At 34.9% G+C, this 58,462-nt stretch overlaps 1 protein-coding gene and 1 long non-coding RNA gene across 2 annotated transcripts; both read right to left on the bottom strand.

Annotated features, from left to right (window-relative positions):
- Window positions 1-273: 273 nt before the first annotated feature.
- LOC127853237 (uncharacterized) lies at window positions 274-54,927 on the bottom strand. Its single transcript, XM_052387574.1, has 12 exons — window positions 54,786-54,927; window positions 54,068-54,176; window positions 52,860-52,952; window positions 51,930-52,102; window positions 45,205-45,321; window positions 39,355-39,512; window positions 37,102-37,261; window positions 36,177-36,279; window positions 6,767-6,814; window positions 6,005-6,259; window positions 5,303-5,448; window positions 274-2,133 (listed from the first exon to the last, which is right to left on the bottom strand). Exons 1-12 carry the CDS (start codon window positions 54,891-54,893, stop codon window positions 1,969-1,971), a joined length of 1,635 nt encoding a protein of 544 aa, XP_052243534.1. The 5' UTR covers window positions 54,894-54,927; the 3' UTR covers window positions 274-1,968.
- A 408-nt stretch (window positions 54,928-55,335) lies between these two features.
- On the bottom strand, window positions 55,336-58,164 carry LOC127853304 (uncharacterized). Its single transcript, XR_008036559.1, has 3 exons — window positions 57,973-58,164; window positions 57,385-57,487; window positions 55,336-55,372 (listed from the first exon to the last, which is right to left on the bottom strand). It is a non-coding gene; the product is annotated as an uncharacterized LOC127853304 (long non-coding RNA).
- Between the last annotated feature and the right edge of the window lie 298 nt (window positions 58,165-58,462).

Here is a 58,462-nt window from a genome sequence, read left to right as displayed (position 1 = left end):
CGTAAAAACACATGTTATGTGCAGGAACAGCTCAAGTGATCGATCAAAGTTACAGAATCCCCGGAAGCAACAAATTACATGCACCTATTTTGCAAAGTACATTATTTTGATCACACATACAGTAACAGCTGAATTTTAGACAACATTTGGTTATTATTTTAATGGACTTATCCCGGATAGATGTTATCAAAACTGCAAGACTTGTAATCGTGATCTTGTTAATCTTGAACAAACCCAATCTTATCCCACTTCACAAACAACTAACTTCTAATGTTATAAACAATACATTTAATCTACACACACAAGGCATCACAACAAGAAGGTTAGAAAATCTTTTTAAAAAAAACAGAAAGTACACGTGAATAAAAACCTACTTACTAATGCACATTTTTCTAAATTATCAAACCAATATAACACAAAACCTGCAGCTCATTTGATTATTTGCACACTATGCTTTATAAGAACATTTCGTATAAGCATTTAAATTAAATATGATTTTAATTTATGTGTTTTTGTTATTGTTTTTTCTCGTGCACAATTTATTTTCTCCGCAGAATATTACATACACACGTAGAAATTAACATTCATAAATACAAAGCTTTTTATATTGTAGTAAACTTTCATATCAAAAGTATTTCATGTACTTCAGGAAAAAGGTTTTGGTTTTCTGAAAACATGGTCGGCAGGAGACGGTTCATTTTTCCTTGTATGGCTATAGTAAAACCTTTTTGATTCTCTAGAGGTCACATTCGTTGTCCGATCTTCATGAAACCTGATCAGAAGATTTGTCTCAATTAAATCTTGAATGATTTCAAAAAATGGTTCTGGTTGTTTGAAAAACATCGCCCCAAGGTGTTGGTACATTGTTTATGCCCCGGTAGGGTTGCATATAGCAGTTGAACTGTCCGTCAGTCTGTCCGTCCGTCCGTCCGAAAACTTTAACATTGCCCATAACTTTTGCAATATTGAAGATAGCAACTTGATGTTTGACATGGATATGTATCTCATGAAGCTGCACATTTTGAGAAGTGAAAGGTCAAGTTCATCCTTCAAGGTCAAAAGTCAAAAAATACAATCCAAGGGAAGTAATAAGCTTTAGAAGGGAGATAATTTATAAACCTGCCAAATGTTATATTGAAATTTTATTTCAAAGCGGCGCAATAGGGGCCATTGCGTTTCTGACAAACACATCTCTTGTTTCTTATCTTGATTTATATGGCTAAAGTAAAACCTTGTTAACACTCTAGAGGCCACAGTTATTGTCCGATCTTCATAAAATTTGGACAGAATATTTGTCTAAATGATATCTTGCTCTAGAAGACACATTCATTCTCCAATCTTCATGAAGCTTGGTCAGAACTTTTGTTTATTGATATCTTCGATAAGTTCGAAATTAGTTCCGGTCTATTGAAAAGCATGGCTTCCAGCGGGCAGGGCATACATGTATGTACTTATGTGGCTTTAGTATAACCTTGTTACCACACTTTAAGTCACATGTATAGTTCACTCTTCGTGAAATTTGGTCAGAACACTTGTTCAGATAATATCTCGGGCTGCACAGAACAGGTCACTTCCTTGGTATCTCAGGTAAGCGACTTTGGGCATTTCAGGCCGTCTTGTTTTAATGTAAGTAAATAATATGGGTCCTTGAGATTTTTGTTAAAAGTTGGCAGGTGTTCAAATGCGTCAATATATTTCTGTATTATGTTTATAACTCTTTGGTACATTGAGAAATTCATGTTTGTTCAAACCTGTGTATCCAAATATTCTTTGGAAATAAAACAGTTTCTTTCTGCCATAATATCTGTCACAAAACGAATACTCATTTCATATAGACTTTTGATATAGATATAGCTATTGCTTATTTTGACATTATGATAATGACATAGAGGCAAATATCACTATACATTGACACTACACATTGTTTCTTTAGGAAATAACGAGTCCTCTTCGCTTTTCTCAGACGTTCTAGCGTCCTAGTATCGTGTCCCGCAACTGACGTAAGTGCGCGACAATCGTGGTGACGTCGAGCAGAAAGATGCAGACTAGAACTCCCGCGAGGAACACAATGGCTCCCGAGCCGACCACCGTAGCTTCCACCCTATAGTCGGGAGCACTCGTCAGTTTCCGTATCTAGGTTGAAAGAATGAGAATCAGTAATGCAAACTAAGTGTCTATAGCAGACGGCAGCGGCGTTAAGTGTTCGCTGGGTCCATTTATTTGAAAAGAAAAACAGTGGTAACAGAAACAAAAATGCCAGTTTTTGTTTTAGTAAACAAACAGGCGCAATAAATGTATTATCACATGTGCCGCCTTGAGGGTAAATATTAGTTTCGTACTTTCTTCATTTCAGTTAACCCTTTGCATGCTGGGAAATTTGTCGTCTGCTAAAATGTCGTCTGCTGATTTTCTAAAACTTTTCTTCGATTTTTTTTCCATTATACTATCAGAATAGCAAACAGTTTGGATCCTGATGAGACGCCATGTTCTGTGGTGTCTCATCTGGATCCAAACTGTTTGCAAAGGCCTTCAAAATTCGGTTCCAGCACTGAAAGAGTTAATAAAGGAATACATCAAACACTCGTATGCTATTGACGATACACTATATGAGCTATGCCAACATCTACTTATACATGTCTGTAGGTCCGATACCCGCCGTTTAGAGTGCCCGAGTATTCTGCAAGACTTCCTACGAGTGTTCTGAATGGCAAACATTTCTCGCCGTTACATCATTTTTTCGGCGTAGCTGTATTAAGCCAGCTTTTCACTTTACCTGAACTTTGTAAGTGTCAAATAAAATTCAAATAAAAGGTACAAATTAATACACTTCATTTATTCCATTGGCTGATTTGAGCATACCACCAGAACATTGGAAACATATCCGCGTCTTTGTAACACTGTTCTACTGCATGAAACAATTTGATCTCTAATGAAAAGGCTTAATAGAAAGAACCGTTTTACACTCAATTCTCGACATCAAAATAGTTTGTGCGTGCACCTTTTATTTTCATAGAATTACCAGCGCAAAAGCGTTTATACTTAAAGGCTATGTTCTCATATTTAGTACATACTTCCATATTCCTGTCAACATGTAAACATGTAAAAGTATAAAGAGCAGTGGAAGCGAGGCCTCACTTTAATGGATTGCATTTCGACCCGCGAGGTATCGAGTTTATATACAGGTAATCACCGGAGTTCGCGGCCAGTAAAATAATGGATTCTTAATGTGTTTTCAACACTACAATGATAAATACTATTTTTGATTAATTTAACAATAATTATTCCACCATATTGTCTAATGTATTAAGCATGAGCGCGATGATTCTCGATACTGTAAATAATCAAATCAAATGGCAATGCCCGACAAACCACTAAAACAGGTTTGTTCGAAGAACGCGCCTATAAATACGGATACTTCGCGTGTGGCCGGTTGACTCATATGTTTTAATTTCAATTCCATTCTTATTTTGGTTTTCTGTTTTGTTTCTATAGGTTTATGACCAGCAATTTGTAATAATGTAAAATAAGCCGCGAAAACTCCGCGTAACATCCCGTTCAGCGTGTGATGCAGCTAAGCACTGCACAGAAAAAGACATTCGCTATCCTTGGTCTCATTCATTGAACTATCAACGCCGTATATCTTTTTATGCCCCCCTTCAAAGAAGAGGGGGTTTATTGCTTTGCTCATGTCGGTCTGTCGGTCGGTCGGTCTGTCTGTCGGTCGGTCGGTCCACCAGGTGGTTGTCAGACGATAACTCAAGAACGCTTAGGCCTAGCATCATGAAACTTCATAGGTACATTGATCATGACTCACAGATGACCCCTATTCATTTTGATGTCACTAGGTCAAAGGTCAAGGTCACTGTGACCCGAAATAGTAAAATGGTTTCCGGATGATAATTCAAGAACGCTTATGCCTAGGATCATGAAACTTCATAGGTAGATTGATCATGACTAGCAGATGACCCCTATTGATTTTCAGGTCACTAGGTCAAAGGTCAAGGTCACGGTGACCCGAAATAGTAAAATGGTTTCCGGATGATAATTCAAGAACCCTTATGCCTAGGATCATGAAACTTGATAGGTAGATGGATCATGACTAGCAGATGACCCCTATTGATTTTCAGGTCACTAGGTCAAAGGTCAAGGTCACGGTGACCCGAAATAGTAAAATGGTTTCCGGATGATAACTCAAGAACGCTTATGCCTAGGATCATGAAACTTGATAGGTACATTGATCATGACTGGCAGATGACCCCTATTGATTTTCAGGTCACTAGGTCAAAGGTCAAGGTCACAGTGACCCGAAATAGTAAAATGGTTTCCTGATGATAACTCAGGAAAGCTTATGGCTAGGATCATGAAACTTCATAGGTACATTGATCATGACTCGCAGATGACCCCTATTGATTTTCAGGTCACTAGGTCAAAGGTCAAGGTCACAGTGACAAAAAACATATTTACAAAATGGCTGTCACTACAACTTAGAGCCCATATGGGGGGCATGCATGTTTTACAAACAGCCCTTGTTTAAAGATATTTCGTGTTACAGTTAAATAAACTTAAGCGAATATGTTTAAAAGTACTAAATCCCAGTGGTAAGTTATATCACAGCACCTGCGTGTACACTAAACAAGTGACAACACATAAAGCATTCACCCCTGCGTATAAGTATTGCCCGTGCTAAGTTCCAAATCGTTTATTACACTTACTGCCAGTGATCAATCATAAATCGTTTACTCCATGTACAGATGAGTCGCGTTCTGAGAAAACTGGGCATACTGCATGTGCGTCAAGTGTCGTCCCAGATAAGCCTGTGCAGTCCGCACAGCCTAATCAGGGACGACACTTTCCGCTTTTATTGTAATTTTAGTTTAAAGGAAGTCCCTTATCGAAAATCTTGTTTAGGCGGAAAGTGTCGTCCCTGATTAGCCTGTGCGGACTGCACAGGCTAATCTGGGACGACACTTTACGCACATGCATTCTGCCCAGTTTTCTCAGAACATGACTGATATATTGTCAGTGGTAAAATCATACTCGCTCGTATACTTATTGCACTCGATAAATCATAGATCGAATACTAGTACTGTAATGTTATTTTCCGTGGTAAATCATTATGATAGTACCCTTGTGTACATTAATGGCCAAAAGTAGGTAAACAAAAAGCAACCCACCATACGTCCGAAAATAACATACGGACACTCACTGAAGTCGTACATTAAGTGCTCACGCGTACAGTCAAGTTAAATGGGGACTTTCAGGTTTACACTTTTGCCTGGTGAAAGTGATGTAAATGCCGTACCGATGAGCTCAGTTCCTCCTTGTTGACCATGAGTTTTTCCTGTATGGCGGCCACTATCTGCTCCAGCTCCTCCGCCGTGTAGTTCTTGGGCTCTGTCACCCACCCACAGGGGCATATACACTCCGTGTAGCAGGTCTCCACGGGCTCTGAGGACAAAAAAAGGCTAGTTTCTCTGTGTTGTTGTTTTCTGTTACCACGGTCGTCATTAAACTTTCAAACATTTCACTCTTCCTAAGCCTAGACATGTCGACATTCAAACGAATTGCTAGGACACAGTTGCTAACAACTGACCTACTGAAATCAGAGGTACCGAGAGTTTCTAAAGACCAATATCTGGATTCAAAGAATTATGTTTAATCAAATTAGATAACGATGAGACTCGGTCTCAATATTTAAAGTTTGGCATACGAAAATCTGAAATCGAAATTTCGTCTTAACCTTAAACCATTTGACAAATGCAATTGCCAAATGCACTTCATAATTACGACAACACAATACACAAGAACATCTCGGAATAGAAAAAGATCACGCATTAAACGTGTGTGCAATCTATCGACATTATTTTTACTTTCACATGGAATTCGGATGTGATGAAAAAGACATCCTGTTAAATTCGCCGATATGAACCGCATGCCACCTTTGCGTACGAATTCCGATCAAAAAGCATTGATTTAAATGATGTTATATGAATGTACATAATACCAGAGACATTCGTCGTAGGCGTCGACGCAGTTATGATTGTCGCCCCCGAAACCGGGTCTGGAAGAAGAGGTTCGAGACCCGGATGTGTGTCGATAACCATGTTTGGGTCGAGAGGCAGGGCAGGCAGCGGATTGGGATCGGTAGTGACCATTTCTGGCGAAGTTGTGATGCTGATATCGTCTGTATGATCAGCCGTCGCGTTGTCGCAGAACAAGAGGTCGCCAGGGATGTACAGGTCCAAGCTGCGATCAGTCACTGAACAGAGATATGGTGAAGGTATTAATCAACAGACCTACCGTGAATACGATTGATGCCACTTGAGCACGCATTAACGCTTTTAAGCCTTGTGGACTCTCCCATCCTTCTAAATTGGATAAATTAATTTCCAAAATTAGGGATGTCTATAGTATATTCATTTCTATATTTAGAATATTTCGTACAGTAATTCCTTTAAGCAAACAGCGCAGAGCCTGATGAGACGCCGCATCGTGCGGCGTCTCATCTGGGTCTACGCTGTTTGCCAATGTCCTTTTCTAGACGCTAGGCATAAATGGGTTAATCAACAGACCTACCGTGAATACAATCATCATATTACGACAATTGCTCTATTATGCTTATTCGTAGTATTATCAGTACAACTTTTTAAGGCATGTTTTTCCGATATCTCTATTTTTTTCTAATTTGTTTCGTTTTTTAGATGAAATTATTAAAACGATACTATAAAGGGAGAATGCCCGACAGATAAAAGCAAAACAAACATACCTGTCCCATTAAAGCAGTCTTCGTTGAGACTGCCATCCAGATCTAAGTCTACAATGTAACAAAGAACACGTGCATCTTCGGAAAGAAGGAGTTGTAAAATAAAGCATTGCGACGGTCACGGTTAATTTTACTGATGATTTTCCGAACATTCCGAAACGGTCAAAAATGAACAATTCGGCGTCCACATTTGATAACATTTAAAATATGGACGACAAACATTTTGCGATTCCGGTCAAGCACCAAAGATTCGAGAGGAGTGCAGAAGCATTAAAATCAGACATGAAAAAGTCCTCGATCGCCTTTTAAACGCCCCCGAAACCCCCTGATTTTCCAAAGTCGCATTTGGATGAAAGTATCATTAACCTATTTATGCCTAGCGTCTAGAAAAAAGGCCTTGGCAAACAGCGTAGATCCAGATGAGACGCCGCATGATGCGGCGTCTCATCAGGGTCTACGCCGTTTGCTTAAAGGAATTTCTGTAAGAAACATTCTAAATATTGAAATAAATATACTAGACATCCCTAATATTGGAAATAAATTGATCCAATTTAGAAGGATCGGAGAGTCCACTAGGCATAAATGGGTTAATCGGAATGTGAATGCATTATCGGCTAATCATGTAGTGGTTTTCATCATACAGCTTAATTATTTGATAGAAGGAACTTCAAGCTGCAAGTAAACGTGTACTTTACATGTCTTCGATATGTACATAGCAGGCTACATTTTTGCATATTTCTTCTCGATCAAGTGTGTCGCGTTCGAGAAAACTGGGCATAATGCATGTGCGTAGTGCCGTTCCAGACATGCACAGGCTAATCAGGGACGACACTTTCCGCTTTTATGGTATTTGTCTTTTAAAGGAAGTCCCTTCTTACCGAAGATCTTGTTTAAGCGGAAAGTGTCGTCCATGATTAGCCTGTGCAAACTGCACAGGCTAATCTGGGACGACACTTTATGCACATGCATTATGCCCCAGTTTTCTCAGAACAAGACAGAATTGAATGTTAACATTTCAAATAAGTGAACCGTATTAGAATAAAATCCGTAAGTTATCAATCGATATAGGGTTTCTTCTTTATAAATGCAAAACAAATCGCCATACTAATACTTCTAGCGGTTGTCTGCTAACGAAATCATTTGTTTGCATCATTCAGGTCAAGGACGCGGTTGAATTTTGAAATGCAGTCGCATTAAGTGTAATGATAGTGTGTGTCTAGGATGGAATATATTACAGTGATGGGATGAATTGCTCGAATGAAACCGGTGAGACTGCTTTTCCGATTTCTTTAAAATGTGAAACGAACTCAAATAACCCAATGCTTTCTTTAACAATTGACGGATTGAGAACACTCTGGATCAGCAGACGATTTATTTCATAAATCAATCTCTGGGTTAATGGTCGCCATCTTACGAACTACTTTCAAAAGTACAACAACAACAATATAAACAGTAGAAGTCAATTTTAATTGCGAAAATTTGAAAAATTGAGTACATGTGTCACGGTTGTTGAATGGAATAGTGTTATGCTTAACTGTCTAGATCTACGAACGCATTTGAACTGGTAGTGGAATTGTTGGTGGAAATGAAATTTAGAAATATATCTTGTAATTCATCATCGTGTAGAATTATCATCAGCATCATTTCTGTGGAACATTGCAATATTAAAAATACACGTGTTTCATAGCTATGGTGCTTTTGGCATAGTTCACAAACCATCAACACTGAAATAATTCCTGAACACAGGTAAAGTAAATAATTGAATTTGTGCAGAATGTTTATTTTTTTTACAAATTATCATTTATTTTAACCAATTTATTTTAGATAGATTGCACCACGGATTCTAGATTACACGGATTCTAGATTACACGGATAAGAAACGGGACCGTTACGCCAAAGGTTTACTCCCGATTGTCCCACATTTTTATGTTAAGAGTAAAATATCGATAACGGAAAATACAGGTAAGTCGCATATCTGGGGCTCGAAAAGGGGTATTTCGTGTATTTATTTGATTAAATTAACAAAACATAAACACAAAAGTGTTTCTCGATAAATATTTTATTTTTATTTTCTTCCAATAGAGGGAATATAGACACACTTTATTAACATTTTATATTTAATCACCAATCGATTTAATATCTATAAAAATGAAATATGAATGCATTAAAAACCACCATCTACAACTTCTACACTTCAGCATATCGTCAGTCTCGATAAAAAAGGACAAAACTGCATTTTGTAACAATCTGAAATAACATCCTTTTCGATCGATACCGACGATATACCGTGCGATGATTGAGGAGTTGTTCTCTCATTTCTGTTTATGTATTTACTAACATAAAATAAACAAATAAAATGCTTCTCGATCAATATTTTATTTTTATTTTCTCCAGTAGCATGAAATATAGACTAACTTTAATAATAATCGTATATTGCAGTTAGGTAGGTTTGTTACGGCTTATTAGATTTATTAAACAATTGTGTGTTTATGTGACAAACAAATAATATATAATTATCGTTTTATACTTTGATCGTAGTTAATCAAAATAATACTTTAATTATGTTTATAACGCATGCATGTTTGTCCAGTTCTGGTATTACTGTTAAGTGTTTGAAGTGTAATTCGTGAACCGACCTATAACTTTACCCTTCTTACCCCTCTTCACACCTACATAAAGGGTGTATTGGTTTTTAGCATAGGTGCGTTTACGCACCTATGCTTATGGTATATACCACATTTCAAAAATCCACATCGCTCGGTTACCCATTATGAAGCCTTACCTGATCAAAAATCAGACGAAATATCTATTTAATTTAGTATATGGTCATTCTTACAAAAAAAATTTGGAAACGTTTTTCTAACGTTTTCTTCCAAGAATATTGCTGACACCGTTTTTAGTGAATTTTTCTAAGACCGTTTTATGTCAAAAAATCTTCTTATAACCTAAAACAAATTTCGGGCGAGGTATAAAACCCGGAACTATCCGGAAATCTTTATGGTAAAACCCGGATCCGATATAAATGGTTATAACTTCATTATTATTCGTCCGATATTAATTATAATGGTACCGTTGTAAAGAAGATCCTCTACAGATTCTAACCATATCAAAATATTTTATGGCAGGGTCGTAGTCGGCCTGTAAATCGCGGACAAAGTCGGCCTGTTTTAACGTTTTTTTTTACACACGCAAATGCCGAAAAGAAAACCCGGATCCGATATAAATGGTTATAACTTCATTATTATTCGTCCGATATTAATTATAATGGTACCGTTGTAAAGAAGATCCTCTACAGATTCTAACCATATCAAAATATTTTATGGCAGGGTCGTAGTCGGCCTGTAAATCGCGGACAAAGTCGGCCTGTTTTAACGTTTTTTTTTACACACGCAAATGCCGAAAAGAAAACCCGGATCCGATATAAATGGTTATAACTTCATTATTATTCGTCCGATATTAATTATAATGGTACCGTTGTAAAGAAGATCCTCTACAGATTCTAACCATATCAAAATATTTTATGGCAGGGTCGTAGTCGGCCTGTAAATCGCGGACAAAGTCGGCCTGTTTTAACGTTTTTTTTTACACACGCAAATGCCGAAAAGAAAACCCGGAACCGATATAAATGGTTATAACTTCATTATTATTCGTCCGATATTAATTATAATGGTACCGTTGTAAAGAAGATCCTCTACAAATTCTAACCATATCAAAATATTTTATGGCAGGGTCGTAGTCGGCCTGTAAATCGCGGACAAAGTCGGCCTGTTTTAACGTTTTTTTTTACACACGCAAATGCCGAGAAGAAAACCCGGAACCGATATAAATGGTTATGACTTCATTATTATTCGTCCGATATTAATTATAATGGTACCGTTGTAAAGAAGATCCTCTACAGATTCTAACCATATCAAAATATTGTATGGCAGGGTCGTAGTCGGCCTGTAAATCGCGGACAAAGTCGGCCTGTTTTAACGGTTTTTTTTACACACGCAAATGCCGAGAAGAAAACCCGGAACCGATATAAATGGTTATAAATGCATTATTATTCGTCCGATATTAATTATAATGGTACCGTTGTAAAGAAGATCCTCTACAGATTCTAACCATATCAAAATATTGTATGGCAGGGTCGTAGTCGGCCTGTAAATCGCGGACAAAGTCGGCCTGTTTTAACGGTTTTTTTACACACGCAAATGCCGTAAAGAAAACCCGGAACCGATATAAATGGTTATAAATGCATTATTATTCGTCCGATATTAATTATAATGGTACCGTTGTAAAGAAGATCCTCTACATTTTCTAACCATATCAAAATATTTTATGGCAGGATCGTAGTCGGCCTGTAAATCGCGGACAAAGTCGGCCTGTTTTAACGGTTTTTTTTTACACACGCTAATGCCGTAAAGAAAACCAGGAACCGATATAAATGGTTATAAATGCATTATTATTCGTCCGATATTAATTGTAATGGTACCGTTGTAAAGAAGATCCTCTACAGTTTCTAATAATGTTAAAATATTTTATGGCAGGGACAGTGTTAACCTGTAAATCGCTGTGCGGTAAAAGTTGACCGAAAAATACCGTGTTTTTTTTAACACAGAACAATGTCTTGAGGAAAACACGGAAAAGCTAAAAGGGGTTATAAAAGCATCCTTTTCCCAACCGACCATACATTTTTGGTACCGTTGTTACGGTATTGTTCCACTGTTTCTAAATATGTAAAAAATATTGTGAGAAAGCATAATATGAAATAAGGCGAAGCATCAAAGCGAAAATGGTTATAAATGCATTATTATTCGTCCGATATTAATTATAATGGTACCGTTGTAAAGAAGATACTCCACAGTTATTAACCATGTCAAAATAATTTATGGCAGGGTCAGAGTCCGCCTGTAAATCCCGGTCAAAGTCAGCCTGTTTTAACGGTTTTTTTTACACACGGAAATGCCTTAAGGAAAACCCGGAGAAGGTAAACGGGGTTATAAAACAGTATTATTGACTCGATATTAATTATAATGGTATTGTAGTACAGGAGAACCTCCACAGTTTCTAACCATCTAAAAATATTTTAAGGCAGGTTCAGATTCAGCCTGTAAATCGCGGTCAAAGTCGGCCTATTTTAACGTTTTGTACACGCGCAAATGCCTATAGGACTACCCGGAAAAGGTGATAAAATCATCACTTTCCCAACCGACCATACATTATTTGATACCATTGTAATGTAAACAATGGACCTATTCCTACGGCCGTGTTAATACCAATATGAAAAGATGCCATATCAATCCACAACCCCTGGGTAGGTAGATGGGCACCTTAGACCACTAAGTCACGGTAACTATGTCTGTTACTGCTACTTTTGACATTGATATTACCAGTTAAATGTCAATTTCGTGACATGGTTCATGCAATACCCTGAAATTTTCCGGGGACACAGTAACAACAACTGCCAATTAAGGATACAATGGTCGCGATCACAGGTTAGTGCCACCCTTGTATATCTGCTCTTGGCATGTTGTTCTTACTTACTGTCAATCGAAGATTTGGGTCTTGGGTAGATATACAGCTTGTTGTCAAACCGTTCCGATCCGAATACTTAAATAAGAAGTTTTTTGTTAAGAAAAAAATCATAACTGCAATACAAGTCTAGCTTTGATCACGATATAAATCATATAAACATTTTATGAATCGGTGTTGATATAAAGTGTGTTAATTGACCTTGTGCTCGAATTGTTGTGTTTGATTTTATTTACTTACAATGCCTTTAGTAGTGGGACATAGCCAGACAAAGTACTTGTCTGATTATTTGTGTAAGGGATCGTACACAGTGTTCTCGTATTCTGGATATAAAACGCTCCAGTTTATGTACGAGAGGGACGTTTTTGAAGTTGCGCCTTTCTTTTCGGTAAGTACCGTGCACAGTACATATATATATATATATATATATTATGATATGATTATATATTGTATATATGGGTAGATTGCTCACTATGTATTGTTCACGATGTCTATACATAGTTATTTACGGGTGCATACAATCACCGCAAAGTACAGAAAAGCATCGAATAGCACCGAAAAGCACCGAAAATACACTCAATTTCTCGCTATATATATGCAATATATCGTTTCTAGTGTGTGTTAACGGGTTTAATTAGTTAATTAATGGTTATATGATTGTATGTCTATACTACAAAATTGGATAAATATCGGCAATATACCGACCGAAATGCTTTTCCTGTGAAGACCGAAAAGCACTCAATTTCTCGCTATATATATATATATAGAGTTCCTATAAACGGATTTAAATTAAATAAAAGTTAAGAAAAACATGTGTGGAAAAATACCAAATAAGCCAGATACTTCATTCTGATTTCGTCAATACTGTACAGATCTTAAATTTACGGATCATTGTAATTTCCTGCAACGATATCTATTCATACGACACACGAACACTAACACGGATCTTAATTAAGCAGACAAATGCTTCTGCTATTCACAAATTCACACGAGCCGCACTTTTATAAAGGATAATAACTGAATATACACTTATTGACAGAGATCAACGCAAATGTATATTATGTAACCTAAATGACATCGAGGATGAATTTCACTTTGTTCTTAAATGTCCTTATTATAATGATGTTAGGAATGCATTAATTCCGAAATATTATAGAATCCGACCGAATATGTTCATGTTTATTAAACTACTTAATAGCACAAACAAAACTGTATTAAGAAAGCTAGCCATGTATTGTTTAACATGCTTTAAAATAAGAGAAAATGTCATATATATGTAGTGTTAAATAGAAGTACATTTTTCACAAAAAAAAATAAGGTCAGAAATATGTAACTGTATCTATATTTTTGTAAACCTATATGCATAACATTGTGTGACCACTGTGTATTAAACCCATCCATGTACCATTCTCACGAAATATATGTTCACGAAATATATTTCGTGTTTATTTAGATTATTTATTCTTTAAAATTATGTGTGTTTTTGGGTGTACTTCAACGCATGCTGTTATTTATATGTATGTTAATAACGATGAGCTTCACATGCTTAAGTCAAAAATAAACTATTCTGTTATATTTGCAAAGGCAGCAGCATCATACTAAAACAATCCCAGAAAAATAATGAATATCAACCGACATGACCGACAGAAATGATTCGATGCACGATGTGAATCAAAATTTAGTTTAAGTAATACGACACAAAGAAACTTTTTTAGTTTACGGATCATTTCGGCTTAGAGGACTAAGACAGTCATGTAAAATATCAAATAAAATATATAGTTATAATCAACTGGTAGCAAGTTATAAATATATCGGCAATGTACCAACCGAAAAGCACTTCATGCTGTTTATCATCTTATACGTAAATTGATGTAAATGTTTTAAGTTTTTCTAATTGACGTGAAACTCTTAAATAGAAATTGCAGCATGAATTTTAGTTCATGTGCTTTGTATTAATAATAGCGATTTTAATGGTTCCATTAAAACCATTTATTGCGCGAGCATCGAGACACTTTTGAGTTATTGATGTTAGCACAATGCAAGGTGACACAATATTATCAGTTTTTAATTATGTGTAATTTCATTCGCACCTCTCGCTTAACTCAACGTTCAAAGGCACGCGCACTTTCACACTTTATTAGCGCCGTCTTTAATCTGTTCTATCTCTTTTTACAGAACAGATTGATGTGAACTTAATGAACACAATTATTTTAACTAATGCAAGTTTAGCTAGAATTAATATATGACTTCTTGCTATACAATCATTATCATTCGAAAATGGATCTTATTTAATTGTGGTTCCTTCTTTGAACTTATGCTGTCCGCCAACATATAGAAAAGGTAGTGTCAGTAATAAATGTATTGCTTTAGATTCACATGTTTGTTTTTTTTAAGATATGTAAGATGCAAATGTGTCTAACTTATATTGTTTTCTGGTCTTTAAGCTATCTGATATATGTGACTACGTGCTATTTTGTTGGAGAAATGAAAGATTCAAATGTGTCTTATTTATATTTTATCCATGTATCGTGTGTATTCAGTGTCATGCGAAAATATATCTTATTTCTTAATTTCCACCTTCACACTTTATTAGCGCCGCCTTTAATTAGTTCATTAAATTAATTAATTTAATATAATGTGCAACGGTGAGGTGGATCAATGCTCGTTGTTAATTTAAATACACACCACTTCAGCAATAAATGAAATCAGTTATTTTGGCTGTAAATCCATTTTTTTCCGTACAGTAGCCATGTTCCTGTGTATTGAGCTGATAAGATCACCACAGCAAGTTGCTAATACACAGTGTAGACTTAAACGAAATTGGTTATTTTGACTGTAAATCCAATTTTTCCAGTACAGTAGCCATTATGACCATGTTCCTGTGTATTGAGCTGATACGATACCCACAGCAGGTTGCTTATACACAGTGTAGACTTCCCCTGTTTTATTATAGTATTTGTTATTTACCTGCTTGGAATAAATGACGTGTATTCATTCGGGTCTGATGGCGTTTTGTTAAAGGTCATTTAATGCAGCAAAGCTGGTTTTCTGACTTAATTTTTTAATCATTTCAATGTAAAAAAGAAATAATGAAACAATGAATGTGTAATTTAATTCTCAACTCTCGCTTAACTCAACGTTCAATGGGACGCGCATAGTTCTTTTTATAAATTATGTACAAATATAATATGCTGTACATTGTTGTTTATTTACTCAAGAAGTACCAGAAAGAAGCATTGTTATGTATAAAGCGCTTTACTTTTTCAAAATTCTACATTAAATAAAGAAATATCGTATTTTTTGGTTAAGTGTACGTGCTTGATATATATTCATAAAATAGCAGTTTTTTTTTAAACATTCGGTCTTTAACCTTTAATTTGATGCAAATGAAAAGAAGAACTGCCTTTTTTATTTTTATACTTAAATCAACATTTAACGAAGTCATTATTGACTAAATAAATATGTACATTTTTTCACTCCATTAAAATCGGCCCTTATAGTTTACTTTCATGTATATATAGAATAATTGAGTGCTTTTCGGTGATTCTATGCTGGCGCGATAGTGCTTTTCGGTTGCAAATAAAAATACTTTTGTGCGTGATCTTTACACTTAAATCAATATTTAACGAAGTGATTAATTACTTAATTAATACGTACATGTTTTCAATCCATTATAAACGGCACTTATGGCTTACTTTCATGAAAATATGAAGAAATTGAGTGCTTTTCGGTGATTCTGTGCTGTCGCGGGAGTGCTTTTCGGTCGTCACATGAAGTGCTTTTCGGTCGGTATATTGCCGATATTTATCCAATATGGGGCATTAATACATCATAATAAACACAAGGTAGTATAAATATGCATGAAATATAACCATTTTTATCTAATTTAGTCCATTAACACACAATAGAAACGCATTTTTGCATATATATTGCGAGAAATCGAGTGCTTTTCGGTCTTCACATGAAGTGCTTTTCGGTCGGTATATTGCCGATATTTATCCAATTTTGGGCATTAATACATCATAATAAACACAAGGTAGTATAAATATGCATGAAATATAACCATTTATAACTAATTTAGTCCGTTTACACACAATAGAAACGCAAGTTTTCATATATATAGCGAGAAATTGAGTGCTTTTCGGTCGTCACATGAAGTGCTTTTCGGGCGGTATATTGCCGATATTTATCCAATTTTGGGCATTAATACATCATAATAAACAAAAGGTAGTATAAGTATGCATAAAATATAACCATTTATAACTCATTTAATCCGTTACTCACACAATAGAAACGCAATTTTTCATTTATATACAAGAAATTGATTGCTTTTCGGTCTTGACATGAATTGCTATTCGGTCGGTATATTGCCGATATTAATCCAATTTTGGGCAAAATGTAGTATAGACATACATTCATATAACCATTAATAACTAATTAAACCCGTTAACACACGCTAGAAACGATATATTGCATATATAGAGAGAGAAATTGAGTGCCTTTCGGTGCTTTTCGGTGATTGTATGGACCGACTTAAATACCAATAGAGCGTGACACAAACACAGCACAATTGTTTATTTCGGCAAACATTTTGATATTATTTGCTTTTAAACATAGCTTTTAATGACTATTGATAGATGAATAATGTTATACTATTATTTGTAATTTCAAAACATGTTACTTGGTGATTTTATTCACGTTCTATAAATACATCAGTTATTCTTATTAACCTGATGCCTGTTGTCTGCTACTGTTACAATACGACGCTTAAAAATGTGGATTGCATAAAGTTAAAGGTCACATTCCGTGTGCACTATATTACTTGTAATAATGCATTATAAATATGTCAAGCATGTTCACTTTAACAAATACGATACTTCTTTATGTAATGTAGAATTTTGCAAAGGTAAAGCGCTATATATATGACAATGTTTTATTTTTTCTTGTTGATTAAAAACAAAAACAAAATATAACAATACATATCATATGTGTACATACTTTTTTAAACCAATATAATGAATCACGTGATGTTTTTATAATTTTGTTAAGCGTGCGTGATATTGAACGTAGATTTAAGCGAGTTATGCGATTTAAAAACTGATACCACTCAGCTTGATTTACAATTCATGTTCCAACGCGCCAATGTATTTAATTAAATGGTTTCATGAAATTGTGTTTAAAAGCATAACGATTGAAAGTCAGTAAGAAACACAGTTTTGCACATAAAATGATCGCCAACAGACCCGAATTAATACACTTCATAAATGCCAATCAGATAAAAAACAATTCCAATAATACAACAGGGGAAGTCTACACTGTGTATTAGCCACCTGCTGTGGTTATCCCTATTTATCAGCTCTATCTCAGGCACCTGGCTACTGTTATGAACAAATTGGATTTACTGAAAATAACTGATGTCATTTATTGCCAAATTGTTATGTACATATAAAATAAACAACGAGAGTGGACCCACATCATTGTTGCACATTAGTATAAACTTCACTGTAATCTAGGCGCCCCGTAATCTGTTCTTAAAATAGACATAGCCTTAATAAAGACGGCGCTAATTAAGTTGGATATTAAAGAAGCTACATTAAGCGCACTGAAAAAGATGAATTGGACACATTTGCATCTTTCATTTATTACAAAGCATGTGAATATGTACAATACTTTTATTACTGACACATTATTCTTAAAGTCGACGGACAACATAAGAGGGAACCACAATTAAATAAGATCCATTTTCGCAGGATAGTGGTTTTTTTAGAAAATATTCACATATTATTTTTAGCTTGCATTAGTTACAATAATAAGTTCGCGTGCCATTGAACGTTGAGTTAAGCGAACGGTGCGAATTAAAATCTGAAACTATTATGTCATCTGTACTAACAGCATTAACTCAATGGTGTCAAATCCTCTATAGTCAATTAAAGGGGCATTTTCATTTTTTGAAGTAGTTAAAAACCAACTTGTAGTGAGTGATATTTTGATGCAACCAATTGAAACTTTTGACTTTAAATGACGAAAAATCGGATATGGGTGCATTGTGTGTGCTATGTATAAAACATGACAGTCACTACAAAATCGTATATATAATATACTCTGTAAGAGACGTTACATATTATGACATTTCAAATTTAAACCACAAAATTGACAATTATCCAAAGATATATCATTCATTTTAGTGAAGGAATGATATATTATAATAACCATGAAAAGTATTTCCGTTTGACTATGCCTTTAACGAAATAATTTTTCATAATAATATATATAAAATAAACGAGAGTAATGATACCTTCCTTTCATGTATAGTGTACATGTAAGACAAAAACCCGCGATCACGTAGAAGCGAGTTATTTTATGCCTATGGAAGTTTTCTAGTATGCATGACAAACACAAGATCCAAAATGCGTTTTGGGCTCGTTCGAATTTTTAACAAATATTTTACTGTTAACTAAAATGCCACGTCCGACTTGTCATTAAAATCCAGAGAGTCAAACGAAATGCACATCCACATTATGCTCTCTTTCAATTTATCTTACATTTTTTTAACCACATACACATGTCTGCTCTTTTTTTAATCTTATCGAAGTTTACAATAATGCATGACAAACAAACAATCCTAAATACGTTTTGCATTTGATGATGCTTTGAATAAATAATTAACTGTTAAAAACAAACCACGTTCATATGTCGTCGCTAATTCTATCGAAAATGCGTTTAAACTATGTGTCGTATTCTGAGAAAACTGGGCATAATGCATGTGCGTACAGTGTCGTCCCAGATTAGCCTGTGCAGTTCGCACAGGCTTATGAGGGACGACACTTTCCGCCTTAATGGTATCTTTGCTAAGAAGAGACTTCATTTAAACGAAAAATGTCATAACAGCGAAGAGTGTCGACCCTGTTTAGCCTGTGTGGACTGTATGTTAAATATTTTGAGGTTAAACTAGTTTTTTTCGTCACTGAAATGACCACACACGATATACGTCACAAATCTCCTAATTTAAATGTAAAGCTACAAGGCAATGCAAAATTAATAAAACATTATCTTATGAAAATGAATGAAGATGTTTCGATTAAAGATTTATAAATTTACGGAAAAAGATTTTATGTTAGTCAATTGTGTTTTGCTATGAGCAGGGATGTGCGAATAACTGTAAACTTTTGCTGAGCAAGTCATTCATGCTATAATACAGAATTGCAGTTTACCTACATATTTTTCAAAAGGTCAGATAGCTTAATTGGTAGAGCAACCCAGGCCGGTATCATTAGATGGCTCATGGGTGGGTTCGGGTTCGAATCCCGATCTGAACTTCGTAGGTAAACTTGTGGTTGCAAGGCTGGAAACGGATAGTGTGACAATTTGTTTTCGGCGGGGTTTTGGGCTAACCGTTCAGTTCATCAGTTCGTCTAGTCACATGAAACCGTTTAATATGGCCTGTTTGTTGTTTAATTGCTGATTAACATATTTGACACAAATCGTGCAGTCCCGCTTTAACTCCTTATTTATGTTGGCTATATTGCACTTTACCGGTACGCTGCCATCATGGATTCCGAAATTTGCGCAACTTAACACTAATTATAAGGGCTTGGGTTATAGTGCGTACCGGTAAAGTGCAATTGCCCCGGACTGTTTAGTTGCTCTTATCCGCAGATGGTATTCGAACCATATATACTTCAGATGAGTGCAGACATAAGGTGATTTTATCTATTTTACAAACAGCAGCTTTTGTGCGATTTTAAAACAAAAAAGTTACTTAGTTACAAGGACTGTTATGTTGCTCTTATCTGCAGTTGGTTTTCGATCCATAAATGTTTCTTCCCGATTTGTGCAAAATAAGGGTTTATATGAACTACACGGTCGGCAAATTATCACCATTTTACAAACGGAAGCTTTTGTGGGCTTTTCAAACATTGCCTCGTGTGACCTTTTAAACTGCAAATATATCGTTCTAAATCATAAAACAATTTCAATGAAATGTACATGTAATTCTTTGGAAACGTTTTTCTAAGCAAGTTAATCATGCTATTCAACAGCATTGCAGTTTACCCATATATTTTTCAAAAGGTCAGAATAGCTTAATTGGTAGAGCAACCCAGGCCGGAATCATATCTTATTTAGATGGCTAATGGGTGGTTTCGGGTTCGAATCCCGATCTGACCTTCGTAGGTAAATTGTGGTTGCAAGGATGGCAACGAATAGGATGACAATCTGTTTTGGGCGGGGTTTTTGGGCTAACAGTTCAGTTCATTAGGTCACATGAAACCCTTTAATATGGCCCGTTTGTTGTTGAATTGCTGATTAAAGTAATAATTGAAAGTTCATTTCCTTACTTTTTAATAAAAGTCTTTACGAACTCCAGGTTCTTCTGCTAGAAGTGCCTTTAATGATTTAATTCAAATATTTTCTGTATATAAGTTGTGAGTTAGTTTCTTCACGGTGCGTATATTGTATATTGTCATCTAGATTTGCGTGTGTAAAAAAAACCGTTAAAACAGGCCGACTTTGTCCGCGATTTACAGGCCGACTACGACCCTGCCATACAATATTTTGATATGGTTAGAATCTGTAGAGGATCTTCTTTACAACGGTACCATTATAATTAATATCGGACGAATAATAATGCATTTATAACCATTTATATCGGTTCCGGGTTTTCTTTACGGCATTAGCGTGTGTAAAAAAAAACCGTTAAAACAGGCCGACTTTGTCCGCGATTTACAGGCCGACTACGATCCTGCCATAAAATATTTTCATATGGTTAGAAAATGTAGAGGATCTTCTTTACAACGGTACCATTATAATTAATATCGGACGAATAATAATGCATTTATAACCATTTATATCGGTTCCGGGTTTTCTTTACGGCATTTGCGTGTGTAAAAAAACCGTTAAAACAGGCCGACTTTGTCCGCGATTTACAGGCCGACTACGACCCTGCCATACAATATTTTGATATGGTTAGAATCTGTAGAGGATCTTCTTTACAACGGTACCATTATAATTAATATCGGACGAATAATAATGCATTTATAACCATTTATATCGGTTCCGGGTTTTCTTCTCGGCATTTGCGTGTGTAAAAAAAACCGTTAAAACAGGCCGACTTTGTCCGCGATTTACAGGCCGACTACGACCCTGCCATACAATATTTTGATATGGTTAGAATCTGTAGAGGATCTTCTTTACAACGGTACCATTATAATTAATATCGGACGAATAATAATGAAGTCATAACCATTTATATCGGTTCCGGGTTTTCTTCTCGGCATTTGCGTGTGTAAAAAAAAACGTTAAAACAGGCCGACTTTGTCCGCGATTTACAGGCCGACTACGACCCTGCCATAAAATATTTTGATATGGTTAGAATTTGTAGAGGATCTTCTTTACAACGGTACCATTATAATTAATATCGGACGAATAATAATGAAGTTATAACCATTTATATCGGATCCGGGTTTTCTTTTCGGCATTTGCGTGTGTAAAAAAAAACGTTAAAACAGGCCGACTTTGTCCGCGATTTACAGGCCGACTACGACCCTGCCATAAAATATTTTGATATGGTTAGAATCTGTAGAGGATCTTCTTTACAACGGTACCATTATAATTAATATCGGACGAATAATAATGAAGTTATAACCATTTATATCGGATCCGGGTTTTCTTTTCGGCATTTGCGTGTGTAAAAAAAAACGTTAAAACAGGCCGACTTTGTCCGCGATTTACAGGCCGACTACGACCCTGCCATAAAATATTTTGATATGGTTAGAATCTGTAGAGGATCTTCTTTACAACGGTACCATTATAATTAATATCGGACGAATAATAATGAAGTTATAACCATTTATATCGGATCCGGGTTTTACCATAAAGATTTCCGGATAGTTCCGGGTTTTATACCTCCCCCAAATTTCGTTCGTAAAACAATTCTATCTGCACTATAAATCTCAATCTCCTACGCAGTGGCCTCCCTTATACTATAAGTTACTGACCGGGCCAATCGGGACTCCTCGGACAATTCCGCCATATCGGCGATCGTCACTCGGGTGTATTTGGTGGAAGGATATGTCTAACGCCTCTAGGCGGAAGATATAACACCGAAAATATAGTTCGGGTTACACACCAATAAATTTGCACTAAATTGACCGATAATATAGATATAGAAGGACCAATATCTCTGAGGAGTAAAATATATAATATTTATGTCTGTTATTGTTTAACAATAGTTGTCATTACATACAAAAAATATTCAAATGTTAATTAAATGTTTAGAAAGCCAATTAGTTGTTTCCTGAAGTGAAAATAACAACATTATTCAAACTGAAAAGAACCAGTATTTCTTAAATTACATTAATTACAACATTGCTGATGTTCTGCAGGGCGACAAACTTTGAGATTTAATCCATATGTTTAGGTTCTAACCCATAAACAATCCTACAACACTGTACAGTGGTACAGGGAAAACTCTTCGGTGTAATATAAGAAATAGTAAACTCCACTGTGGTCCCAATGGCATTATAGTGACCAGCCGGGCAGTCACGAACTGTGTATGGACTGAGATGTTTCATTATTCAGCAGGTTTCTTGTTTGAACCTCACAAATTTTCTTATACTTAAGTCCCATCATATAAATTTGTTGTTTTTACATATGATAATTCATAAATCATTCATTTCCTCCACTATAAGTGGTCACATAAAAAAGTAAAACACACTGTTCATGTATCTTTTTATTTATACATGCATCAACTATTCTGGTTATGAATAAATTGTTTTTAATTATATAAAAAATGAGCAAATAAATTAAATGGAAAACGTACAATATTATGTCAAGAGAAATAATTAAGCTGTAAAAATCTCACCAGTTTTACTTTGATGTTGCGATAAGCACATTCAGCATTTTCAGTATCTACTGATATATAAATATATGAAAATGCCAAATGTCCAAGATACCATGACGTCCTCCTCCAAAAGTTGAATCCTTCCGACTCCATTTCATCCCTGAATAGTACTCTCACACATTCCATGTAAGTTTCCTTGCAATGTTCACAGTGTTTTATTTTGAATCATTTAAGTCCAAAAAATTCAGCAGGTTTTAAATTTATGATTTCAAAGATAACAGTCATTGCAACGTGTTCAGTGAATATTCCAACAATAGACTGGCATGAAAAGTGGCTCTTTTTGAAGCACAAACTGCACCCAAGAATATATTATAGCTGACCGGGTTTGATGTAGCCTGTCTTTTTTTATATAATTAATTACCATTTTTCACTTCCATGTGTTTTTGATGACCAGCGCCATGCTAGAAAATAGTATGTTCCCCACAATGCTTAGCGCTCATTTGCACAGGTCTGAAAGATCTTTTGTTGACACATTTCCCTTAACTGGACTTGATCCACTGACCCTTGGAGTAAAAATCAAGTGCTTAAACCAATGGGCCATCGGGTCTCACATAGTCAGTGGTTTATGTTATACTATATTAGCAATCCTTGTAATGTCACAAAATCAAACTATAACAAAAGAACTCCCCAAATTATTTTTGTCATTCAATGCTATATTCATAAATGAACATGTAATTGTAAACATTGGATCTTAAAAGCTCCAATAAAAAACAAGAATACAATTTAAAAAGTAACCCTCAACTGGGCTCGAACCATGACCCGTCTACCGCTTAGACCACTCGGCCATCCATGCTCATACAATGATTATGAGTGATGTTTTTTATACTTTATGTAAGCAATCCTCGTAGAGTCACAAACTATAACGAACACAGTCGCTTTAAAATTAATTCAATGTCAATAATGGCATCTTTAAATTTTAACAATTTTTTAAGTTGTGAGAATTCACAGATCTACACTTATTATTATTTAAAGAATGTAATCTTGCAACAGACGAGCTACAAAAAACACATTTTAATTTTTCATCTTTACGTCGGGTTTGAACCGAGGGGCCGCCATCTTGTTTTCAAAAGTAGTTCCAAATCCAATATGACGGCCGCCTTCGTACATCAGAGAGACGGTGTGGTGTAGCCCACTGTCCGATGCGTTCAGATTGTGACCGGGCGAAGCAAGGGAAGTAACTGCTTTGAGGAGTTTCTATAAAAATCTGCATTCAGAAATCTGTATTCAGAACTCAATCTGTTGTGCACGTCTGCATCTAACGCTTACCACAAGTTTTACGACAAATTCTTGACGCAGACGAATAGGGTAGCGTCTATTTTCATTTGTGAAAAGATACAGATCTGTCCGTGCTTAAATTTTGAAAGGCTTGGGTAATTATTTTTCATAAGCGTTTCAAACACTGATGTAAATGGAAAGATTATCTATTTAAATTGTCGGTAATTGTTTGAAATTATTTATTTGAGAAATTCGCGGATGGCGATATCGAACTACATTATACCACGTGACGCCATTCTTCCCTGTATCTTGCACCTATGCTTTTAACGCCATCGGCGCTCTCGTTTAAATGTGGGACAATCGAGACGACACCACGCCAAATATCTTGTTGTGTCTAAGTCACGTGACCGTGTCGTAACTATCGATCTTTTATCGAAGCGCCGAGGTTATAAATTTGATGTACCCACTCACGTATTTTGTTAAATTATAGTTTCATTTCTCGGCCGATTTTGACAAATTATATATCATTAGAAAGCTTACGTAACGTAGTTTTCAGATATATCAATATATATTAAGTTTTTCTTCTGATTTCGGCAGCCCGGCGAGTTATAACTTTAACTTTTGCAAATAACATACCGTTTTGGAGTTTTAGAATCTAGATTTACGGTTGACATGTTCGTACTTTATACCGATTTGTAGCGTTTATATTTGGAGTTCAGTTTTAAAAATAACATCTTGCTTAGGAGAATAGAATTCTGTATACGATAGAAAAAAAATTTGTTTAAAAACGAAAGTAATTAAGGAATGAAGGCGGGAAAATGTAGCGCGCGTTCCTAACGCACTGAACTGATGCTACGGTCTTGGCGATTATGCTTTTGTTTAGATACCGCCCATTGAATTTCCTTTGCCATGATTATTATATTTTTTATGAAATATATTGAAATATTTTGTTCTAGAGACATATCTATAAAGCTAAGTATTAATGAAACTTAATAAATTTACGATTTCAGCTCTTGATTATAACACAGAAAGGGTGTTAATTTTATGATGAAACAGCGTATACAAATGTATAGCGGACCCTCTTGATATTTTTCGGCTTTGCATACTTCAAATATAATGGGTGTCAAAACATTCATCGTTTGTTGTTTATTATCAAAAAGGTAATTATGTAAAATTATATGAAAGGTTATTAACCATAAATTATCAATTAATTAAAATTATTTAAAGATTCTTGAAAATCACGGTCAACTGTCTATGCATGTATATTGAAATATCTTTATAAGTTAACAGAGTTATAAATATATAGAATTCTAAAATAAAACTCTGTATTATTTGTATTTTTCGGAAAGATTATTTAACCCCGTTGTGGTCAAATGAGAATGCTGTTTTTAATTATGTTGTTCCGTACACTACCATACACTCTTTATATGACTACGAAATGACGGAGTTTTTTTACCGGTACCCGCTACATACGTTAAATGTTAAGTATTAGATTTTTTAAATGTTTAAAATGTACATGTATAGGTATTAAGCACTTATAATTATTGTGATTTAGCTGGCTGACATCTATACAGTATTAAGTTTATGGCAATCTGTATGGGCAGATGACTATAAATGTTTTCAATACGCTACATATCTTATAAACGCAAAATTGAGTATTTGGCGTTACATTACTCCAAGAAATGACCACTAATACCACGAGAAGACATGGAGGTATCATAAAAAGTGTAATCTGACCAGACATTGCCACCTGTGGTTAGGGACCAATATACAAGTATAGGTCCCTGCTGTGGCGTATGACACCATAGTGTTATTTAGTATTGGTCGGCACAGTATCTGATCATAACGAGATAATTGGTTTGTGCTGAACACAGGGGCAATAAAACCACAGATCTAACAATAAACAAGATTATTGAGATATCTTTTTTGAACACCGCGATAAAAATGCTCAAACCATGGCCTCTAGATTACACGGATAAGAAACATGGCAACATTCTCAGAATCATCACTGCTATATGTGTAATCACCTAACAATTCGTCTAAAAATAATTTATATATTTGAGTTGAAGACGATGTACTGTTGTTTAAGTCTGAATAAACTATCTGTCTGCCTGTCTAAATCCAAGCCGTCATCGTCCCGGTGAAAAAAAATCTGATTTTCAATAGTTGGACATGATGCCCTGATGTCAAAATACGAAATGACCCGCGTAACACGGACCGTGATTTTCAAGAATCTTTAATAAATTGATAATTTAAGGTAAATAACATTTCAAATAATTATACATAATTACCTTGTTGATAATAAACAGCAAACGATGAATGTTTTTGACACCCATTTTATTTCAAGTATGCATGCAAAGCCGAATAATATCGAGAGGGTCCGCTATATACGCTGTTTTATCATAAATTTTACACCCTTTCTGTGTTATAAACAAGAGCTGAAATCGTTAATTTATTAAGATTCATTTATAATAAGCTTTATTGATATGTTTCGTGAACAAAATACTACAATATATTCCATAAAAAATATAATAAGATGGCAAAAGAAATTCAATGGGCGGTATCTAAACAAAAGCATAATCGCCAAGACCGTAGCATCAGTTCAGTGCGTTAGGAACGCGCGCTACATTTTCCCGCCTTCATTCCTTAATTACTTTCGTGTTTAAACAATTTTTTTTTCTATCGTATACAGAATTCTATTCTCCTAAGCAAGATGTTATTTTTAAAACTGAACTCCAAATATAAACGCTACAAATCGGTATAAAGTACGAACATGTCAACCGTAAATCTAGATTCTAAAACTCCAAAACGGTATGATATTTGCAAAAGTTAAAGTTATAACTCGCCGGGCTGCCGAAATCAGAAGAAAAACTTAATATATATTGATATATCTGAAAACTACGTTACGTAAGCTTTCTAATGATATATAATTTGTCAAAATCGGCCGAGAAATGAAACTATAATTTAACAAAAGACGTGAGTGGGTACATCAAAATGTATAACCTCGGCACTTCGCTGTACGCTAATCGTAAAAGATCGATAGCCACAACACGTTAAAACGCGCGGTGGTAAAACATAAAATGTGTATTTCTTGTGTTTAACTCGCTATAAATCCATTAATAACAACGGGAATATACTAAAAGTTATATTTTTTTGAAAGAGGAATTTATAAGCAACAAGATAACGTATAAACCAATAAAATCGGATGAACAGTTTTTGCATAAGATTGAATTTACTACAGTAAGGGTCAAATACTCGATTCATCTCCTGTCAATATACACTCCGTGATTGCACTGAAACTTAAATTCTAAAGCTTAGTAAGACACTAAAGCCAGTTTCCTGAGTAATACTTGTTCAGAGTAAAGCAGGCTCATGCTGCCTCTGATTTATTTGACCTCTGCCTTTAACCTGGTTCGCTTTGTTTAGCCCCCCTATCAACAAGGTTTTTTCGATCCTATCTGTACTTATTCATTTTGTTTCAAGATTTTGAGAACCCTCACTTAGTGCCAGTGGGAATAAAACAGGAACCTTCTAATAGCTAGATGAACACATCCAATATGCCAGCAACACTTTATAATCAATAACAATAATAATTGATGATTCTGTTTTTTTTAATAACTACATTTCTAATTTACCAAAACAATGTGAAACACATGTTTATGCCCCCGAAGGAGGTCATATAATGATCGCACTGTCCTTCTGTCTGTCTGTCCTTCACACTTTGCGTTTAGGTTTCGAAAAATGCTCATAACTTCTATGTCGCTTCAGATGAAATATTCATATTTGGTATGCATGTGTATATGGACAAGGCCTTTCCATATGCACACAAATGTTGACCTCTTTGACCTTGACCTTGAACATAGGGTCTGCGTTTAGGTTTTGAAAAATGCGTTTAGGTTTCGAAAAATGCTCATAACTTCTATCAAAGCTTTTATCGCTGGCATATGTCATCCTATGGATAAAGCACTTAATTGCTTTTTTGCTACTGTCCTCTGCACAAACCATGATATATCTGCATATGCATCCAATCAAATCAGTAAAACTTACTGTCACTTAATTACAGTAAGTTTATTGCATGTTAACTTTTCAACAATATATATGTTATATATAACAAATCTTGAAAAAAAAACACATCAAACTTCACATTCTTTTAGTAAATTATAGGCTTTAATTGGTATTGTGACATTGACACCACTCATGCATGCGACTATACAATTATACAAGTTACAACTATGGGACACATTATTTATGAGAAATTCCAATACATCACCATATCATCTCAGATTAAAGACACATAATCTAGTGCTTTCTTGCTGCCATTTTTACTATTACACATTTTTTCATTTTATGTTATTTATGTTATTGATCTTGTTTCTAAATTAACAAAGCAATCATGTTAAACTTTTGAAGAGAGATGTTGTCTGGTAAATAATGAAAATATAATCACTACAAAGTGAAAAAAATTCAGTTGAATACTGTGACCATTGAAGATTTGCCAAATAGCAATTCCGATCATGAATTAAATTAAAGGGGCCTTTTCACAGATTTTGGCATGTTTTGTAGTTTGTCATTAAATGCTTTCTATTGATAAATGTAAACATTTTCTCTAAAAAGCTCCAGTAAAAAATTAAGAATAAAATTCAAAAAAGAAAAAAAAGTAACCCTCAACAGGGCTTGAACCACTGACCCCTGGAGTTCTGGCGTAAAATGTCTCGTACTTAGACCCCTCGCCCAACCTTCCGCATACAATGCACGATGTATTTTATTACTATATATAAGTAATCCTCGTAGTTTCACAAAATATAACACAAAACAGAACTCTCCAAATTATTCAATTGTTTCGCGTTGCAACGCTTTATAATTTTTAAGCTTTTAAATTGTCAAAAGATGCATGTAATAGCTATATTAGAGCATGGTAAATGTTAAGTACTACTGTTTCCTCATAAATATCATAACTAAATCGAAAATTTGCGAATCTGAAACAACTGTTTTTAAATTTGGTCAATGTACCAAAACGTGAAAAGGCCCCTTTAAATACAAGTAAGATGAATGTCTGCCTATGGGATCCCAGTTAAGCCTGTTTTGTCAAATCTGCGCATTTGCCCATGGCCATGTAAAATTGGGGACTAAATACCATCAAGTCATGTAAAAAGGAGCAGGGTGTAGCACGCTGCTATTTATCTCTTGAGCTTTCACATGAATTGTACGGGTAATTTTCATACAACAAATTATATTATATAGTGTAATGATAAAGCATATGAGCACAAATTATATCTCTAACTAGTGGTGCAAAAATCATTTAAGTGTCACATTTCAAAAGAAAATTTATATAAAAAGGTATTAATAATTGTTAAAACGTTATTAAAAGATGATTTCAATTCACTAAAGCATTTAATTACATGAACAAAGTGTATATAATGTCCATTACATGTAACAGTATTGGCATTGTATTTATCTGCATTTAATGTGCATTTAATACACTGAAAAATGCAGACAAGATACACTTCTAACAGAAAAAATGTTGTTTTTTTTTCTGCATTTTTCCAGCATTAATACTCTTCAAGTGTATTTTTTATCATCGAAAATACACTTTACCAGGAAAAAGGTATGTTAAAATCATTTTAAGGTTTTTTAAAGTATATTTTCAAATGCATTAAGACACTCTTTTGCAAAAAACGTCGTACAAAACCTTGGAAAAATACTGTGTATTAATAATTGAAGTTTTGTATGTGCATCAAATACAGTGTCAAATTCATACCAGTGCCTATTTAGTAGCAGTAGGCCTTATATGGTCTACTTGTGGTAGAAATAATGCATTGTGTATACTAGTAAATACAACATACATTTCTTAAAAAATATAGCTTCCCATACAGTTCAATACAATGTTCGATTAACTACACTATGCAAAGTTGGAATATGACATTAAGCTTGAAATAATATTTTCAATAATGTATAATATGCTGTTTTAATTATAAGTGAAATAGACACTTGCATATGAAAACTGATTTTACATCAAAACTAAATTTTTAATTTGATTTTTTAAATACTCAAACAATGAAACCGTGTCCATGCTTGCATGAACACAGTTTATAAATGCTGTCAGAATGATAAAATATGCAATTACTATAAATACAAATGCCAGATAAGTGCTTTTTGTACTAAAAAATCGAATGAATATTAATATAATATATTCTTAATATGTAATTAACTGTTTTATCTGAAAAAATCACAAAATATTTATATATTTATTAAAATTCACATAAGTCATATTTCAAAAACACTTAGTTACTTCATATCCTTTCACACAATGAAAAAAAAATGCACAGTTTATGATTGTTATTGATTCTTCATTAATTTATTCATGTATCATTTTTTAAATCTTGATGCATCTTCAATTGTATTATAAACATCCAAATCTGTTTTAACAATTATAATATATTAAGATTAAGGCTGAGTCAGTAAACTAATTATCCCTAATTTCTGCAGTACTTGCAGACAAACAAGGAATACTGCTGTGATATTAATTTATGAAATGGGATATTAATTTGGCTTCAATAGAAACAAATCAAAGCATATACATGTATATTAGTTAAACTAAAATTTATTGACCATTGATAAAAGATATTATAATATATGTATATATATATATATACTTGTAAACTGAAAATTAAATATGTTTGTTTCTATTACATCATTTAAGACTTTTATTTTCAGACAAAGTAGAGTGAAGATTAAAACAGTATCCAATTGTAATAGTCAATTTTGGGAAATTCAACCTTAGAATTATGTTCTGTGTTGGTCAATGCCATAATTGGTATAACATCTATATTGAATTGGAAGTTTTCTTTGTTTTAAATGATAACATTTGCTTGGTCAGCAATAATTGTAACACTTTAGTGGTCTTTTTACACTGTAGTTTTCTCACTGACTGTGGGTTTGTTCTGAGAATGAGCCACACCAAAGTACATGTATCATTGGGGAGATGAGTTGTCAATTTTATGCTTATCAGTCTTTCATAATCCAGTACACAGGGAAAAGTCTCGCTTTTTTATGCCCCCCTTCGAATTAAAGGGGGCATATAGTGATCGGACTGTCAGTCTGTCTGTCTGTCCGTCTTTCCGTCACACTTTGCGTTTAGGTTTCGAAACATGCTCATAACTTTATGTCCCTTGAGATATAACCTTTATATTTGGTATGCATGTGTATATGGACAAGGCCTTTCCATACGCACACAAATTTTACCCCTGTGACCTTGACCTTGAACTTAGGGTCCGCGTTTAGGTTTCGAAATCTGCGTTTAGATTTCAAAAAATGTTATAACTTCTATGTCCCTTGAGATATAACCTTCATATTTGGTATGCATGTGTATATGGACAAGGCCTTTCCATACGCACACAATTTTTTACCCCTGTGACCTTGACCTTAAAGTTAGGGTCCGCGTTTAGGTTTTGAAATTTGCGTTTAGGTTTTGAAAAATGCTCAATACTTCTATGTCCCATGAGATATAACCTTCATATTTGGTATGCATGTGTCTATGGACAAGGCCTTCCCATACGCACACAAATTTTGACCCCTGTAACCTTGACCTTGAACTTAGGGTCCGTGTTTAGGTTTCGAAATCTGCGTTTAGGTTTGGAAAAAAGCTCATAACTTCTATCAAGCGTTTATATGGGGCATAAGTCATCATATTGTGACAGCTCTTGTTACTATATACTATATATACTAACGTTAGTATATATAGTATATAGTAAAAAATCGAGACTTTTCCCTGTATACCAGTATACCTGTTAAAAGTGAATTTGTAACTAATAATCACACAATATACACAATTAAAATTGTATGCATTTAGATTTATTTAGTACTGCACATAAATCATTTTCTAAAATTATGTAGCAACATTATATTATGTAATGCTGCAATACGAAAATAATTAAAGGTCGCTGATGTGTAACGGATGTGGTGTCCACCTAATGATTTGGAGGTCACTGGTTTGATCCCCAGTGTGGGAGCATTCTTAAGAAATCTCCAAGAGACACCAAAGTACTGGTTCTAGGCCCAGGAAACGAACTCAAGAGCATTTCAAATACATGTACGTAGTTAGTACTTAAAATTTAATGAAACTAAAAATAGGTTAAAACTAAAAACTGAAACCCTTATTCATACATTTTATTTTGAATCAAGCAAATGTGGAAATTTATTAAAATAATGAGTAAAATTTAAAAATTCTAATTTAAAGTAATAATGATAATATAAGCTTTTTTCAATTTTAAGAATAGTAAATGATGATAATGATATGATTCTTAATTACCTAAATGATAATAATAACACATGAAATGTTAATTTATGAAAAAAACGTTTTAATTTACCAATTTCATGGTATTTACAACCAGATGCAGGTAATTATATCAGAAACGTGCATTAATTATATTAATGATCAACCCAGTCCCAGACATTTGTAGTGATTTATGGTCCCTATTTTGATTAACGTTCTATACATGACCTGTCATCAAAGGTATTTTTTAGCCAGTACTACAATCGGCAATGATAGTCTGTATTGCATACATATTATATCGTCTATGATCGATTCGCTTCCTCAAACTGATTCATATATTTAATGTTTACATAGCGTAACGTAATGCATACAGTTTCACTTTCGGTTTGGTTGGTTTTGTAAATATCGTAATTGAATCTTGAAAAGTGGAAAATATGGTGATTAAATAATAATAGAAAAGTAAATCATTTGGATAATAGGTCAAAATGCAACACAAATGAACGTTAATAGGGCTCTTAATATCAAAGTTTCGGTAAAAAGTTTGGCGCTAGTTCAACGCGCATCGTTTAAAGCCTCATAACAATAGACTGATAACCTTTTGGGTAGTAAAGTAGTAATACAAGGCAAGATGGCGGCCGTTAGCCACGAGGCCTATCTTACGGAGGAATCCGAGATAGCCGATGTATCACGATTGGGATTGAGAACAGTCTCCGTGAATTGTTCTTCAGATCGGGTAATCGCGTGATAGTCAAGATGGCGATGTCCATTTCGAGAATTGTTCTCCGTTTTATACCCTTTATTACGTTTGTTTAAATTTTTAATGACACTCACTTTCCAGCCATATCGTTAAAAAGGTGATCAGCGTTTATTTCGCATTAAAATTCGCTTTAAATCTTGACTTTACTCCCCGCAAATTTTCATAGTGGAGTGTAATAAGGTAATCCCTCTAAGAAATTTTCCACGAGTAAAGTCGAGATATATAGCTAACATTTATACGAAATAAACGAATTAGTGATATGGCTGGAAAGTGAGCGGTATTTAGAAAAGTAATACAAGAAAAAAAAGGTATAAAACGGCGAAAAAGACCAGCCTGGACATCATGTTTCGTACTGTTTTTGCAGTTGGTCACTTGCCTTAAATAAAGGACCAACTGATTGTATATAATGAGAATGAAATACTGCTCCAGAAGCTGGAGTTTTGATTATTTAGACGTCGCAATATTTACTATCACGTGATTACTTTCTCTGGTTCTTGTACTTATCGAAAGAAATTAGTGTTTACTTTAAAGGGACCTTTGCACATAATTTGACATGTATTGAAATTCTTCATTAATTGGTTTATATTGATAAATGTTTACATTGGATCTAAAAAGCTGCAACAAACAAAGAATACCATTCAAGAAATAAAAAGCAGTAAACCTCAACTGGGCTCAAACCACTGACCCCTGGAGTAAAAGTTTAGCGGTGAGACAACTCCGCCATCTACGGTGGCATAGAGGTGACATATACTCCTCTTTTTTTTAAATTGCACTCCTCTTTTTTCTATCTCGTGGCCACGACTTACTAACTCGTGGTCACGAGTTAGCTATATCGTCGCCACGAGATAGAAAAAAGAGGAGTGCAAAACTAAATAAAAGAGGAGTGCAATTAAAAAAGAGCGGTGCAGTAAGCCAAGGAAGGGTTCAGTAAACAAAAGAGGAAATACTTTTAGCTATCTCGTGGCCATGAGTTCTATTTTGAGAGGAGTAAACGGGAAAGATCACCATCCAAAACAGTGTTAATATTACTAAGCAAGGTTAGATTAATTTAATTGATATATTTTGCTATTGTTTGAAACAATTACAGACTACTATTTTGATTGTTACAGCAAAATAAATGTTTGTGCCATTGTACTTGAATTTATCCGACTCGTCTCAGAAAGGTTTACAAGGATCACTCGCCGACTTAATCTTTTTTCAACTTGTCGGATAAATTCAAGAAAACAATCACACCAACAATATTCTCTATTACCCGCATTACATTGAATGAATAGGTCCACTCATGAGAGTTGTAACAAAAAGCTTGTAGAAGTCTAGTCCGAGAACACGTATATTAACGTTGGAGTAAATTAAAGGAAGAGTGTCAATGTATTTCCGAAAAAACCCAAGATACTAGTAAGACTGTTATACCAACAAAGCCCATAGAAGGAAGGCATAAACCAAAGAAGCCAAAAGTACCACCAGAGAATGTGTGTATTACAGACATGGTCTACAGAAGCATGACCCGAGCGTGAGCGTATTAACGACCAAATAGTTACGTCTGATTATGAGTTTATTAACGGCATAGTCCGCAATGGTAAGGTCTGAGAATGATGGTATTGTCAACAAAACCTGCAAGAGGCAACAACGGAAGATGGATGGATTACCAACAAAGCCCACTGATGTACGACACGAGTGCATAAGTTTATTACCGAAGAAGCCCGCAGTAGTTATGTCCGAACATTTGTGTATTACAGACAACGAAGTGCGTTCCGAACGTGCGTGTTTTGTCGAAAAAGTAATAGTAGTAAAGTGAGAACATGCGTTTGCCAATAGCCAAGGCCTGTGTGGAAAAATCCGAGGATGAGTGTGTCACTAGTATCAAAACAATCCGCAATATTTAGGTCCAAGAATGGTGTACAATCAGCAAGTCCGATGAAGATATGTCCAGGTGATTGTATAAGCGACAAAACCCGAATAATGTGTGTATTCGCTAAAATATCCACACTAGAAATATTTTAACATTAGTATATAACCGACCAAGCCCGCGGAAGTATGGCCCGAGTGAGATTGTATTACCGACAAATAATGCAATAAGAATGTCTTCGCATGAATGAATAAAAGACAGAGCTCCGAAGAAGTTAGTCCCAACCATAAGTTAATTATTAATAAAGTCCGCCAGTATTTCCACATGTTTACCTACACATTGCGTGGTAGTAAGGTACAGTCTATGTGATTTACCTACAGGCTACACATGCCGGTAGTAAGGTGCAGTCTGAGTGTTTTACCTACAAACTTCGTGGTAGTAAAGTACAGTGTGAGTGATTTACGTACACATGCCGTGGTAGTAAGGTACATTCTGAGTGTTTTACCTACATATTTCGTGGAAGTAAGGTACAGTCTGAGTGTTTTACCTCCACATTTCGAGGAAGTATGGTACATTCTGAGTGTTTTTCCTACACATTTCGTGGAAGTAAGGAACATTCTGAGTGTTTTACCTACAAACTTCGTGATAGGTAAGGTACATTCTGAGGGTTTTAACGACAAAGCCCGCAGAAGGAAGGAGGCTTTAACCGATAAAGCATGCAGTGTTCAGAATCAAGAAGTAGTGCATTACCCGCAAAGCATTAATAAGGTGTTGGCTGGTGTGAATTATGGACAACGCTCGCCAAAATGGTTAAAACATTAACTAGAGTATTCGCGTCAAAGTCCGCAGTAGTATGAACCGTGAATAAGTGTATCGCCGACAAATGGTTGAGTATGAATGTATTACCGAAAAAGCCGTCTATATGAGCCGAGCATTCCTCCTCGTCCACCAGTCCATCACAGTCGTTGTCTCTTTGATCACCCACAGCACTGTTGGTCAGGGCGCACATCTACACACACATACACGCTATATATGTTAATCATCTTCATTACGAATTTTTATTTTATGCTTTCCAGTGGTTTATAGAGAAATATCAGTGAATTAAAACTGATAATTTCACTGTTTCAAACAATGAAAATTATCAGTGAAAATTATCGATAATTTTCACTGTTTATGTTAAATGACGTCATTTTTTTTACGAAATGACGTCATTTTCCCAACGAAATTCTTTAGTTAAACTCTTTAACAATGTATATAAACTGTGAAAAAAAGCATAAAATAAAAAGAAAATTTGTTGGGTTCGGTGGATTATCGATTTTAATTCACTCGTGATCATATAAAATATATATTTTCACTCGTGGCTGCGCCACTCGTGAAAAAATTATTTTCTTTGATCACTCGTGAATTAAAATCGATAATCCACCGAATCCAACAAATATCCTCTATGTTTTTACCCTTCAATATGTTGCCATTTTCATTAACAATCTTCAGTGTTATTTTGTTCTTATGCATTTAATCTGGAAACATAACATTCATCTCATATTTACAAAAAAACATACAAGTAATGAATTTAAACAAAGTAAGATTATTCGACGTTTGATGATTAGTTTTGAAATCATGCAACAGCTTTTCTTCCCTCTGCCTAATGCTTGTAGTGGACGGTGCATATTTTGGTATAAATCCAGTGAGTTGTCTGAAACTGTAACTTTTCTTATTTGACGATGATTACTGTAAGATTTTTTTTAAATATTTATTTATATAGATATTATGACATAAAAGACCAAAACAATTCCATTATTGAACATGTACTTCATTAACAAAAATCATTTACCCTATTAATGTTAAGGAAGCTAACGTCACTGCAGAATAAAATCCGTTTTTCACCGCTGACCAGAACTAATATGATAGAGAAGCCTCCAGAAATGTTAGACACCCCACTGGCTGTTGTAACAGCATCGGTTTTCCATGTTCCATTGGCATACACAGTCGAGCTATATATAGAACGAAAAGAAAATAATATGTGTCGCGTTCTGTGAAAAGTGGGCGAAATTAATGTGCGTAAAGTGTCGTCTCAGATCAGCCTGTGCAGTCCGCACAGGCTAATCAGGGACGACACTTTCCGCTTTAATGGTATTTTTCGTTTAAAGAAAATTCATTTATTTTACCGAAAATCTAGTTTAAGCGGAAAGTGTCGTACCTGATTAGCCTGTGTGGACTGCACAGGCTAATCTGTGATGACACTTTACACACATGTATTAAGCCCCGTTTTCTCAAAACGCGACTCATATGTTCAACAGTATGTGAGCTCCGGAGCGTACGTGGAATGACTACTAAACCTTGAATCCACATTTCATGAAATTTCAAAACGTTTATTGAAAATTGAGAGAAGCGACGATAATGGGGGATTAAACACATTGCACGCAAGTGTGACATTATATAAATATTACATGGCTGACAGGGTGACAGTAAATTTGTCAACTTGAGGAAATACTGTCAACCGAGGCGAAGCCAAGGTTGACAGTATTTTTCCGAAAGTTGACAAATTTACTGTCACCCTGTCAGACATGTAATATTTATTTTATTACACCGAATAAACTATTAAAACATGAACAATTAATATGAACCATGAACAATTTAAATATTCAATAATTGAATTTTGTTTCAGCAATGAACAACCATTAGTATGTTGAGTGGTTCAGATTTACGGGCAGAGCAAAATGAACTTCGCTTTATTCGGCACCGACCTAGTAATCAATTTATCCCATCAATTTTCTTAGTTGTCAATTATTTCTTTAAAAATATAGATCTAGATCTATTACAGAACCAGCTTTCCGTATTATTTTTTTCATCACTTGATTACGCAATTTATGACGTACTTGTGTGACGTCATTTCGGTGACGAAACATTTTGGGACAACAATATAGACGTGGTGTTTTTTTATTACAGTAAAATATTTGTTTAAAGCATCGAACGAAACCAAAACGTATTTCGGATTGTGTGTTTGTCATGCATAACACCTTAAGAACAGACACTGGAAGTGTATATCGTTGTAACTTTATTGTTATTAGCATTGGATTAAAGTTGCCTTTGAGGTAAGCGTGTCGTTTATACTAAATTGATTTTCTTTTTGATTATCTTAGTATATCAGGTTTAGCGCGAATGGGACAGTATAATTTTCGAACATTCCGCACGTGATTGCTAAGGCAGCGGGATACAGTATTTTTTTGTCAGTAAATTTTTTCCCGCTGGTGGCACTTGATTGCTATGGCAGCGGGATACAGTATATTTTGGACAGTAAATTTATTCCCGCTGGGTCTGAAAGTATTTCTATGTCACGATGGCCTATGGGAGTTTAGCATTGTAAATAAATGTGAGGTATAATAATGACATATAGCCGGCTTAACTGTCTCCTTATATATCGCAATCGTCACATTTTGCGCCAAATTTAATACAAATCCTTTAAAATCTTACAAATAATTTAAGAGTTATGCACGCGCGACAGACGCGCAATTGACAAGTTGATGGTACTAATAATTGAGATGCAACTCTATCATTAACACTCGGAAATTTAAATCTTACACTTTTTTTTTTAAATATTTGTTTTCTGTCAGTTGATCTCTGTTTAAATTCCTGCCTAATTTAAAGTGAATAAGTTTTATAAAACTTGCGTGCGGCACCTTGTTTCTGTTTCGAAAGACTATTATGGATTCGAATTGCTATTTTTAAATTGATCGACAACTTTCGTTTAACATTATAGACGTTCGGAAAAACATTTTGTTATCCATTTGTTATCTATAAGTATTATTTTAATACTAGTATGCTAATTAAAAAAACAGTATGATGACGTTTAGTATTTTGATCATTCAAATGTTGCTGCAAAACATATATGGAAAATCAACCAGCAAAAAACTATCAAAAGTTATCCAAAGGTAGTTTTCATCCATGAACCCGCTTTAAAAAATTGTTTAGTAGCATACACACGCGTTTATAATATAAATATAAATATATATAATAAGAATTTAATATGCCTCTTTAAACTTTATTAATTCCGCTATTTATGAACAAATGTTTTGTGAATTTTTACCTGAATAAAACATCGGCATTTGGTCCAAATCCGGGGATCACATCTATATCAACGTATTGTTCCACAGGGGGTATAATGAGCGACTGTCGCTTGCCTGTGTCCTCAAACGTCACTCGAAGCTCAACGAGAACTGGCTTGAAGCTCGAAATGTTATAGGTCTACAGGTAAACAAACACTTGTATATGTCTACAGGTAAAGAAACACTTGTAAAGGTCTATAGGTAAGCACACAATTGTATATGTCTACAGATAAACAAACACTTTTATATGTCTACAGGTAAACAAACACTTGTATATGTATACAGGTAAACATACACTTGTATAGAACTACAGTTAACACATACTTGTATAGGTCTACAGGTAAACAAACACTTGTATAGACAGGTAAACAAACATTTGTATAAGTCTACAGGTAAACAAACACTTATATAGGTCTACTGGTAAACAAACACTTTTATATGTCTACAGGTAAACAAACACTTGTTATTGGTATATGTCTACAGGTAAACAAACACTTATTATTGTAATCAGTTTACACATGATATGATACGAGCACAGTCTGATAGCAAAATGTTAAACATACATGTACGTTCATATGTCTATAGATTATTGTAAGTTGTGATTATATTCCAAATATGAAAAAGTATAAATTTTTTGATGATTGAGAGATTGAGAAGTTCTTAATGTAAATTTTTCATGGGCAAACAAGAGTGAAAACCGTTATAATGTCATAATATTTATATCAATCAAACTCTGTCTAATCGAAATTTATTTGCATTATTGTGAGTCATCGGTTAATAATTAAATTTGTGTCATTCTCATGAATAACTTCTAAACACTATCTTTGTTAATTTTAAATCGACCATTACTAACAAACTGTGTGCATTACAGATTTTCTTCCAAGTGACCGTGACCTTTGGTAGCCGCCATTACAGACTTGTTTTGAATTATGCATACAGATATTTTGATTCATTTTACAGCGTTCCTGATCTTATCCATGTTTATTTCCACTCCAAACAGCAGCCTCCCCAACCACCCAAGGCCCACTGATCGTCCAAATAGTATCCTGCCTGGAAATGTTCATATTTATGGTTGTTTACTGAAATTTAACAAGTGGCATATTCCACAGAAATGTACTCGTAATTCGTCATTGCTGTACTTATGTATTTTACTTCTCTCATTATCAAATGACATAGAGACAAGTCCCGGCCCCAAATACCCATGTGGTTTATGTGGTACTGAAGTCTTTGATAATGATTTAGCCATAGAGTGTGACACTTGCTCTCACTGGTACCATATAAATTGTCAGAATGTTGATACCAATGCATACAATGACCTAGTAGAATTAGATAAGTCTTTTTCGTAGGTATGTTCGATATGTGATTGTCATAATTTTTCAAGTAGCTCATCGCACTCGTTGTCGTCTCTCTCTTCCCATAACAGGTTTGAATCACTAAATGATGATACACAGACCAGACGGACTAAAACGCAGACGGCCACCAAGCCTGGGTCTCCGAAAACACCCTTTCAACAGTACCCTAAATTAAAAGTTATATGTGTAAATTTTCAATCCATAGCAAATAAAAAATCCGAATTCTATGCATTATTAGATACTCATAAACTGGATATTGTTTAAGGTACGGAATCCTGGCTGATCGAAGATCATAAAGACTGAAATTTTCCCAAAATCATTAGGTTACACCCCCTTCAGAGAAGACCGAAGCAGCAAAGGAGGAGGAGTTTTTACTTTGGTGAAAGACACACTTTTGGCAACTGAACAGGAACAGCTAAAAACCAACTGTGAAGTACTCTGTTTTAAAATTCATTTAACCTCCTGTAAACCTTTATATATTGCAGCATACTATCGACCAAAAGAAGCTGATGTGCAAAGTTCGGAAGAATTTAGGAAATACTTAGAGCTAACCGCTAACCATAAAGGAAATATTTGGATACTCGGAGATTTTAATTACCCCAATTTCTCCTGAGATACAGAACACAGACCCACAATTAAACCTGGATGTAGGAATGTAAAACTTTACGATGATTTTATTGATTTGCTTGCAGATTTTAACCTTACTCAAATGGTGACTGAAAACACAAGAGGAAACAACGTCTTGGACCTTTTTTCTGACCTCTAATCATACTCTTGTTAAGTCTGTAAAGACTCTTCCAGGCATTTCAGACCATGATATTGTATCTTTTATTTCAGATCTAAAACCAAAATTAACAAATCAGAAACCCAGTGTTGTACCGCTGTATAGAAAGGCAGATTGGGTTTCCTTCAAAACCCACATGAAAGGAGTGAGTGACAGGCTGCTTGAAAAAGGTGAAAGTACCTCGGTAGAAGAACTTTGGTCAAATTTTTCAGATGAGATATCAACTGGCATTAAACAATTTATTTCCTCAAAATCTATAGGTACAAGAAGATCATTACCATGGATTACCCAACCAATAAAACGACTAATGAGAAAAGAGATACAATTTATTTCAGACTCAAAAACAATGGAGCTCATAAGACCAGAAATATGTTCCTAAATATTAAAAACCTTATCAAACGAAATACCAAAATTGCTTATACTAACTATATCGAGTCTATTTTAGGCATTGAAGACCCTGACATCCAAGAAAACAGATCCAACTTTAATCCGAAGAAACTGTATAGTCTCTTAAAAAACTCCAAACAAGACGCTCAATGTATTTCTACTATTTTTGACAATGTTTCAGGAAAATCAACTTCAGTGAATCAAGAAAAGGCCAATGTGTTGAACCAACAGTTCCAATCCGTTTTCACACCTATGTCCCCCCTTACCCTTTCTCAATCATACCTCTCCTTTTTCAGAAATCTTAATGAAATTCCTTCTTCACCTCTCAGAAAATTTCCAACAATGCCCAAGATCACAGTCAGTGTCAATGGGATGCATAAGTTGCTATCCAATCTTAAACCAGACAAGGCAGCAGGTCCAGACAACATCAAACCTCTTGTTCTAAAAGAATTAAGTTCAGAAATGTGTCCAATAATAGCACTCCTTTTCCAGAAATCCTTGGACAACGGAATTCTCCCGAAAGTATGGACATCTGCAAATGTAATACCGCTGTACAAGAAAGGGAACAAAGAAGACCCAGCAAATTACAGACCAATCTCTCTCAGCTGTATTTTATGTAAATCCTTAGAACATATAGTTGCTTCAAATCTTTCAGCTCATTTCAATGAATATAACATACTTTATGACTTACAGCATGGTTTCAGAGAAAAGCGTTCCTGCGAAACACAACTTCTACAACTCATTGATGACCTGGCACGAAATATTACATCTGGAAAACAAACCGATCTAATATTGCTTGATTTCAGAAAAGCGTTCGACAAAGTGAACCATCTTAAACTGCTTTTCAAATTACAGGAACACGGTGTGGATAAAGATATTTTCTCATGGATCAAATAATTCCTTATAGGTCGCACTCAACGGGTTGCTCTAGATGGAGAAGTATCATCCGAGGTACCAGTGGCATCCGTGGTACCACAAGGGTCTGTGCTTGGTCCGTTACTTTTTCTTCTATATTTAAACGACTTACCTAAGTTTATTACCTCTCAAGATCGCTTAATTTGCAGATGACACTGCCGTATACCTGACAATCAACAATATGCATGACTTCCACACTCTACAAGAAGATCTACTTAAACTAATGAAATGGGAACATATTTGGGACATGGAGTTCAACCCAAGTAAATGTCAAGTTTTAAACATAACCAGAAATAAATCAAAATTTTCTTTTAATTACAGGCTCCATGGACAAATATTAGAAACTGTTGACAATGCAAAATACTTAAGTGTGGACATTTCAAAAGACCTTTCCTTGAACACCCATATATATAGAATTACAAATAACGCTAATAAATCTCTTGGTTTCTCCGCAGGAACATACAGACGAGAAATTCCAACATTCGCCAGCTCGCATACAAAACCATGGTAAGACCACAGGTTGAATATGGTTCTTCCGTATGGAGCCCTCATACATTACAAAATATACTAAAAAATGAAAATTTACAGTGCCGAGCAGTCCGCAGGGTCAAACATAACTATTCCCCTTATGACAGTGTCACCTCCATGCAACAGGAACTTGGTTTTCAGACCCTACAAGAAAGACGAAATAACACTACATTAATAATGTTCTTCAAAATTGTTCAAGGTTTTGTGGCTGTGCCCCTACCATCATATATCGAGCGACCAACCAGATTCACTCGTCAGATGCTTCCCCTCTCCTACAGACAGATCCATACTACTGCAAATTATCATAAGTTTTCATTTTTTCCAAGTGCTATTGTGATGTGGAACAACCTCCCCGCCACTACAGTTTTACATCCTGATCTTGAAGGGTTTAAGCAGTCCCTGCCTGCTCCCTCCGCCCCTTAAACTCTGGGAGACATGTTTTTTATAAATTAACCTAACATCACTTCACATTTTAATAAAGCTCACATACTTTTAACATTCTCACTTTTTCACTTTTAACACTTTTACCTGCACTGACTTCGCACCTGTCGATAATACCCGAAAGGGGAGTTAGACAGGATAGATAGATGAGTGGATGGATGGATGGATGGATGGATGGATGGATGGATGGACGGACGGATGGATAGATGGATAGATGGATAGATAGATAGATAGATAGATAGATAGATAGATAGATAGATAGATAGATAGATAGATAGATAGATAGATAGATAGATAGATAGATAGATAGATAGATAGATAGATAGATAGATAGATAGATAGATAGATAGATAGATAGATAGATAGATAGATAGATAGATAGATAGATAGATAGATAGATAGATAGATAGATAGATAGATAGATAGATAGAAGGACATTAGAGAAAGAAGTCCCATATGACAAACATGGAAGAACCGGCAAAGACAAAACACGCTTGCAGTTATGACAAAAGATATCACATAAAAAGAAAAAATGAAAATCCACCAAGCAATTGTAGAAAATAAAATCCCAAGGTCCTGACAAAATCCTCAATGAACAGATTCATCACCTCGGCAATGTAGACCAACAACAGCTGTTGAAGATCTGCAAAGACTATTGGTCATAGCGCCAAATACCCCAGTGCTGGAAGGAGGTCAATAAAATTTCTGTTCCTTAGAAGAAGAAAGGAACGAACATGTAAAAACTCCTGAGTCACCGACTCATCAGCCTGGTTTACTGCATCTGCATGACAATAGAACCACTGTCAAACCATCGGTAACTGTGACAGGGATCATTATGTCGAAGATGATTTCCAGGCACAGACGGTACACCTTGATGTCATTATAGACCTACAGAGAAAGACGGGAACCTTGTAAAGCTTTTTCACAAAGGTATCCAAGGCAACATGTACTAGTGGACTAAAACCTAACTTAACATAATACGCAGTGTCTCGGTAGACATATATGTCGGAAAAGGTATTGTGGCGTCAATAAGCCCCAACACGAGTAGGTTGTTTTTCGCCCACTCTCTTCATACGCTTCACCAATGTTCAAACGCTTCGCCAATGACAACATATCAAAACTACTTAAAGGAGTAGAAGCTTAGTACACAGATTGCCTGGTGGTATGGAGCCCAGAGTAGTCTTCAACAAACACCACATACAGACTCACTTTAACATTATGACAGATGACCGAACGTTTGATCTTTGCCTCGAGATTCCAAGTATGGAGGCGATCGAGAAGAGGGAAGATGATGATGAAGAAGTACTGAAAAAGCTGCATGGGCAAAATAATCAGAAAAATATGGCGCATTGACACTGTATTAAGTCACTCATACAAAAAAGTCACACGGATTTGACAATAGGTAAAGTCTGCCACTTGATTACCTGGTTACTCGCCAGGGATTGATTAAACGAGTCACCCGAACTGTCGAGGAAGACGAGTGTGTCGTATTGGCCGTACACGTAGAGGGCAGTGCTGTCCTCGATAGCTCGGATCCACACCTGGTAATGGATAATAGAGGTATTAAGTGGTCATTTGTTTCTGAATTGGCCTACGATACTTGTTATTTGATAGAAAAATCAGAATGTAACACACATCTACAAATATAATTATATGCTGCTCAAATTTAACAGACAATATCACTATGTGACAACTCGTTTGCAAACGTATTACACATGTTAAAACATGTTAGTCGACATTTCAACAACGTTAAACGCCTTTGAGCATTTTTACAATGTGAAACATTTTTCCCAAAATTATCAAAGTGTGAAATCCCTTTGCTAAAATGTAACAATATGATATATATTGCAGACATAATCACAATGTAAAAAAGCCTTGCGACAAATATAGCAAAATTATGACAAAGTGACACCCTTTGAAAAATATTACAGTGAGTATAACACACATATAAGACATTGTCCCAATATGACTTTCCTTTGCTAAAATATTACTATGGTACATATAGCAGGACTTTTTACATGTGACTTATAAAGCAGACATTGTTACAATGTGAGATCCCTGAAAAACAAATGCAATTTAATGTCAAACTCTTTAAATTTTCTCAGTACAAAACACTTTACAGAAAAGTTGAACACTTTGATATATATCGTTTGATATTCTTTGCAGAAAATATGTAATATTAAATGAAAATACAAGATAAGCATTGATGCAAAGCATCAAAGGGCGTCGGGAAATCAGTGTAAAAGGCACTCAAAGAAGTTACATGGAACGATTTTTTTATAAACAAAATAGAAAAAGATACTGGTATAAACATTTTCTATGATTTTGTGTTATAACCCCCAAATAACCATTATCTATGATGTTTTGTTATAACCCCCAAATAACCATTATCTATGATTTTGTGTTGTAACCCCCAAATATTTCATAGTTCATTTTATTTACATCGGTTTCATTTTTTTACTGGCATCCGTGTGCAGTTTTCATAAATGGAACAGAACTGTGTAGGTTTTAAAAAATCAGCTTCATCTTGTAAGCGTAATATTTTTCTCAACTTCAAGGGGAGATGATTCTGAACTTATTCTTACGTTGCTCATTTACGATAGGGTTTGAGTACTCATTGATATGAAAACACTGTAAAAGTTTAAATGTGTTTACGAACCCCTCCCCCCCCCCCCACCCTCTCACACATATATTTCATGGGCATAATAAAAACAAAAAATGGTTACACTAAAACAGCATATTTATTTAAACTTAAATGTCTACATCAAAACAAAAAGTTAACATAGAACACAAATAAAATAATTTGATTCTACTGGGGCTCGAACCTTGGGCATCTCACATGTGAAGCGAGCGTGTAACCACTACACTACGGAACCGCTTGAAAACTCACGTTCTATCTAAGATATTAATAAGCTATTAATAGTTTAAACGCTGGATAGTGAGCGTGGTTAAAGGTCCATATTAAAGGGTCCATACCACTGGCAAGATACGGGTCAGGCTTGCGGCCTTCTATATGTGGTTCTTAAAAAAAACCTGTAGGAAGACTTGATAGTAATGAGACTGGGGTGCTGTGATGGTGCTCCTCATTGATAAGCGGCTGCTTCCTTTATCAAGACTCATTATTCCAATTAATAATACGTGTCGCGCTTCGCGCTCTATAGCGCCTTTATTAGTAACTATGTGGTTGCTAGGATAGTGGAACAAAGAAGTTTTGTTTTTATACAAAACCAGAAAGTTTCACCGGTTCGCGTATTTGCCCAGTCCCTGTGATCTTTTATTATTGCCCAGTCCCTGTGATCAGTTATTAATTAAAACAATTAGCTTTGCATTATTGGCAATAAATGTTGTAGTAAATGTAATAGGCACAAATGCAGTACTTATATACACTAATTTACACACAAAAAATCACCACTATGCAAGGTATTCTGACAACAAAATTATATACAATTATCCGAAAAATAACTTCTCCGGTAAGCGAAAAAAAACGTATTACATACTAGTCGCCGCACTTCAGTGCGACGCCAATAATCGGGGAAAAAAGCTTCAAAGTGGGTATCAATTAAACGAGTTTTTTTTAAATATAAAGTGTCAATTACTAATCAATTTAAATATAACATTCACTGAAGATACGGCAAAGTTGGAACTCCATTATGACATGCGCATTGTGGGATACAGCAAAGTTTTGTGGGATACAGCAAAGTTTTGTGGGATACAGCAAAGTTGTAACAGTATTTTGTACTCGGACGGAGATAAAGCAACATTGTAGCTTTAACAGGTACCTGAGCTAAAATGTTAAATGTTTTTTGCTGCAAATATAGGCGATGAGGTGTAATATTCCTTTCAAATAAGAAAATAGGATTATCTACAGAATACTTGGTAGTTACTCACTGTTTTGTTTATAATAGATTTGTCTCATAGAAACACATGCATTTTATAAAAAAAAATACACTTGCTATGAGAGTTTAACGCAACTACTTATAAAAGACAACTATGATAGTTTTAATATGCCAAATATACAAGGAAGAAACTCACTTCAAAATTGAGCAAATGACAATTGTTTGATCCTTTTTATGGAGATTAAAAAAGCTTATTTGATTATAAAAATAAATCAATAATCATTTTCATGGTATTAAAAACAATCATAAAATATTTATACGAACAGTACACATAAATCGATAAATGTACTTTTGCGATAATTAAAAAACTTATTTATAAAAAACCGATCGCCGTAGCCTAGTGGATAAGGCGTCGGCCTCGGGATCGGGAGGTCGAAGGTTCGAGCCCCATGAGAAGCGTTTGTCTAAGGATGAATGTTTTTCATGGGACTTGTTCCGATTAGGCCGGCTTGTGAGCCGCGAGCGTTAAACATGAATGGTTACCGACTTCTATCCGCCTGGCGCCTGGCAAAGTGATAGGAGTTGGGAGGTACATGGTATACACGCAAAAGGTGTCTCATAAACCAAAATTGGCTGGCCCTTTTAATAGGGGTGACACCATAATAAAAAAGACCTTTTTATATGTAATTGGCAATGCAAGAACAACAAAAGTAAGTGTTGTGAACCTAGTTATTCTAGTTACTCCCATTATCAATGCAATTTAAAAAAAATGTATACTAGTTAATTCTTTGATTTATTAAATATTTGATTCATAGTTAAAATTGTTTTTTGTTGGAAATCAAATTTTTGTGTGATTTAACATCCACCATAAAAAGACTATTTAATGTTATATAATTTGGCTTTTATGTGATTTAAACACTTTTATCCAGCCTCAACCTAATGTGACGCAATTCTGCATTTTTGTTAAAGTCACTTATTATTATAGCGTTGTGCATAAATCAGTATATCAGTAAATATGAAATTATTATCGGTTTGAACATCTTTATTTTCTTGTTGTTGTTGTTGTTTGGTTTAAACTAATTTGATTAGGGCTCATTCTTTTTCCATGGAAACCCTTGTTTGGATCAAGGGGCTTAAATTATTCTGTTGCGTGCATTCGGACAGTTCCAAGCCGGTAGTTAAAAAAAGAACCTATTACAAAAGTTAAATTAAAGACATTTTGTCACACTTTTATTTTTGAGATCAATTGTTCTTTGGGCATCTAAGAGACGTTTCAATCGTTTTCTTATCATATACGCCTTGTTCTGAGAAAACTGGGCATAGTGCATGTGCGTAAAGTGTCGTCCCAGATTAGCCTGTGCATTGCGCACAGGCTAATCAGGGACGAAACTTTCCGCTTTTATGACATTTTTCGTTTAAATGAAGTATCTTCTTACCGAAAATCAAGTGTAGGCGGAAAGTATCGTCCCTGATAAGCCTGTGCGGACTACACAGGCTAATCTGGGACGACACTTTACGCACATGCTTTAAGCCCAGTTTTCTCAGAACAAGGCTCATATAATTGTTGTTTCAGAAAAAGTGAAACTGTATCTGTTAAACGACCAGAAGTGTTTAATATTTAAAAAATTGAAAACTGGCATTTGAAGAGAATGAAAAAGAGTTTTGATTGAAAGAACAAATATAGAGTAAGACACTTGTCTAGTTAAACTTTTTGAAAGGTATTTGTGTGGTGCAGATATTCCATGTTCATGTCCTATGTTTTAGACCAGGTGATTTTTGTAATATAAAATATAGTTTCAAATTGATTTCTTATGGTTAGCATATTAGTTATTGCAATATTAACGAAAGTTTTAGGAAAAAGTTATGTCTTATGTGTTATGTTTGTTCTCAATATAGACTGCATGCATTTCGTGCTAATGGTGCATCAATAAGTGCTAATAATGTGGCAAACACATGGTAGATGAAAAGTGTTTTCTTCACTAAATACGGTTATGTCAAAGATTCTTTGAAAGACACATTTTAATTTCACTGAATTTAGTTTTGTGAGAAATGAATTCTGTATTATTACAGTTATTTTTATGATATGTTGTCGGTTTTAGCATAAAAGGCTTTATTGATTAGGAAAAAGTTATTAGAGAATGAGTGTAATTTGTATTAAGTATTATTAACATTAAGATATTTGCTTTTGGTGTTTGTTGTTGTTAGTTGACCATTTTGTTCAAGATCAGATGGCCTGATCGGAAAACCAGTTGGCTTGGGTGGTTTTTGAAGACAGTTTGACCAAATATGTTAAAGGGGCCTTTTCACAGTTTTTGGAATGTTTTGAAAGTTGTCATTGAATGCTTTATATTGATACATGTTAACATTGGATATAAAAAGCTCCAGTTAAGGTAGCGCACCTATAATGATTTCCCGCGATTTCTTCGAAGGTTGAAGAGCCTACTATTAGGTGCCGTAGCCTAGTGGTTAAGGCGATAGACTAGAAATCTTTTGAGATATTCCCGCGCTGGTTCGAATCCTGCCGACGACGTATACTTTTTTGTGACGTGTTTTATTTATTTTCTAACGTAATTTGATTTAATATGGCATATAAGCTATATTTATTGTTAAATATGTTGCAATTTTTATGCACATTCTTCAATTATTCAAATTAAAACAACGTTATGGCGAAATTGGGTGATTTACTGTTGAAAATACGAACCATGCATGTTGCATATTTATTTTTATTTAAAAAAGTACACGGTAAATCTGTCTAGTTCTTGGTATATTTGCTGTATATAGTGTTTCTATAAAAACTAAGTTTAAAATATGACTTAAATGATACTATTTTGAATTTTATGACACTTTGTTTTTAACCGACCCAATATTTACTTGGCTGAAATCACTTATATTTCATGGCGCTTTTTCATAGATAAAAATATGTAAAAAAATAAATGTCTATAAAAGAATACTTATTTCATCTTGTTTAAACTTTAAACACCTTTACAGCATCTGTACACACCAACTGCATGCCCATATTTGGAAATTTGAATGAATTATGGAACTTTTATATACCCCAGAGGTGAAAATAAACTGGATAAAAGCCGAGCGTGGGGGTGGTTTTGAAAAAATCGGTATATTTTTTTTAAAAGCATGGGAAGCCTACCTACAAATTTGCATGTAGTTCAGAGAAATGATGCTGATTAAGAAAATAATTAATTAGATTATATTTGGATATGTGCCCATTAGAGGTGCGCTACCTTAAAAAAAATCAAGAATAACATTAAAAAAAGGAAAAAAGGTAACCATCAGCAGGGCTCGAACCACTGATCCCTGGAGTCCTGAAGTAAAAAGTCTACCACTTAGACCACTCGCCCATCTTTCCGTACACGAGGTGAATTATTTACTTCAGATAAGTAATTCTCGTAGTTTCACAAAATATATCGACAACAACATAACTCTGAAAATTATTAATTCGTTTCGCGTTGCAACGCTTTATAATTTTCGGGTTTTTTAAATCGTCCAAAGATGCATAAAATGGCTATTTTAGAGCATGGTAAATGTTCAGTATTACTGAATCCCCACAAATATCATAACTAAAACGAAAATTCAAGAATCTGAAACAACTTTTTTCAATTTTGTCTTTACCCAAACGTGAAAGGTCCCCTTTAAAGTCAGTCAGTGTGTGCGGTCAGTTTACCGTTTTATTAAAACCAGTTTGTATTTGTATGAAAGTTGGATTTTTTATGTGGTCAGTTGAAACTTTCTTTTAACGCACGTCGATATTGAATTTACGATGATTGCAAGCTTATTTTTTCACTACCTGGACAATTGGAATAAATATTAAAGGTATGGTTTACAAGTTTTGTTATTATTACTTTTATGATAAGTGTTGTAATGAGTATTGATATGATTTTTTTATGTTTTTATTATGATTTGTATGATATTATCTCTGGTCTAATCTATTTTGTTTTATTTCAGTGATAAGTTGACCGTTTTGTGAAAGAGAGTTGTTTATGTTTAAATATCGAAGGTATAGAGCAGATGAATTCTTAACTGACAATTTGTTCCTGTATCTTGACTTCTGGCAGTAAAGTATTAGATTGAGCCTCTAAATAGTTCATTTAATTCATGCGCGTGATATTATATCTAATACAGACAGGTAAATATATGTGGGATTTTACTTCAACGTAATAATAGAATTAACATGTAGAGAGCGTAAAAGATTTTAGACCTACTGTCGAACACACCGACGGACAAAGTGACTCCTAAATAACCACCTTCATACTGTTAATATTGTACAGCAAGATTGTAGATTAAACTGCAACTGATACCTGAGCAGAAATGTTGAATGTTTGCATCTGGAATCTTAACGGTGGGATGTAAAATTGCTTTCCAAGCGTTTCCGGCGGTTGAAGCTGAGTCATCAAGGTTGCGTTGCCGTCCGCGCAATATACGGCTACGGGAACGTCGGATTCTATGTGTGACGTAGCAGAGCCGTTGAAAGCTACAAAAAGAAAGCATCACTCTTTCGATTGGTCAAAGGACTTGCAACGGTGTCCCCCCCCCCCCCCCCCGCCCTCTCCACCCCAACAAACCCCAGCGTATAACATCCACTACCGTCACAAGCAAAACTTTTCCAGATCCGAAAGGAACCATGCATACTAAAAAGAACTGCTCATTTCTATGAGCATGACATGTTTTTTTTAAAGATGGCAAGAATTAGACCTCTGTTCGAAACTAATAAAATCTCTAAGCGGAATTTTCCAATTTATTTTGTTGTAGACATTTTCATAATACAAGGAAAAAGAATACACCACGATGTACGGCGATGCGTCAAAACAATTTTGATGTCATAAAAGAGTATTATTAACATGTACCGGTACATAAGAAATTGAATTACAGCAAACCCCCTATACCGGCAAATTGCATAGCTCTTTAAAATTCAAAACCTTTACTTTTCCTTTAGGGTATTCGGTAATTATCTAAACGCTATAGCATGATATCTGAGCATAAGTCAACTAAGTGAAAAAAACAAGGATTTTATTTTGAATTTTAATATAATTAATTTCTTCGTTTACCAGAACCCATTTTTTCGGACAAAAAAAACAAACCTTTCTGAGGCACTTTCAAAGAAACGTTTTTGTAATCGGTATGCTATAAATGTTTTTTCTCAATAGAGAGTACAATACTACATAAAGTATGAAGCAACAAGAGGAACGTTGTTGCATATTCCTGCTTTAATAGAATGTCAGAAGCGTTACCGTGTTCTTCACCGAAAGCGACGACATTCGATTGAAGATTTGGACCTCTTATGTACGCAACAGTATGATAGCTCAGAACCTTACAATCGCCAACTGAAAAAAAGATAATACAACTATGCAATTAACAATAGTATACTTAACATACCTACATACTCAAATATGATTCCACCGTATTCATAGGACCAATTCCGACGCCAAACAAGACAATAGACACATAATATTAAATAATAACATCACTTATTACCAATGCTTAAGGTATATCATTGCAAAATTAAAGATATTACCCGGTATTGTAAGAACGTTATTTGTTGATAATTGTATCATGGTAATACAATAACATTTTACGAATATATTTCAATTTGAATTTAACATGGATCTAGCAAAAATAACATTGCACACATAACGAGTTCATTCTTTCTCATTAATACATTCATATCCTCACTTAAGCTTATTTCTGAGGCTATGTTTTTAATGCAGCTATTAATTCCCGCTAGATAATTGATCGTTATTTTGATTTCAACTGCCCGTTAAATCATCATGTCTCCATCCAGCCCAAGCATCTAGTCATACATTCCTTAAAAAGTCATTCAAATATTTCATAAAAATTAAATGCAACCCCGATCAAAGATTAGCAACAACGGACTGCAATGTTTTCATTTTGAGACAATCTTTGTCAAGGGTTGCCATTATTTCTTTATCAGGTTCCAGGAGCGGTAAGCGTTGATACATTGACATAAAAAACAACTATATGTTAGAATATATGGTAAATAATGGAAACAAAACAACGTTGAAATGCCAAATAGAGGATAAATGCATAAAAACGATGGCACACAAATGACAATAAACAATGACGCTGACCAATTTATTTCGCTAAATGTATAATTCACACACGAATGACGCCTCATAACTTATGCCAGTTTAATGATTATCTCACAAATAACGCCACACTAATAGTATCCAAATTATGACAGGCAATAAAACCATGCAACATTTATGAGCAAATTAGCTGTGTGTTTTTATGTCGTCGCATGATAAGTGCGCACAATAATCATTCGACATAAATGCCGTATACATTATCGAATGTGCTCGTTCATTTTTAAACTGAACCAAGTATTATTAGTTATCGTATACATGTATGTATAAAGTTTTGGAACACCAATGAATTCGAAAATGTAATTACAGCGTGTACGACTTGATGCGTAACGTACCGTCTAACGTCCGGTAGGCCGGTCCTAAGACGTCGACTGGTATGAGTTTGGAACTTACTCCGCCTTGATTGATCAACACGGATATTTTATTTGTAGAGCTTATAACCACCTGCAGTCAAAATGTGTGGGAATATACTGCTAACTTAGAGTGTGCAATCAGAAACGATGACTGAAAAATGACCAGTTGTGAAAAATTCGGTTAAAAGTTACATGAATCCTTGAGGTTATTTACGCCATGTACCGGTATGTTTCATGATTATAATCCTGCATTATTACAAGTATGAACCAGGGCTCCAGATATCTTAACACTTGGGCCGTGCTCTGAAAAATGGGGTTAAATGCATGTGCGTAAAGTGTCGTCCCAGCTTAGCCTGTGCAGTCCGTACAGGCTTATCAGGAACGACACTTTCCGCCTAAACTTGAATTTTGCTTAAAAGAGACTTTCTGAAAACAAAAAAATATCATAAAGGCAAAGAGTGCCGTGCCTGATTAGCCTGTGCGGACTGCACAGGCTAATCTGGGACGACACTTTACTACATGCATGTATCCCCCAGCACGGCGATTTTTAATCATTCAAAATTCGATCTAGATTGATTTATTCTTCAACGACGCTACGCAGCATTCAACTTTAATCGTAGTGTTCTCATATTGTTGGTAAATAGTTTTCTCATGATATTGGTAACAGCTTTACAGAATGTAAGACTTTAATGACACCAACCACCGTGTGCTGATCAATGGTAACCATGCGGGTCTGGTAGGCGTTTAAAGAAAAACTGGTGTTCAAGTAGGTGATGTTGGTAGCCGTGTCATTTGTTGTCAAATACATCGTGAGGACGGCGTGTGAGGACTTGGAATAAACGAATAGTTTTCCAAAACTACTCTTTGGTCCTGTTAAAATGGTAATAACATATATTGGCATGTCATATCAACAAAATAGTTAATTACGTTGAGATAAACGTTAATGACATTAAAGTTCTCTAAAGATATTACCAAAGCTGAATCATATATAAACAGAAACTGAATATACCGATACATAAAAAAACTTAATGTGCCTGTATGAACATACATGTAATGTAAATAGGCTTACTTGAATACATTTAATAGTTGAAAGTTGATGCCTGCTGTTTCACTATATTTAAATGAAATGAGCGTACTCTATTGAAAAGCTCACATATTTCAACAAAATACATAGGATGAGCGAAAACCGAAACATACTTACATCTGTACTTAAATTGGACAGAAATTAAAAACTACGTTTGATATTCTCACCACTTTCAATTTTCCCACAGTCCTTCTCGCTCAATTCTGAAATTCAAATAACTTGTGAAAATAAATTACCGGAAGTTCGTTGATGTACAAAAAAAGTTATAAAAAAAATCAGTTAATTCCATTTATAATACAAACATATTATTGTTGTCTCTACCCAACGCATTACATGTTACATAAACGTACATCGTATATACTGTATGCAGACGTTCCTTTATACCGAAAGTCTTGTTGTTCTTTTAAAATTGGTCAAAGAACACATTGTTTGAAAAAGTTAGTAAATATGAAATACGTGTATTTATGTACGAGTATTGCAAAGAGAAAAACTAATATTCGATAACCCCAAATACAATAATTCGGAGACCGTGTTTTGCAATCAACAAGTTTGTATATTTGATATAAAATCGTGGCTCTGACAGTACAACAAACCAAACAGGAGTCCCATGCCGGCTTATTTTAGCGATACGTGAGTCTTCTAGCTATGTAATACATATCAGTCAACCACTGGGGTATTATAAGCATCACAGAGGTCCACAGCAGGGTATTACAGTAAGCAATACAGGATTCCCCTACCTAGGTATTATTAGCAATACAGAAGTTTCATAACGGGGTATTTTTAGCAATACATAAGGCATCTCTGTTGGTATCATACGCAATACAGAAGTCCCCATACATCGGAGATTTATAAGCAAAACATAAGTCACCTACCGGGGTATAATAAGTAATACAACATTTATAATTGCATATAATGATGGATACAACTAGCTATATAAAAATATAGTTTTTGACTTCTGTGAAAAAAATGTCCTGAATGGTTCGCACTATATTTACTTACGTGTTGACGTCATAAATGTAAGAAGTCTGTAAATCGTTTGGTTGGGAAGGGTTATTTTTAAAAAAATTAAAGCGAAGATTATTCAATCGATGTTAACTGCCATTGATTCGTTTGGTGTCACGAGGTTGATAACCACTTGGGGTTTTATTGTTATGAGTTTTTGCTATTTTTTATACAAGTTCCCATTGTCTTTATATTTTATTTAATCATATTTTATTAGAGAGCATTAACATATATGTTGAAATATTCATTTCCATAGCAGTAGGAATCCTGTTTTCCTTGCTATAGTCCCTATAAGAGCTGCACTTTATCTTGTCATAACTTTTCATATAAATTGTCATACATATATATACCATGTTTGGAGATCACAAATCATTCCGACGCATTTTGTATTTGGACAAACAGGCTGATGTTATAATTAACAAAGAAATAGATTAACCTAAACCATGCCAAGTACTATCTGAATAATTACAATATTCGTTTATGCTCCCGTATTTTTAAACAACAGTGTATTAACTCGATCTAGTGAAAAGCTGAAGGTCGCACAAAATCGTCACACTTCCCCTTTAAAGTAAACAACGTTTCACCCATCTTCTTATTTTCTGAGAAATCTCATGGTCCAGTTTAACTGATGTCATTTTTCAGCTATTCCAGTTCTTTAAGCGGATGGATTACGATTCACGATTAAAGCCCATCCATTTGTGGAGTTATTACCCTAAGTTTTTTCCCGAAAATGCAATCTCATATGACATTGTAGACTCTAAAGTTTCTTTTCGTGTGAACGGACATATAAACAAAAAGACAGGCTAACGGCAAACGGACGCAGGGTAAAGCTTTAGTCCCCCTTCAGTGAAACATGTAGGGGGTATTGTAAATTATAAGTATAACGGACAATTAAATAATCAACATATCCACCCGTTTATCACAGATCTTAACCCATTTATGCCTAGCGTCTAGAAAAAAGGCATTGGCAAACAGCAAAGACCCAGATGAGACGCCGCATGGTGCGGCGTCTCATCAGGATCTGTGCTGTTTGCTTGAAGGAATTTCTGTCAGAAATATTCTAAATATATAAATAAATATACTAGACATCCATAATTTTGGAATGAAATTGATCCAATTTAGACGGATGAGATAGTCCACTAGGCATAAAGGGGATAATATTTTTTTAAATAAAAGTTACATGTAAATTCATGTATACTGCATCGTTTTTTACCAATGCTAAATGAAGCATTTCCCCTTAACGACGTAATGGTGGCTACAGCGTACGTAACACCGCTAGGCACGTGTGTGGAAAGGTAGCCGCTGTTGAGTATTTCCTACAAATAGTAACAAAGAGCATTGCAAACATCCCATCAGCACTCTTCAAATCTACTACGATTATTATTGAAATTGAAAACCTCACTGAGCTATGGCAGAATAGTGACCAGCCAGGCAGCCCCAAATAGGATACGGACCGAAGCCGAAGGCTTTTTACCGTTGTTTGTTTTACAAAGATGTCACTTCTGCCTACATTTTACGGATAAAATACTTCGGAAATTTGGAAGACCTTTATAGAAATTAACTTAATCGAAACTTCAGAGACAAATTAAGGCTACGTTTTCACTATCAAACTGTTGAAAGCATCTTAACATCTCATGATAGGTCCCATATTAGAATAATTTGACGATTTAGCTCTTATGCGACCACTGGATCAGCCTTTGTCAACTTGATAACGATAACGACAAAACGCTCATGATGGATGATGGCATACATTCTACATCAGCCCACCCCGCAACCAAAAAGTCACGGCAATGACACAAACCAAGGCTAGACTCGTATCGTTTAGAGTTATAATCATCTCTCTTGGGTTGCATTCCAGAGTGGTGAGGTTCAGGGCTTTTTGTTCACATCCATCTGGAGTACATGTAGTCAAGGAAACCGCGTCCGTCCCGGCCTGTAAAATTGCAAACAACATAAGTTACATTCCGGAATATGAGATTCTGTAAATTGTTGATACTTAACACATAGACATTCGACCCCTTATTGTAAATTTCATGTGGACATATGTGTTACGCGCCTCGGTCTCTACATGGTAACTATGCACGAATCTGTTGCTAGTTTAACATTGTCAAAATCGGCTTAAAAGTAATTTAAATATTAATCTTTTCTTGGGCGGCGGGGTTCCCGTTCCGGTCCCCTTTGTGGCGTGTTTTTACCACCCATTATGCCTTTCTGGAAAGAATCTGTTCTATTTTTATCTTTTTTATGGCATTTTATAATAAATGCCCGTTTTCAATCAACAATATTGTGTT

This window comes from Dreissena polymorpha, chromosome 12, assembly GCF_020536995.1.
Source record: "Dreissena polymorpha isolate Duluth1 chromosome 12, UMN_Dpol_1.0, whole genome shotgun sequence".
Classification (NCBI taxonomy): domain Eukaryota; kingdom Metazoa; phylum Mollusca; class Bivalvia; order Myida; family Dreissenidae; genus Dreissena; species Dreissena polymorpha.
The sequence above is the reverse complement of the archived record's forward strand: the minus strand, read 5'-3'. Positions and strand labels throughout refer to the sequence as shown.

Coding starts and splice junctions, on each gene's coding strand:
- LOC127853237 (XM_052387574.1), bottom strand. CDS start 54,893: ATGTATTTGACAACAAATGACACGGCTACCAACATCACCTACTTGAAC. Junction 5,449..6,004: donor GCCTACGACGAATGTCTCTG/GTATTATGTACA, acceptor TTTTGTCCTCAG/AGCCCGTGGAGACCTGCTAC. Junction 2,134..5,302: donor AGGAGGAACTGAGCTCATCG/GTACGGCATTTA, acceptor CTTTCAACCTAG/ATACGGAAACTGACGAGTGC.